Consider the following 72,089-nt stretch of genomic DNA (forward strand, 5'->3'; position numbering starts at 1 on the left):
CACTACTGGGTATTTACCCTAAAGATACAAACATAGTGATCCAAAGGGACATGTGTACCCGAATGTTTATAGCAGCAATGTCCACAATAGCCAAACTATGGAAAGAATCTAGATGTCCATCGACAGATGAATGGATAAAGAAGATGTGGTATATATACACAATGGAATACTATGCAGCCATCAAAAGAAATGAAATCTTGCCATTTGCGATGACGTGGATGGAATTAGAGGGTATCATGCTTAGTGAAATAAGTCAATCAGAGAAAGACAACTATCATATGATCTCCCTGATATGAGGACGTGGAGATGCAACATGGGGGGTTAGGGGGATAGGAGAAGAATAAATGAAACAAGATGGGATTGGGAGGGAGACAAACCTAAATGACTCTTAATCTCACAAAACAAACTGGGGGTTGCTGGGGGGAGGTGGGGTTGGGAGAGGGGGAGGGGGTTATGGACATTGGGGAGGGTATGTGCTATCGTGAGTGCTGTGAAGTGTGTAAACCTGATGATTCACAGACTTGTACCCCTGGGGGTAAAAATACATTATATGTTTATTAAAAAAAAAAAAAGAACAAATATTGTTAAAATGTCCATACTACCCAAAGCAATCTACAGATCTAATGCAATCCTTAGCAAAATACCAACAGTTTTCACAGAACTAGAACGAACAAGCTTAAAATTTGTATGGAACCACAAGGCTCTGAATAGCCAAGAAAATCTTGAAAAAGAAAACAACTGGAGGTAGCACAATTCTAGATTTCAAATTATACTACAAAGCTGTCATAATCAAAACAATATGGCACTAGCACAAAAATTGACACAAAGATCAATGGAAAAGGATAGAAAACCCAGCAACAAACCAATGATTATACGGTCAATTAATTTCAACATGGGAGGAAAGAACATATCATGGGAGAAAGACCATCTCTTCAATAAATGGTGTTGGGAAAACTGGAAAGTCACATACAAAGAAATGAAATTGGACCACTTTCTATACCATACACAAAAATTAACTCAAAATGGGTTAAAGACATAAATGTGAGACCTGAAACTCTAAAAATCCTAGAAAAAACACAGGCGGTATTTCTCAGACATCAGCTGTAGCAACTTTTTTCGAGATATGTCTCCTGAACCAAGGATGTAAAAACAAAAATAAACCATTGGGACTAAATCAAAATAAGAAGCTTCTGCACAGTGAAGGAAACAATCAACAAAACTGAAAGACAACCTACTGAATGGGAAAAATATTTGCAAAGGACATATCTGACAAAGGATTCATATCAAAAGTATATAAAGAACTTATACAACTCAATACCGTGCATCTTCTAAACTTGGTAAACTCACATATTAGTTCTAGTAGCTTTTAGTAGGCTATGTAAGATTTTTCTACATAGAAAAACCATATTAAAAGTAAATTTCTTTTTAATATCAATTATTTTTATTTCCTCTTACTTACCTTAATGCATTGGCTACAAGCCCCAGTACAAAAGCAAGTAGACATTGTAAGAATAGAGAGTCTTACTTTTCTTTTTTTTTATAATAGAGAGAAAATAGTCTTATTTCATTGTGATGTAACCTACCACTTCTCATAGGTTTTCTTTACCCTACTGGTGAGTTTCCTTCTTTTCCTAGTTTTCTGAAATTTTTATCAGAAATTCATGATAGATTTTGTCAAATATTTTTTCTGCATTTATTAACATCATATGCAATTATTTTTGTTTAATAATATGGTGAAAAACATTAATAGATTTTTCAAATGAAAATTTCCCCCACATTTGTAAGGTAAGCACTACTTGACTATGATGTAGTATCATGTTATATATCATTAAAGTTGATTTTGCATAATTCTTGTTAATACTTACTGTAACTGAATTTTTTTTAAAGATTTTATTTATTTATTTGACAGAGAGAGATCACAAGCAGGCAGAGAGGCAGGCAGAGAGAGAGAGAGGAAGGGAAGCAGGCTCCCCGCTGAGCAGAGAGCCCGATGCGAGGCTCAATCCCAGGACCCTGGGATCATGACCTGAGCTGAAGGCAAAGGCTTTAACCCACTGAGCCACCCAGTGCCCCTATGAAGGAATTTGATAACTAATTTTATTTCATGAAAGTTTTCCTCTGGGTTTGGTGTCATTGTAGGACTGGCAACAGAGAATGAATTTGACTCTTTCAGAGACTGAATTGAGTGATAAATAGCATGCATATTGCAGTCACTCTCTGAGTGAAATTAAGAAATATCACCTAGATGAAAGTAATATTGGCAGACAAATAGATAGTTGAAGGACACATTCCAAAATATTGATGCATGAATATTTCCAAACCCTGAAGAATTTTATACCATCAGAATCTTTTTTAAATCAAATCTGTACATAAATATTACTGCTGGAATGTCTGTACATACTCAAGAATTTCACCATATCTTTGACTAGGTCCCACAATCTTCTCTCACCTTCAGTGAGAAAAAGCCATATATAATCTATTGAAAAAGCAGAGATTACATAAAGACATGATGGAGTGTGAGTTTAGGAGACTCTAATAAAGGCTGAAGTAATACCTAACTGGCCTTTACTAATCTCAGTTTGGGGCATACTGAGAGATGTACAAGTTGGAGGTTAGCATAAAAGAATTTATTAATTTTTAAATACACTTAGATTACTCTTTCTTTACAAATATTTTCACAACTCGGTCCCGAATTTGCTTTGTCCTAACCCCATAAATGACTGGATTTAAACAAGGAGGAACAACCACATACAGATTTGCCAGGAGGATGTGAATGTAGCGAGGAATATTTCTACCAAATCGGTGGGTCATAAAAGAGAAAAATGCTGGTGTGTAAAAGGCTAAGATGACACAAACATGTGAACCACACGTGCTGAGTGCTTTGAGTCTGGCATCTCTTGAAGGAAGGCAGAAAACAGCTCGTAGGATCTGAACATAGGAGAGGGCAATAAGAATCAAGTCAAAAATCAGAGCAGCAATGGTAAATAAGCCATAGATGATGTTGACCCTTATGTTAGCACAGGCAAGACGGGCGATTCCCATGTGTTCACAGTAGGTGTGAGGAATAATGTAGTGTCCACAAAAGGGCAATCGTTTGAGAAGTGGGCAGAAGGGGATAACAAGGAGAACTGGCCTCCCCACTACAATGGAGGCCATGATGGCTACCACTCTATTGGTGAGAATAGTGGTATATCTCAGTGGATAACAGATGGCGACAAAGCGGTCAATTGCCATGGCCAGCAGTACAACAGATTCCATGCCAGTGTAGGTGTGGATAAAGAACATTTGGATGAGACAGCCTTCAAATCTTATCTCCCTAGAGTTGAACCAGAAGATAGCTAGCATCTTGGGAATGGTAGAAGTGGAGAGGCCCAGATCAATAAAGGAGAGGAGAGCCAGAAAATAGAACATGGGTTGATGAAGACTCTGCTCAGTCTTGATCACGAATAGGATTGTGACATTCCCCATGAGTGCTATCAGATAAACAACAAAGAAAGGGAAAGCAATCCAGATATGGAAAGCTTCTAAACCAGGAATACCCAACAGAAGGAAGGCAGAGGGATAAGAGGCACTATCATTTACAGAAGACATCCTGAGGAGAACTCTTGGAAAATACTCTATGGTCTTCTTCAGTATTTCTGGGGAGACATAAAGGGATATATGGTGGTTGGATGTATATAATAGCATACCAACTAGACACTTAGGAACATAATAGGAATTTGAGGACAACTGACTATTAAATTCAAATTATTGACTATCCCATTTAATATTCCAAGGAGATTGCAGAAGTTAGAAATAATCTTTTCTGCTGTGGTGGTGATTCATGATCATTTTTAGCTCATTCTTTTGTGAAATTCTCATCCATATTTACTAGTATCAACTGAAAACCCTTCCAGTAACCAAAATTTGTATTATATCGTTAAATTACATTGGTTACTTAGTTGAGTGGATATGTAAGAGAAAACTCTACCAAAATGTTGTAAAAAACAAAAAATGTGGAATTGGAATGGTGAGAAACTTTGGATATGGTGATCAAGAAGATATCTACCTAGGCTTATTTGACTGTCATTGTCCCCTCTTTGTTAATTATTATTTTCCCCCTTATTTGCTTTAATAAGACTGTGTTTATAGCTATCTTTTAATTAAATGTGCTTTTATGCTATGACTGATAAATTTATTAGTATTTTTCTACTTTTATTGTTAAAAAATTCACCACATAAATAATGCAAAAAAGATAGTTTTAATACAGGTTTAAAAAAGTTATTAAACTCAGCATCCATATGTGTTATTAAAAAAAGAAACTTTTAGCAAACTAGGCAAAACATAAAACTTGTTCAATTTAATGAAAGAATTTATGAAAAATGCACAGCTAATATCATACTGAATGGTAAAACACAGAATGGTTTGTTTCTAGGGTTGGGAATAAGGTAAGCATATCAACCAGTATCAATTACATTTAATATTTTACTAGAGGTCCCAAAAAGGTCAACGTAGCAAAAATAAATAAATAAATAAGAAGATATTAAGATTGGAATGAAAGAAATAAACTTTCCTATTCATAAGTGACATGACCACTTACATAAAAATTAAAGAATATAGAACTAATTATTTAGCTTATCAGTTAATCAGGTAAAAGAATCAATACTTTTCCATATACTGTTAGAAAACAATTAGAAACTAAAATTTTCAGTTAAAATTTTGTGAAAATTCCCACTACCACTTAAAATGACATCAAAAGCATGGAGTGCTTAGCAATAAGCACTTAAAATTGTAAAACATGACAGAAATTAAAAAGACCCAAAAAAGTTTTAAAGTATAACATGGTTTGGAAGACTGAAATATATTATGATATCAGTTCTTCTTAAAAAGATCAATAACTTTAAAATTATTTAAATTAATACCAAGAAATTAAACCTTATTCTAAAATAATTATAAGAATACCCTAAATTGTTTGGAAGAAGAGTAACAAAACAGAGGAACTTATAATAAAGGACTTCAGACTTTAAAATGTATAGTAATCAAGGCCATGTGATAGTTGAAAAATGATGGACAAATAAATAAGTAGAGAAAGAACAGAATAGGCTTATTTTATGTCCTCAGTTAAATATTATAAAGTGATCAATAGAGTAATCCAGCGAAGATAGGAGAGTTGTTTCTACCAATGATACTGGTGCAACTAAATGTACATATATTAAAAAAAAAAGAACCTTGCTTCCAACTTCACAATAAAATCAAATATTAATTACATTTCTAAAATATACCTAGATATATTTTAAAAAAGCAACTCAATTTCTAACATGTATGAAGTCAAAGGAAGGAAAGTATCTTTGCAACCTAGTGGAAAATAATGGTTTCGTAGAACACAAAAAGCAGTAACGATTAAAAAAATAGCCTTTTATGTGCTATTAAATTTTAAATTTTATTCTTAAGAACGTGAATTTAGAGGGCAAAAACTGAGAGAAAATATTCACAATCCCTTACAATTTCTTTTACAATTTCTGTAAAGTGATTTGTGTTAAAGGCATATGACAGTGCTTAAAATAGCAAATAAGAAAGCAAGCAATGGGGGCGCCTGGGTGGCTCAGTGGGTTAACCCTCTGCCTTCGGCTCAGGTCATGGTCCCAGGGTCCTGGGATCGAGCCCCACATCGGGCTCTCTGCTCCGCAGGGAGCCTGCTTCCTCCTCTCTCTCTGCCTGCCTCTCTGCCTAGTTGTGGTTTCTCTCTGTCAAATAAATAAAAAATATTAAAAAAGAAAGCAAGCAATGGAAAAAGAAGAGCCTACATTGTTGCTTAGCAGAGGAAAATATACAAATGACATTAAACTTCTCAAAATATTTAGACATCAGGAAATGTACATTAAAATTAACATGACATATTATTACACATCCATTCTAATAGATGGATTAGAATCTATTCTATAGAATCTATAGATTCTTATTAGAATCTATAGATTTTTATTCTAAAATCTAGAATAAAAGATTCTAGATTCTAGATTTTTTTATTCTAAAAAAAAAGCTCACTGATGATCATCGTCCCCAAGGCTTTACAGCTATCACAATAGAGCAACCATTTCAAAGAGGTCACTCTATTGACACCACTTTGATTTCCATAGTTCTGGATTCTGGTCATTCACTCAGGCTAATATCTGCTGTGAAAGAATACCTTACTGTGCCTGGGTGCTCCTTCTCTGAGGGGTAGCTGAGTAAAAGGGCACTTTCATCCTTGATATTTCTGTAAGTATATTACCTGATGTAACTCCCCAAAATGCTCTTCAGTGTCCACTGTGTTGAGCTGCCCTGCCTGTCTTGGCCTTCTCACGGGAGACCTCCCACCATATACAAATACAACCTGGGCTACCTTCCCAAGGCAACGTTCTGCTTCCTCCTGCAATGTCAGGCTGGCCTTTCTGCCCAGGATCCCTCAAGAGGACGAATTTATGCAGAAGATGTAGCTCCCCTGAGAAGGCCATCCTTGTCAGTCCCTGCAGCGACCAGGTGTCTGGGAGATTGAGTCAAGTTTTCTGAAGCATCTTGGTTCAAACCTGCTTTCTTTTCATATTTGTCTCTTGGGCATGCTAACTTTTTTATGTAGCTTATTTCCCGGTCCATCTTTTCTATCTATTAATTTTCTCTAATTACTTTAATCATAGTCTCTTCATATTTGAAGCATATATATACATATTATAAGATATATATATACTATCATCTTTTATTCACATTTCTGAATTAATAGTAATGCTCAATGCATTATATAATTCCATTTTAAGCTGTAAAATAACATGTTGCCACCTAAAAAACATTTGTTTTCTTAACCTTTGATTACCTGTTTCACAGTCTGTTTCTATATTAAATTATGCCAGAGAGGTTAAGGAAACTTCCCTGGAACTAAACTCATTTAAAATCCTGTTTCATAATAGTTACATGACTATGGTAAATTACCTAATTTCTGAATTTCCACCTACTCATTATAAAATGTGAATTACCGGGCGCCTGGGTGGCTCAGTGGGTTAAGCCGCTGCCTTCAGCTCAGGTCATGATCTCAGGGTCCTGGGATCAAGTCCCGCATCGGGCTCTCTGCTCAGCAGCAAGCCTGCTTCCCTCTCTCTCTGCTTGCCTCTCTGTCTACTTGTGATCTCTCTCTGTCAAATAAATAAATAAAATCTTAAAAAAAAATGTGAATTACCTAAAGAGCCAAATGTAGTTCCTAGAACATTATAAGGGGTCAAGAAATATTAGATGTCACTATCGGTAGCCATAATACCTCTTGTTTCATAGCATTTATACGATTCTTACATCACGGGAATTGTGGAGTGCCTCTTCCCATCAGTACCCTATATAAGGAGTCAGTTTTTCTTACTAATAGTGCCTTGTACCCATTTACATGTAAAATTTATGTACTTTTGTTCATAGTTTTTCTTTAATATGCTCATGTTGTGTGTTTAGTTTATTCATCTGAAAAATGAGAGTGTTTCTGTTCAACTTTGAAAATGCTACTTACTCTAATATAATGTTAATGTTAATATGCAATATTATTATTGCTTCAGTTCTCTCAGCTTTAGAAAGGGAAAGAGCTAGAAAACTACTTATTGTAAGTATTTACTGTAGTTGTAAGAATTTAAAGAATTAATACTTACAAAGTCATGAAAACAGTGCCTGGCTTATAATATATATATCTATTTTTTGGTATTATTATTATTATTATTATTATGCTAGTCAATTTTTGTCAACTTCATGGAATTTTTTCATGTAAGTGCTATTTTATTTATCACATAATTGCTGTCATTTGTCATATGTGGTTGGAACTGTGCTTATATTAAATATTTATTATTGTTACTTTTGGCTGACATATCCTAAGATAAATGAAAGACTTCATAAATCTGCACATAGGATACCACCTTCCCTAGATATTGTAATGTGACAATTTTTAGAGTAGAAAATAAGCTTCATTTTCTCATACTGAAACTTCCTTAATATCTGAAGACCAAATTTCATAATTTATACCTGAAAGTTCTAGTTACCCTTTCTCTTATCTGCTTAGTTCTGACCCCATAAATTATAGGGTTTAGAGCAGGTGGGATGACAACATAAAAGTTGGCAAGAAGAATGTGGATGTATTGAGGAACATTTTGGCCAAACCGGTGGGTCATGAAGGAAAAAAACGCTGGAGTGTAGAAGGCCAACATTACACACACATGGGAGCCACAAGTGCTGAGTGCCTTCATTCGGGCATCCCTGGAAGGTAGGCAGAAGACAGCATGGAGGATATAGACATAGGATATGATAATGGCTGTGATGTCAAACACCAAAATAGAGATGGCACATAAGCCATAGATGATGTTCACCTTTATGCTGGTACAAGACAGGCGGGCAATGCCCATGTGCTCACAGTATGTGTGGGAGATGATTTGATGCCCACAGAAAGGTAATCTTAAGATGAGCAGAACAAAGGGGATTGCAACGGCTAAGGGTCTCAGGAGGATGATCAATGCTATAACAGATACCACCTTGTTTGTTAACACCAGTGTGTACCGAAGAGGGTTACAGATGGCCACATAGCGATCATAGGCCATGGCCACAAGCACAGCCGACTCCATGCCAGTACATAAGTGGATGAAGAACATCTGAATGAGGCAGCCCTCAAAAGTGATTTCTCTTAGGTTGAACCAGAAGATTCCAAGCATCTTGGGGATGGTGGATGTGGACAGACCCATGTCAACAGATGACAGAATGGCCAGAAAGTAGAACATAGGATGATGGAGACTACGATCAGTCTGAATCACAAAAAGAATTGTAATGTTTCCCAATAATGCTATCAAATATACAACACAAAATGGAAAAGCAATCCACATATGCATGTCTTCTAGCCCTGGAATTCCCAGCAGGAGAAAGAATTTGGGATGGAATTGTGTGTCATTAGATGGGACCATGTTTCTGTTTCACTCGTACTGCTGCATGTAACATAGACCAGATGTCTCATTCACTGAGAGGTGCCAGCTCTTCTTGTCCAATGTTACTGATTTCCTACAGAATGATACAAAAATATGTTTGAACTTTTCTAAACACCCCACCCATCATTGCATAACTGTGGATTTTTTTTTGAAAACTGAAGTATATATTGTTATCGTTTGATCTCAACTGATCTATCAGATTCGTTACATTTGTTTTCATCCATTTTAATAACATAATTAAACTTTCATCAAGGACCAATAGAATGTCATACAAATGGCTAGGTATTTGGTGTTAACCAAACCATCTTTAAGGAAGTTCTAGCTTAAGAATTAAAATAATAATACAATGTATGGTTTCTCTGGGATTTTGACAAGTATGTTTTCCTTTCTATCTCAGTTAATTGCTATAGCCTCTGGAGGTAAAATTTGCACAACACCCTTTTAAATGTGTGAAACCTAATGGAGAAAACCACTAGGTGAACTCCTGGACCTCTGTTCAGAAACATCATTGCAGTTAGGGAAGACTGTATTAAATGCAGGAAATCAAGACTCATGGTGGTTATAATTGATGCGGCTGAGATGGCTTCACCAGTAGATTTTAAAGTTTATTGTTTAAAACAGCAGAAGAGATAACAATGACACTGCAAGAGCGATTTGGTTCAAAGCAGCACTAGAAATCAAAGGTTGACTTGAGTTGTAAGGAAAGAACTTAAATTTGAACATTTTATGTAATGTGAACTTTTCCTTATAAAGCTGTGGTGGGAGATATTTTTAATACTTGTGTAGAAAGATCCAAAACAGTAGTAACAAAATAGTGTCAGGTTGCATTAAAATAAAGTGAATCTGATATCTGTGGATCATTAGCATTTCTATTTCACATCATATGATAAAAAGGTCTGACTTTAAACTTTTGATTGACCTAAGTGGTTGATCATGGCCTCTCATCTTCTGCTATTTTCCCCACAGTTACATCCTCAATCTGTTTGCATATATAAATGCCCTACCTTTCAGTTATTGAACTCCAAATCATAGTTGGACCACATCTCACATTTTTCCTGCCCTCTTAAGGATTTTTATTGTCACCTCTATTCCTGTGCCACATCAAGTTCTGTAGCCCCTGGTTCAGTCTTTTTCTTCACAGTTATTTATTTCCTGACAACTTCACTTCTTCAACTCTCCAAACCAGATCCCTTCCCATCTCTCTGCGTTTTTCTTTCCTTGACTCTGCTGTCTCTTAGTTCAGCTGTCAATCCATCTGCCCTAGATTCAGCCCTGACCTCTGCAACCACTTCCCATCCAAAAACTCCAGTTGCTGAGAGTTATTGGAAAAAAGCTACAGAATTATACCAGTTGCAGGATCTGCAGACAGGCCATCCAGGACATGAAAATCCCTCCCATGTCCTTGAGATGGTTTCCTTTTTCAGTCGTCTTCAGAGAATATGCCATAGGTGGACTTTTCTCACACCACAAGGTACTGATACATTTATTCTTTAACTTGCAACACTTTCTCTTGTCTCTCTAGAAAATTAAGATAACCATGCAAGTGATATTTGCACCCTCTCACTCTTCCCTTCCCCAGTTGTACAAGTGTTTTACTCCAGCCTGCTAATAGAAACTTAGCTTTGATCTCATCTTTCAAGTCTGCATGTACCACCCTTTATCCTCTTTGTTTTTTGCCATCTCTATCTTTCTTGTGTGTCCACCTTCTCCACCTGTTCAGTGTTTCCTCCCAAATTTTTGACCCATGTTTAATCTAATTTGAAAAAAAAGCAAGAATTTTGAAATCGTATATGTTATTTCTATTTACTCCCATTTCATTAACTTCTCAATGGGCTATAAAGAATGTAAACTGACTTCTACTTGAAAATGGAGTTTTTTTCATAAATAGTACCAAATTGTGTCCCTATTTCCAAAAGTTCTTGAATATAATTTGAACTTATGCTACTTATACCCTACAGGAAATACACTATTATTTGGTCATTTTTCTTCCCAATATTCCACCAGTCTTTTAGTGATTTAACAGACTTGTATCATTCCAGCAATTTTTGAATGTATGAAATTACTTTTTTAATAAACATCAAATCAATCTCAGTTTTTTGTTTACTTTCCTAACATTTATTTGGATCACCATTCTTTCTTTCTGGTTTACATTTTCAGGTATTGCTGTTGCCATCTCCTCTCTTGCTCTATGTTAAAGGAGCCCTAAAGAATGTTGTAAAATAAATTCCATAGAATACCATGTGTTTATGCAAAGTCAATGTGTCTCATGTTCCTGCTTTGCTACAAAATATTTTTTCTAATAGCCACATCAAATTGGAAATTTCTGTAGTTTTTTTTTTTTCCTCTTAGGTATTTACAATGTACATCAGAACTATGAGAGTCTCACCTAAAGCAACTTTATTTAACTGGTGATTTCACAAATCTGTTTGACCAGCAAAATCCCTAAATGGAATACCTATAAAACCAATGAATGATAATATTTCAGGCTCTTAAGTTATAGAAGTGAACCTATGGTATGTCAAATTTAAAAATTTTTTCTGTGCTGTCTTCAACTGAGCATCAATTGTTTTGCCTCTGTTCTAGATGAATATATATCAAAGAGATAATTTTCTAGGAAAGAAAAGGAGGAAAAGGGCACTCTAGACCTTTTTTTCAACACAGTGTCTAATGAATTTTTATAATATATTCACTTTTCTACATCTTCACTAGCATGTGTTAAAACACAGCTATGTGCCAGTTTGTATCCATTATTTAAGAATCCAGAAAGATTGGGACACCTGAGTGGCTCAGTGGATTAAAGCCTCTGCCTTCGGCTCAGGTCATGATCCTAGGGTCCTGGGATAGAGCCCCACAGGGAGCCTGCTTCCCTTCCTCTTTCTGCCTGCCTCTCTGCCTACTCATGATCTCTGCCTGTCAAATAAATAAATAAAATCTTTAAAAACAAACAAAATAAGAATGCAGAAAGACTGTAATTATTGACAGAGTTATAATGAAGAGAGAAAGGCTCAGATGAATCACTTACCCACTTAGTAACCCACCAAAAAAATATTAAAATGAGGATTTGGGATTCAAAGACCATGCTAGTGATGATATGTCATGCTGCTTCCTAAGTACTTCACAAATTTAGTCAAAGGGATATTTAAAAAATAATAATGAAAATGTCATCAGAATGATGTATATAAATTTAAGTTGGAGAGAGTCAGTTTGACAGAACTTTTCACACAGGAGAGGGAAGGTCTAGATAGTAAAGGCCTATTGCTGAGATGGGCACACTAACTGGATTTTCTGGACCATGTGACAATATGGTGACCTATTCACTATGTTCTTCATCCTTGTTTCTTCCTTTTTTATGCCCACACTCTACCTCCTTTCTCTGTGTACAGTCTAACCACCTTTCAAAAATATCTGTTACATTCCATTAATGTATAACATTATCATTTTTCTCGTATTTTCTAGTGAGTATTTACTTTTCAGTGTCCTGAGAATTTGAAAGACATGACTTCCTGGATTTAAGAACACTTTATATTTGGCTTCATTTTGCCAGGCAGCTTTTTGTAGGACAATTGATCTGCTCTCCAAAGCTATCACAAGTTAATGCAGGCAAGAAGTAACCAAAACTCTCCACGGGTTCCATCAAATACACACTGAAAGAAGGTTTACACAGCAGTGATTTCTAATCCTGATTCTTCATAATAGACTGTGGAGTACTGGATACAATACAGATTCTAAGTTCTGATCCCAAAAATTCTGAATCATTAGGTATGGATGGAATAGCTCCCTATGGCTTTGATAAAGCTCCTCAAGTTAATCTGATTTAACTTATTTGACTTTTGGGAACTGCTGAAAAATAAGAGAGATAATCAGTTATAATATGAATTGGAATGTGTTTATATATAATGTTGGTGGCATCTCTGTGGCTCTATCATTTAAGCTTCTGCCTTTGGCTCAGTCATGATCCTGGGGTCCTGGGATCCAGTCCCCTCTGGGGCTCCGTGCTCAGCAGGGAGTCTTCTTGTTCTCCCTCTCCCCCTCCCTCTGCTTCTGTTTTCTCTCTTATTATCTTTCTAATAAATATTTTTAAAAATATATGTAACAGTGAATTTTTAAAACAGCGTATAACTTAATATCTGATAACCCTGACTTTGCATACACTTTTCTTTAAATCCTCAAAACCAAACATGGGCACTGATTCCATTCTATACTACGAAACTCTCAGGTTTTGTAGTACTCTATCCCTTCCTTGACTGGAGATATTTGTGGGAGAACTTCTGCTTTACTGAGGTTGTAACTTCCAAGCACTTTTTAAAAAGCACATATTAGGAGCTCCCAAAGAAATATGCCTAGGTAGAATGACTAGTTGTGGCAATAATAATAATAATATTATTATAGTAATAATAGTCAGCTACTAAAGCTTTCCTCAGGACTTTCCTGTGTTGATGTTCCCCTATTAGAGGGGAAAGGAGAGGAAAAACATAAATAGAATTGACATGGACAAGACATTTTCTGTCTTTTTGAGGCTCTGAAAGTTCACAGATTCTTAGAATCCTACCTATTCATCAACTCTTATTCAGAAGACTTCCATGAATTTCACAATTATTGTGCAAAACTACCAGCTGCAATAGAAAAGAATATTTTATTTTGCTGACCCTATTCATAGGAAGAATATTAAGTTAGGTGGTCAGATGTTTATCAGTTGGCTAGATTATGACTGTCTTGGTGACAACAAGAAGAAAAAATAAATTTGCATAGAGGAGAGAGTGATTGGTAGTGGGACTATATACTCAGGGCGATAATGTGGAGGCAGAAATATAGAAAGAGCTGTATGTAACTGCGAGTTGGGCCCAAATAGGCAAAACTGACTTCATGATATGTGATAATGGAAAGAGTTCAGGATTGGAAGCTAAGAAAATTTTGTTTAGATAATAGTTCTGTTTCTTTCAAGCTGCTTAGCAATATTCCATAGAACTTATTTCTTTACAAAACATATTCACATAATAATGAAATCATACATATCTTGCAAGCTTAATTCATGAATTATAAATAAATGTGATAACATATTAGGAGACTAGCATAAATTAAGAAATTTTAATCACATAATAGCAAAATTATTTGAGTTTTTGTTCTTGGCATCTATTGTTGTCATATTTGTGTTACCTTTCAATTAGGAAAACATTTAAAGCCATTTATAGAAATGAAATTTAGACAGACTATTGCTTAATCATCCTCATATGGATCTAGAAATGTTTGGAAAACTTAGGAATTTGTTTTGCAAATGATGAGTCAATGCTAAAAAAAACCCACTTTTTTGGTAATAGCTTTGGAAATGTAAGGATTCTTGATCTGGTATTTTTATCTGTCAGTTATACAAAGGTATGAATTATGAAATATTTATCTTGACAGCTGAATGGAGGACAGAGGGGTATACAAAGTTAGTTAAAGTTCTGCATAATAGATATAGAATGGTGACTGCTATGAGAGGGCAAGACAGATAAGACTGGAGGTTAATGTACAATCACAGGAATCGAAGAAAAAAGTGAGTTGAATGACAAAGACTTCAAGAAAGACACAGAAAGCAGTTAAAAAGTTGTTTGCATAAGCACACACACACATGCACACTGCACTTATCCAGATAAGAATAAGATTAAGAATGAGATTTATAAACCCTTTTTCATAGTATACACCTGAGTCTGTGTAAATTATCTTGTTACATCTGGGCTTCTTCCATATTCAATCAGTTTTCCTTCGTTCTCCATTCCTCTTGTCTATTTTATCTCTTCAACCTACATCTCAGTGAAATGACCACAATGAAATGGTTTCTGTCTCTTTGTTTCTTTTTTCGAAAATAAAAAAGAGTTACTGTCTTAGTGGATCCTTCTTGAACCCAAGGCCAGACTTACCAGCATAGCTTCTGTTTTTCTTGATAAGCTAGTTCACCCACCTGCCCCAGAATATTTCCATTTTCATCTTCTCTGACTGAATGGAAGACTTACACTGTAACCACTGAACTTAAAATGGAGTGTCTCCAAACACTGGTGCTCTCTGGAGAACACAGAATTGTCCAGAGGCACTGAGCTACATGCTCCATAAATATGAAGCATAACATCATTGGTGATTAAAAAAAAAAAAGAAGAATTAAGAAGAAGAAGAAGAAGAAGAAGAAGAAGAAGAAGAAGAAGGAGGAGGAGGAGGAGGAGGAGGAGGAGGAGGAGGAGGAGGAGAAGGAGAAGGAGAAGAAGGAGAAGGAGAAGAAGGAGTAGAAGGAGGAGGAAGAGAAGAAAAAGAAAAAGAAGAAAGAAGAAAAGAAAAAGTCCAGATTCTGAATGCTGTTTCCCAAGCTTAAAATGACTTGTGATAAACTGACTTATCTCTAGGCAGGAACAGCTATGACGAGGGCTTACCACCCATTCTTTCTCTTCAAGATCCCTCTAGTTCTACATTCCCTCTCATGAGCCCCACATAAAAGGCCAGGTCACAAAAATCTGGGGTGATTTTATATAAGGGATTGGCAAGTCATTCTGGTTTTTTGTTTGTTTGTTTGTTTGTTTTCATTACCATATTATTTATTTTGCTGGGTATCTGGTCAATTTCTCCAAAACTTACCGACCTCTCCCTCTCACCCCCATGATAAACACAATTCAATCTTAAATACTACCAGGAAAAAATTGAAGCCCACCTAGTATCTATCATTTCATGGAGTATTCATTAGAACTAGGATGTGAGAGATATTGGGTCCACAGCTCCAGGAATGCAGGAAGTACAATAAAAATGGCCAATGGGCCGTCAACTTCCAGGCCGCCCTCTTCCTTTACCCATGACTCTCCGACCAGAAGGACATATGCCAAGGACATGTCACCATAAGTAAACCGATACCTATGCAGGAAACAGGAACATCAGGACTCCCCCTACCCTCCAATCACCAAATACCTTACCTTATATGGCTATGAACCTATGCCCTGTCTTAACCAAAATAAAAGACCCACTGGACCCCCTCCCGGGTGTGACTTCCCCGACTCTCTCCTGAGTCACAGAACCTCACCCAAGGGCACCTTTAATAAACTTTGCCTTGCACCTATCTTGCCTGTAAAACCTTACAAGAGGTAATATAATAATAATAAAAAAAAAGACTAGTTATTTTGAACACAAATCCTCTCTGCTTCTTGGTTCTTCTTCTTCTTTTTTTAAGATATTATTTATTTACTTGACAGAGAGAGAGAGAGAGAGGACAAGTAGGCAGAGTGGCCAGCAGAGGGAGAGGGAGAAGCTGGCTCTCCACTGAGCAGGGAGCCCCATGCTCAATCCCAAAACCCAGGAATCATGACCTGAGCCGAAGGGAGCTGCCTAACTGACTGAGCCACCCAGGCACCCCCACTTCCTGGTTCATATTGATATCGATAGTAAAATGAGACAGGGTTTAATTTACTGGTGAGAAGAGATCTAGGGAAAGAAGTGTGAGATACCCAAAATTGGTTAGTAGATGGACTTTGAGACAGACTATGTGAGTTTGAATCGCATCTTTCCTACTTAATGCACATATGAGTTTGGGAAAGAAATTTAAACTCTTTGTCTCAATTTCCTCTCCTTATAAATGAGTACGATAATACTAGTGCAAAGCATTGCTGAGGAGATTAAAAAAGGTAATATTTGTATAACACTTAAAACATTTCCTGATATATAGTAAGAAATTTGTAATGATTTATTGATAGTAAACTAAACCACCTAACTAACACTTAGTATTTCTAGGCAAGGATATTTTCTGGAAATTGATACTGACAGGAGTTCCCATGAAGATGTCTCTTAGATTCACTTTTGGAGTCATACGGGAGTTGATAAATGTGACATCATTTTCCTTCCTAGATTACGTACAAAGAAGAACTCAGCATTATTACTGAGTAAAAGCTGTGTATTTCTTGGTTAAGCTCTGCATCTAAACTGGTAAATTGGGCTTTTTAACAACCTTTGCCCTCTCAAACCCCCCCCAATTTAACTTACCTCAAAAGTCAGGTTTTTGTTTGGGGGGGCAGAGCCTTATCAAGAAACTTATGACTTCTGGATTTTGGAGAGTGATACTGGGATCTGCAATATCAACTGTCATGTGACAGTTAAGTCTGTGTGTTTCTAGATTCTCTATACAGTGCATTTACCATTTTTGTTTATTCCTTTTTCAGTTTTCTTCTTTCATAATTTCAACAGTGTATTAAAATTTTGATATTTCATAGAACATATCCTGTTTCTCTCTCCTAGGCCTGTAAGGTGATTTCTGACTAATTGATTTTCTATGTGCATTTTTTAAAAGTTTCTTTATAACACTGTAGATTATAGAAAAATGCAAATGTAGTACAGAGAGCTTTGATATAAACGTATATATAATCTCCCCCATCAGTAACATTTTACACTATCATGGTCATTTGTTATAATTAATAAAACAGTATTAACTAAAGTTCATTTTATTAAAATTCATGTTATTCAGATTCCCTTAGTTGTACCTAATGTTCTTCTTCTCTAGTGGGATCCCATCCAGAATACCAAATTGCATTTACAAGTTATATCTACTTAGGGCTCTTAGGTTCTCTTGACTGTGGCAGTTACTCAGGCTTTTCTTAGTTTTGATGGCTTCACAGTGTTTAAAAGTGCTACTCAGACTTTAGGGGCACCTGGGTGGCTCAGCAGATTGAGCACTCAACTTTTGATTTTGCTTCAGATTGTGATATCATGGATCCTGGAATTGAGCCCTGCATTGGGCTCCCTGCCTTGCCTGGAAATTGCTTAAATATTCTAATCCTCTCGGGGCACCTGGGTGGCTCAGTGGGTTAAAGCCTCTGCCTTTGGCTCAGGTCATGATCCCAGGGTCCTGGGATCGAGCCCCACATTGGGCTTGCTGCTTAGCAGGGAGCCTGCTTCCTCCTCTCTCTCTCTCTCTCTGCCTGCCTCTCTGCCTACTTGTGATCTCTGTCAAATAAATAAATAAAATCTTTAAAAAAAAAAAATTCTAATCCTCTCACCTTCTTTCCCCTCCCCCGACTCCTGCCCCCTGCACACCCTCTATTTCTCTCAAATAATTTTTTTTTTTTTAAAGAAGTACTGGTCGAGATTTTGTAAAATATCCCTTAATTGAGGTTAGTCTGATTATTTCCTCCATGACTAGACCAGAATTATGTGATTGGGGAAGAAGATCAATGAGGTAAAATACTATTTATGTCAAAACACATCAAGAATACATTCTATCAACACAGTTTATCACTGTCATTATGAGCTTCATCACCTGCTGAGGTCGTGTTTGTCACGATTCTCTTTCTCCTCCATTTCCAAGTTTTCTCTTTGCAAGTAATTTATAATGTGTAGCCTACAAATTAAACAGTGAGTAGTTATGCTCCTCCTCCTTGGACATGAAACATCCTCATATATTGTTTGGAGGGTTTTTTCATTTGTTTGTTTGCTTTTGCCTGGAGAGAATCTATTCCCCCATTTGTTTATGTAGTCAATCATTCATTTTTACCCATATGGACTCAAATATTTATTTTATACTTTAGGCTGTAATCCAATATTACTTTTTTTTTCACATTGCCCAGCTTTGACTATTGGGGCTCTTACAGTTGGCTCCTGTGTCCCTTTGTCTTACCCTCATAACTGTGTGTTCTTTTTGGAAGGGCAGGGTCACTTCTTTACTTTCTGGGACCATGAGATTCTACAGGCATATCTCATATATCACCTGCCCAAATCTTAGAATGTGATATTTCTCCAAGGATTACTGATACCTTTTATTGGATAATGGTATTAGAAACAAAGTTTTGGGTGTTGGATGTACTTTACTACTGGGGCGTCATTGGTTTAAACCCTCTCACCTGGTATGGCAAGGAAATATAGGAGTATATGCTAACCTGTGTGTATATACCCATATTTACAAATATTTATCATCTATTTATCTATCATCTTTCTATCATCTGCCATCTACCTAAAACTAAACATGGTAATGTCTCTAACTCTAATCTGTTACCACATGAATTGTTCTAGTATCCTCTCGTGCTTCTCTGTGAACTCACACTCCAAAAAAATAAGAAACCTAGTCCTCACTATATGTCATACATTTACATAATTGTTCAATAACACTATGCATATGTAGATGCACTGGAATTGTTAACCTATAACTCCATGGGGGAAAAATTGCCTGAGACAGTACAGTGCTTTATTATAGCTCTTTTGGCCTTTGGTGTCACAGACTCCAGTCATTTCAAGAATTACTTGGGTTAAAAATTTTTTTTCATCCACCCTAGTGAGGTTTTTCCCCCTACATTTTGAGAATATACAATATTTCTCATACTATGCATTTCGTCATGGAATCCCCTGAACTCCTCAATGATTTTTTTTTTAATTTGCAGACATTAAGATCATCTTTTGTGTTCCAGAATTCTGAGGGTTTTTCCAAATGTATATCATACATCCACCTTTACAGTATCATATAGAATAGTTTCACCAATCTAAAAACTTCCATGTGCATCACATATTCAATATCTCCCCAGTCCTCCTCCTCCTGGCAACTATGGATATTTTTTGTGATTTCTTTATTTTTGCTTTTTCCAGAATATATTTTCCCTAGAGTCACACAAGGTGAAACCCTTTCAGATTGGCTTCCTTTACTTCAGAATACACATTTAAGATTCATCTGTGTCATTTCATGGTTTAGCATCTTACTTCTTATTAATGCTGAATATATCCATGTGTTATGTGTACTGGATATACCACAGTTTGGATATTCATTCACCTATTGAAGGGCATTTTTGTTGCTTCCAGTTCTTTATGAATAGAGTTGTTCTAAGTATCCACATGTAGATTTATATGTGGACATAGTTTTCAAAACCATCGGACAAATTCTTTAGAATGTAATTGTTGGATCATATGGTAAGACTATATTTCCCTTTGTAAAAAAAAAAAACTCCAAACTTTTTTTCTAAATGATTGTGCCATTTTGCATTTCCACTAAAAATGAATGAAAAGTTCTATTACTTTCTTTGCATGCTCACCTACCTATCTTATCTATGATATTTCCTTACTGATTTATTTTTAGTTTTAGCCATTTTTAGAGGTGTAAAGTAGAAACTTATTGCATCTTTTAATTTGTAATTCCTTAATGGAAAAATATACTGAGCATCTTTTCATGTGTTTCTTTTCAATCTCTATATTTTCCGTGTGGGGTGCCTGGACAAATCTTTTGCGCAGGTTTTAATTGGCTTATTATTCCTTTTTAAAGATACATATGTTTTACTTGAAGGTTTTGATTTTTTTAATCAAACTGAGGGAGATCTCCTCTATTCCTTGTTTGCTGTGTGTTATTATAAGTATGTGTTATTGTTGTTGTTTTAAGAAAATACATTTTTTAACCATTGATTTGGTCAATATGAATTTTCTTCTTTAGGCTGATGTTCTAGGTTACATTGTTTGTTTTTGAACACTGAATCCATCTTGTATATCAAGAATAAACAACATTGATCAACGTATACTTACTTATTCTGGTAAATTGTTAGCTTTAATTTAATAATATTTCATTGGGGATTTTTGCATCTATTCATGAGAGATAATTTTGAGACATGGTCTATATAGGTAGCTAGATGTAATCTTTATGTATGTTTTTTGGACCTCTTTAAATGACTTTGGTATTAGGGTATGTCCAGCTTCATAATATAAGTATTTTTTAGCTTCTATAGTCTGGAAGTTGTTTTAAAGAATTGATGTAATTTCTTTCTTTCATGATTGGTAGAATTCATTAGTGAAACCCTCAGAACCTGATTGTTTTGGAAGGTTATTAATTAGTTATGCAACTTATTTAATAAATATGGAGATATTTAGGTATTTGGAACTGCAAATTTTCTCCTGTTGGCCTTATATCATTTGTATATATCAAGCTGACCATTGAGTAATATGAGTTTGAACTATGTGGATTCATTTAAATACGGTACAACATTATACATGTGTTCTCTCTTCCTTAAGATTTTCTTAACAACCTTCTATTTTCTCTACCTTACTTTATTATAAGAATACATATATAAAACATATAACTTACAAAAATAGGTGTTAATTGACTGTTTATATTATCAGTAAAGCTTCAAGTCAACAGTAGGCTATTAGTAGTTAAGTTTTGGGGGTGTCAAAAGTTATAAGTGGACTTTTGGCTGCATGGGGGTGGGGGAACAGTGCTCCATTTTCTGTGTTGTTTGGGATCAAGACCCACCAACATAGGGTTTGGGGATGTTGACCTTATATATAGGACTAAAAGATATTTTCAATGCTGTTGTTGCTAAACTCTGCTTGGCTTTTTAATTGTATGGAATTTATGGAAAGCAACTTTGGGAGATGGTTGGAGACAATGAACATTAGGACTATAAAAGACATGGTTAGGACATGAATATATAGTAGCTGTTAAAATTTTAATAGCAGAGATCATTACTTACAGATTGGCATATCTGAATCTTATCGTGAGACAACTGGAAATATGTACGAACTTTCCTTCAAAAGGTAGGACACTGAATTTAGTTTCTTTGAGGAATCCTGTTGGTAATCATGTGTGGCTTTCAAGATAGGGGGCCTCATAATGGATGGAGATTTAAAATCAACTTATAAAAATAATTTTTAAATGGAAAGATATGAATCTTTATGTACTTTATTCTTAAATATTAGTAAATTTGAATTGTGCTTAAAATGAAACACAACATCCAAATTAAGGAAAACCCTGGGAAGAATGCTGTTGCTATCCTTTTGAAAAAAGAGGCCATCAATAACTTAGAATGTACATCTTTCTGTCTCTAAAAGAAAAGAGCTTTTAATGTGCTCAAGATGCTCCAGGAAGTAAATTCTTCAGATAATTATATTTAGATATCCTTGTGTCACCTTCCACTAATTCCTTTCAGAAAGTGTTTACCGATGTCTCTAGTCCATGCTCCTTGCTGAAAGATAACCTTCCATACTTCTAAACCCTGAGGGTACATGTTCTGGATCAGTCATATTACAGAGTTGGACAGTCATTTTTGTACCATAGGATGGCAAACATGCCATAGGAAAACTTGTTCCTAGCCTCTTGAGCAGTTGCTTTTATGTTCTGTCTCATGATTTTTTATGTACACATCAATTTCTGCTCACAACAAATTCAGGAAGATTAATAAAAAGATCTTTGTTCCCCAGAAGTCATGGAAGAGATACATTCCTAAAAGATTACACAAAAATACTTGTAAGAATATCCAACAAATTCTTGTAAAAGTAGGGGAACTTTGAAAATTTATTTTCTACCTGAACTTGTCTGAGATTCACCTACTTTTGCAAAGCACAAAATCAAAAAGAATGCATGTATGCTGTAGTTCACAAGGAAAGAGGGCTTTGGAGAGGCAGAAATAATGCTATATACAGAAGTTTGTCTAAATACACATAACAAACACACACACACACACAAACACACCACCACCACCACCACCACCACCACCACACCGCCTTGTAAGGAAAAAATCTGATTAAATATAATTCACATTCAAGCTTCTTTTAAAAACAAGATTTTCATTCTTAAACACAAGTTTTCATGTACTTGTTTTCAGGTACATTCACCTCATGCTTCTTCAGAAGGGGTGGTGGTGGCACAGTGAGGGCACATAGTGCCTACAGGGTTTTATGAAGAATAAGTAAAAAGATGCTAAAATGAAAAGGCAAAAACTGGAGACATTTAAAAGGCAAAAACTGGAGACATTTAAAAAACAAAAAACTGCACTAAATACCCCAGGATTGTCCCCAGTGAAATCAGATATATTTAAGTTTTTCACAGAAATCTATGAACACCTTTTTTATTTTACATTCAAATTTAGATCTTTGTTTCAGAGAAAACAAGGCAATTGACATAAACTAAGTGTGCCAGCTGGAATATATTCTATTTTCAAACACAGAGAGATGGATGTTCACTACATCTCCATACTTAAAAGGAAAAGTCTCTTGTGGGATTTTCCCCCTACTGAAAGGGAACCCAATATTGAGAAAAATAAGCACTCCACACCAACAGGGAGAGGAAACATTGAGATTTAAGAACAGAAAGCATTCTCCAAAGTTTTTTCCTTTAGGAGTTAAAGGATCTCTTGATATGAGGAGCATTTAAAAAGATAATCAACCTAGAGTAGGGTCAAAATCAATTCTTTCAGTTCTGTCTACACCCTCAAGAGCTAAGGAAACAAGGGATTTTATTTTGAGGTGAAAACACGGATCACACACTCACGAATCTGCTTTGTCCTCACACCATAGATTATAGGATTGAGGGCAGGTGGAACAACCACATAGAGATTGGCAACCAGGATGTGGACATAACGGGGAATTTTTTTGCCAAATCGGTGGGTGAGGAAGGAGAAGAGAGAAGGAGTATAGAAAACACACATGACCCCAACATGTGACCCACACGTACTCAGAGCTTTGTGACGAGCATCTCGAGATGGGAGGCGGAAAACTGCACGAAGGATGTAGGCATAAGAGACTCCAACCAATGCCACATCTAAAATAAGAAAAGAAGCCACAAAAAGCCCATAAATGGCATTAACTTGAATGCTGGCACAGGCCAACTTGGCGATGCCCATGTGCTCACAGTAGGAGTGAGCAATAATTCGAGTCTCACAGAACGGCAGTCGATGGGTTAGGTAAAGAATGGGCAACATAAGCAAGACAGGGCGCATTATAATACCCACACCAATGCCTGCTAGCACTCGGGGCGTCAGGGTGGTTGTGTAGTGGAGTGGCACGCAGATAGCCACATAGCGGTCAAAAGCCATAGCCAGCAGAACAGCGGACTCCATTCCTGTAAGGGTGTGTATCAAAAACATCTGAGCCACACAGGCTCCAAAACCAATTTCGTGTGCATCAAACCAGAAGATACCCAACATTCTGGGCACTGAGGTTGTGGAGAGGGCCAGATCTATGGCTGATAAGATGGCTAGAAAGTAGAACATAGGATCTCGCAGAGTACGGTCAGACCAGATGATCAGCAAAATCGTAGCATTGCCCAACAGAGCCATTAAGTAAATGGAGCAAAAAGGCAGGGAGATCCAGCCATGGGAACTCTCAAGTCCTGGGATGCCTGTGAGAAAGAAGGTGTCTGGGTGGAAAGTGGAAGTGTTTGTGTGGAACATCTTGCCACGGATGAGATGAGAAGTAGTTGACTACTCTAGAAGGAAAAACAAGAGCATATCTCAAAACTTTCCAGTAGGCTTAATTTTTATCTATAGTTTTATTATAAAAGCTAATGCTGGGGGGCCTGGGTGACTCAAACATTTAAGTGTTCAACTCTTGATTTTAGTTTAGGTCATGATCTCACAGTTGTGAGACTGAGCCCACATTGGGCTCTGACTGGGCATGGAGCCTGCTTAAGCATCTCTCTCTCCTTCTCTCTCTGCCCTTTCTCTTCTTTCTCTATGATGAAAGAGAAAGAAAGAAAGAAAGAAGAAAGAAAGAAAGAAAGAAAGAAAGAAAGAAAGAAAAGGAAAAGGAAATAAAGAAAAGAAAAACTAATACTAAAAGGAGTTCAAAGTAGGGCACCCGGGTGGCTCAGTGGGTTAAGCCACTGCCTTCCGCTCAGGTCATGATCTCGGGGTCCTGAGATCGAGTCCCGCATTGGGCTCTCTGCTCAGCAGGGAGCCTGCTTCCCTCTCTTTCTCTCTGCCTGCCTCTCTATCTACTTGTGATCTCTCTCTCTCAAATAAATAAATAAAATCTTAAAAAAAAAAAGGAGTTCAAAGTAATACGCGGGAACAGACTTAGCACTCTTCAAATGGAAGGAACATTAACTTCATAAAAGGTCTCCCTCCCTCTCAAGTTTTGGACAATAATATCTTACATTCCTTTGCTGAAGCCCCAAATAAAATCTGGAAAATATATTAAAAACATAAAATGGCTTATATTTATACTGAAATATCAATCTTCTTTGAAGACAAAGTTCACTTTACCTAAACACATCAACACAAAATCACCAAGTTGTCTGTGTACAGACAACTGCACACAGAATACGATAATATAAAATGAATATAAGTGTACCTAACAGCTATAGAATGATAGTAAATATAACAAGATTTCATTAACTGTTTTGTTCAGTATTCAGTATACTTTGATACATATTTAGAAAACCAGTTCCTTGGGGCACCTGGGTGGCTCACTGTGTTAAAGCCTCTGACTTCGGCTCAGGTCAGGATCCCAGGGTCCTGGGATCGAGCCCCGCGTCGGGCTCTTTGCTCAGCGGGGAGCCTGCTTCCTCCTCTCTCTCTGCCTGCCTCTCTGCCTACTTGTGATCTTTGTCTGTCAAATAAATAAATAAAATCTTTAAAAAAAAAAAAGAAAAGAAAAGAAAAGAAAACCAGATCCAAAATGATCTGGTCATTATTTTTTTAAAGATTTTTATTTATTTATTTGACAGACAGAGATCACAAGTAGGCAGAGAGAGAGGAGGAAGCAGGCTCCCCGCTGAGCAGAGAGCCTGGACGTCAGGCCCAATCCAGGACCCTGGGATCATGACCTGAGCCAAAGGCAGAGGCTTTAACCCACTGAGCCACCCAGGTGCCCCTGATCTGGTCATTTTGATGACTGCATCTCTCCATATTTACTCAGATGTCCCCACAGATGTGCTGTGCTGAATCTCAGATATAATAAGAGTTGCACAAAGATGGATAGACACACCATACACTGTACCGTGCATCAGATATGAAAAGAGACACACAAAGATAGTAAAATTCTGCAGCTAGAAATTACCTCCAGGAGAGAAACACATCTCTTTGTCATAACATTCTGATTGGAATTAATAAAGAATCCCAAGATTTTGTTGGTTGCCAAACTCTCAAAATGTCCGTGTATATCCAGCAATTCTACCCATCCTTGTAGTGTGTGTAGGGAGGGGGTAGATTTGGGGGAAGAATAATGAAAATATATATTGAAAGAAGAAGCTTTGAGAGAAGTAAATGTTTGTTTCCAATTATAATCATGGTGGTCAACATCAGGCTTAAGAAATACATGCTCCTGATTTACCACACTATAGTTATGATCCCTCTCTCTTTCTCCTTTTCTCCATCTTTCCATCCATCCTTCCTCCTTTTTTCTATATTTCTTTCTTTCTTTCTCCTTATAGAAAAAAAAAACAAGCAAAGATAAGATATCACTATAGGAAAAAAAAGGAAAGTATAAAAAATATAGGAAAAGTGAAAAAAAGAAGACAAGAAAGAAAAACATAAGGAATCATAAGGGAAAGAAGATAGGAACGAATGTAGGAAAGAAGGTCATCTCAACTCTAATTTACTCTTGAGAAAAGTGACAGAGAAACGTCCAAATTTAGAGAAATATTTTATTAATAACATTTAAAAAACAGAGATTCCCCAGCTAGGTAAGTCCTGCAAGACTGTACATAATGTTCATCTGCAGGCTGCGTATGTCTCTGCTTCCCTCTTTGTAATCAGTTTTATAAATCTGCACTTACTCTGGGCCCTTGAAGAGCCCATTTTTAAATTAGTCTTTTGGAAGACCATGCCCTAATACACAATTATCACTGAGAATTGAGATCATTTGTACCACAACTTTAAGTTCCTTCTATAGAGGGTTATTTTAAAAATTTAAATTGTCTCAGTGTAATACAGTAAGACTTTTTTCAGTCAGAAGATCTTTCTACAGTAGTGAGATAAAATATATTAGCTTAATAAATTCAGCTGTAGTCTGTTCCTTAACTGTTAGACAAGAGTCTCTGGTCACTATTCATCTCCATCACACATTTAATAGGAAACTTACCTCCAGCAGGAATAGGGCTAGAGAGCTCCAGTATATCTACTAAAGGGAATAAGGTTTTATACTACCCATATTTAGGGTCCTTGGGGGCCTGTCTGAAAACAAAGCCAACTCAAATTCCCTGCATGAACCAGAACTAATACCCAAGAGTCTCCTGAGAAAGATCCCATTCTCTGCACCTGAGATAAAGAGACTAATAGATTGCAGACATACACTCACCTTCCCCACCTACATCTTGTCATAAGAAGTCAGATGGGCAAAACGAATGCTACCAAATATATTCAAATGAAATATGAAGTGAACAGAATCTCTTACTGCGTAAATTTTGCATCTTGATTTTATTAGATATTATAAAAGTGCAGATTTAGAACATTAATGACCAATATATGTATCTCCCCTCCCCATACCCATGTCTTAGGAATCTCAATAATTTATTAATATAGCTAACAAATAAGATAAAATTTCTTGTTTCTTTTCTATGCACTGCTAGTCTTACTGGCTTTCTTCTTTATTTAAATTTAATTAAATAACATATAGCACATCATTGGTTTTAGATGTAGTGTTCAATAAATCTTTAGTTCTGTATAACACCCAGTGCTCCTCACATCATGTACCCTCATTAATGCCCATCACCTGTTACCCAATTCTCTCACCACCTCCCTTTCTGCAACCCTTTTGCTTTGCTGTGCAGAAGATTTTTATCCTAATGAAGTCCCAAAAGTTTATTTTTGCTTTTGTTTCTCTTGCCTTTAGAGACGTGTCTTGCAAGAAGTTACTGTGGCCAAGGTCAAAGAGGTTACTGCCTGTGTTCTCATCTAGGATTTTGATGGATTCCTGTCTCACATTCAGGTCTTTCATCTATTTTGAGTTGATCTTTGTGTATGGTGTAAGAGAATGGTTGGTTCATTCTTCTGCATGTGGCTGTCCAATTTTCCCAGCACAATTTATTGAAGAGACTGTCTTTTTTTTTATTGGATATTCTTTACCGCTTTGTTGAAGATTAATTGACCACAGAGTTGAGGTTCCATATCGGGTTCTCTATTCTGTTCCATTGATCTGTTTTTGTGCCAGTACCATGCTGTCTTGATGATCACAGTCTTGCAATATAGCTTGAATTCAGGCATCATGATACCCCCAGATTTGGTTTTCCTTTTCATTCCCTTGGTGATTTGGAATCCTTTTTGATTCCATACAAATTTTAGGATTATTTGTTCAGTTCTGTAAAAAATGCCAGTGATATTTTGATGGGGATTGCACTGAATGTGTAGATTGCTTGGCCAGCATAGACATTTTAACAATGCTTATTCTTCCAATCCATGAGCATAGAATTTTTTTCCATCACTTTGTGTCTTCCTCAACATCTTTCATAAGTGTTCTGTAGGTTCTTGTGTATAGACCCTTTATGTTTTGCTTAGGTTTATTCCTAAGAAGAATTTTAAAAATTCATGGAAACTAATGATAATGAAAACAAATCAGTTCAAAACCTCTGTGATACAGCAAAGGCTGTCCTAAGAATGAAGTACATAATAATACAAGCCTCTCTCAAAAATTTTTTTAAAATTTCCAAATACACAAGGTAACCCTATACCTAACAGAGGTGGAGGGGGAAAAAAGGCTTCAACCCAGCAGGAGAAGAGAGATAATGAAGATTAGAGCAGAAATCAGTGAAATACAAACCAGGAGAAAGTAGAATAGATCAATGAATTTAGAAGAGATTCTTTGAAAGACTTAATAAGATCAATAAACCTCTGGCAGACTTATCTAAAGGAAAAGAGAAAAGACCCAAATTAATAAAATCACGAATGAAAGGGGAGAGATCATGATCAACATCAAGACAATTTTAAGACTATATTAGGATCACCTACATGCTAACAAATTATCTAATTTGTTAGATAAATGATTAGATATGTTAGATAAATTAGAAATGTTAGATAAATGAAGAAATGATTGCATTCCTGAAAACTTATTAACTACCAAAACTGAAACAAGAAGAAATAGAAAATCTGAATAGACAAATAACCAGCAAGGAAATGGAAGCAGTAATCAAAAACCCATTCATTCTTTAGCAGGTTGCTTTTTAACCTCCAGGTGTTTGCATTCTTTCCAAATTTTTCTTTTGGTTGAGTTCTAGTTTCAAAGTATTGTGGTCTGAAAATATGGAGAGATTTTTTTCAATCTTTTGGTATCAGTTGAAACCTGATTTGTGACCCAGTATGTGATCTATTCTAGAGAAAGTTCCATGTGCACTCAAAAAGAATGAGTATTCTTCTGTTTTAGGATGGAATGCTCTGTACATATCTTTGAAGTCCATCTGGTCCAGTGTGTCATTCAAAAGCCCTCATTTCTTGGTTGATCTTCAGTTTAGATAATTTGTCCATTGGTGTGAGTGCAATGTTGAAGTCATTCATGTATTCATGAAGCTATTCATGTATTATTATCAATGTGTGTCTTTACTATGATTATTAATTGGTTTGTATAATTGATTGTTCCCATGTTGGGACACAAATATTTATAATTGTTAGATATTTTTATTGATTATACCCCTTAAGTATGATATAATGTCCTTCTTGATCTCTTATTAGTCTTTGGATTGAAGTTATTTTGTCTCGTATGAGGATTGCTATCCCAGCTTTCTTTTGAGGTCCACTAGCATGGTAAATTGTTCTCCATCCCCTCACTTTCAGCCTGGAGGTGGCTTTAGGTCTAAAATGAGTTTTTTGACAACATATGGATGGGCCTTGCTTTTTTATCCAATCTGATACCCTGTGTCTTTTGTTTGGAGCATTGAGCCCACTTACATTCAGAGTAACTATCGAAAGATTATTAATCTAGTGCCATTGTGTTGGCTGTAAAGTCCCTGTTTCTGTAGATTGTCTCTATTTCATTTTAGTCTATGTTACTCTTGAGGTCTCTCTTCACTTAAAGGATCCCCTTTAGTATTTCTTACAAGGCTGGCTTGGTGGTCACATATTCTTTCAGTTTCTGACTGTCCTGGAAGTTCTATATCTCTCTTTTTATTCTGAACAACAGCCTTGCTGGATAGTAAAAGTCAATGAAAATTAATTTAACATAAAAATAAAATAACATAAAATGTACTTAAAGAGATGAAATACGCGGACGTCAAAGAAAGAAAAGATTTTACTCTAATATTACAAAATAACAAGTCAAAATTTATTCTTCAACATCATGAATAAAAAATAGAAGTGAAATTACATTACTTAATCTTAGAACAATATAAGAACACTACTTACCAAAATTTCTATTAAGATGGTAATGCACTAGGGAAACCACTGACTGGGAGATGATGTTCCCACTGCATATATCAGTTATATCATTTTTTAAAAAATTTCACAATGGTAGCTTACACCACCACATACATCTAATGGCAGCTTTCTTATACTATTTCTTATACTATTTCTTATACTATTTCTTATACTATTTCTTATACTATGCAAGCACATAAGTTATTCTATCCTTTCTTAGATTGATTCATTCAGCATACATTTATTGAGTATATGAGTGATTCACACTGTGAATAACTAAGTGGATACATAAGGTAAGATCAATTTCTTTAAGGCCCAGGAAGAGAGAAAATGAAATGCACTCACTACAAGTCATTATAATATCAAGTTGTAAGAGAACAGATCATAAGTGCCAAGAAAAGTAAGCAAACCAAGAAAAGTAAGTATTGCTCTACCTTCAACAGGGTGAGAGAAGTTTCCTTAAAATTTGCAGACATGTAAAAATTCACTCCTGTGTGAACCAATGTTTTCCTTTCCCTGAAATAAGGTTTTATTTGAATAGTAGATTTTAAACATTCAAGTTCAAATACCAGAAAATTGATGTGCCATTACTGTTCGGTGAATGAGGGAGAGAAAGGCACTAAGTGATAGGAAGTAGGTATATTTGCATCAGAGAGGAGTTTATCAAGGAATATCCATAGCGCTAGAAAACAAAACCAAGGATGTTGCTTGTGATAAGGAACCTGAAGTTAGGAGATTGTCTGGCATGGGGAACATAGCAAAAGTCCTAAGATCACATGCTGGTCACTAGAAATGCTAAAAAAAGATGATACCATTATAAATAGAAAATAAAATATCTGAAATATATTTATAAAATAAAATTTGCTAGTTTGGAAGACTGGAGCTGGCTGGCAATAGAGGTACTTCAGAGAGAAGAGTTATCATGTGGTTGGTGCAAGAGATCAGGCTACAGATAGTCAGGAAAAGGAACATGAGTGAGATTAATAAATATGAGCTGATATGATACAAGATTGTGGAAATTAGTTCCCTTGTGTTATACACAGAGGAAGAGAAGAATAAAATATGTGAATAATTATTTCCAAATTAAAGATTTCTGTTTTAAAGACTGAGAGATATTTGCTGAATATATACATGAAGAATGTAAATGTCATTTGTGATGGACTTAGGGGAAATGAGGAAATTTTTTAAATTTTCCTTAAATAACTTTAAGAAAACCAAGTTTTTATAAAATGTCAACTAATTAGCTGTGCATTAGTATCATGTGTGTGTGTATAATGTACATATATAATGTACATAATATATTTAATACTTATTATAATTTATGTCACTTCAGCTTCAGGGTATTTTCTGCAAGGGTGCTATTAAAATAAAACCCATAAACATCTCTAATAGAAGTACTGTTGTCAAGGGTAGGAATAATAAATGAAGCACAGTAATACAAATAATGATGGTAATACTAACAGCTAACAATTATTTTGTATTTACTGTAATCAACATGCAGGGCACTATGCTGATGACTTAAACATCATATAATTTAAGTCTTCATGCTTAATCCTTTGAAATAAAACTATATATTTAGATAGTAAAGGAATTGAGAATCATCGAAATATATATATTAATGTTAGAAACAGGAATATGCTCAAGTTCTGTTTACTGTGAAAATCATGTATGCAAAGACAGGACAAAGGAAACATCTACAAAATGAGTCTAAAAGTAAGTTAGGAAACCAATAGAAGCAAGGTGACAGTAAGAAGTGCCCCCAGGCTGCAGGCGGTTTTATCCTTTATGTGTACATCAGAGTTGGGTCAATGAAAACCGAAATATATTTGTAACTAACTCTACACAAATATTTAGGGTGAAGTTTTTTGTAGCCCCATTCATTTCCTTGTTCCCTCTCTTTGTACAAAATAAGGACTTAATCTACAAAATGTTGGATGTTTATACTATTTATGGTGAAATCACAGGATATCACAATATAGTTCTTATAATGGAATGAAAATGACTAATTTCTGAAGAGAGGGAAAAAGAAAATGAAAGAGAGATAAGAAGGGGATGCAAAATAAGAAGAGAGAAAGAGACAAGAAAAAAAGAAAGAAGAAGAATCATCCAAAAAACATGTGAGTGAGGTAGGGTCACTAACACACAAAAAAGGCAGCACATCCTGTAAATTCTACTTTACCTCTACTGACACCAGAGATTAAGAATCCCATAAAAAGATGGACGGGCCATCACCTACCATACAAATTGGATAGCCAAGCTTAAGCTTTCACTCTCTGAATTCATCAAACTATTTATAGAATCCCCCCCCCCAAATGAACATTATTGTCAAGCATATTTACTTAATATAACAAGGTGTTTCTCTGCTCAGAAGTTCCATCTCATATACATTAGGTGCTCTTCCTTTTTAATTCTTTATGTTTGCAATAATATTTTCTTCACACGGTCATAGATCTGCTTGGTCCTGACTCCGTATATGACAGGGTTGAGCATTGGTGGCACTATGACGTAGAGATTGGCCAGGAGTATGTGGATATAGCGGGGGACATTTCGGCCAAAGCGATGTGTCATGAAGGAAAAGAGGGCGGGTGTATAGAAGGCAAGGATGACACAAACATGAGAACCACATGTGCTGAGGGACTTGAGTCGGGCTTCACGGGACGGAAGACGGAAAACAGCACGGAGTATCTGAACATAAGATAGGGCAATGGCTATGATGTCAAAGACTAGGATTGAAATAGCACCCAATCCATAGATGATATTGATCCTGATGCTGGCACAAGAGAGGCGAGCAAGACCCATGTGTTCACAGTAGGTATGGGGAATGACATGATTCCCACAGAAGGGCAATCGCAAAATAAGAAATACAAATGGGATCACAGAAATGAATGATCTCACTAACACACCCACACCAATCAGAGAAACAGCCCTGTTGGTGAGGATGGTGCTATATCGGAGTGGGTTGCAGATGGCCACGTACCGGTCATAAGCCATTGCCAACAGGACTGCTGACTCCATACCAGTGAAGTTGTGGATAAAAAACATCTGAGTGAGACAAGCATCAAAAAGTATCTCCTTGAGACTAAACCAGAAGATCCCAAGCATCTTGGGGATGGTAGCTGTGGACAGGCCCAAATCAATAGAAGCCAACATGGCCAGGAAGTAGAACATAGGTTGGTGTAGGCTGTTCTCAGCCTGGATCACAAACAGAATTGTGAGGTTTCCTAAGAGTGCAATCACATACACAGCACAGAAGGGAAAGCCAATCCACATGTGAACTCTTTCGAGTCCTGGGATCCCCAGCAATAAGAAGGAGGAAGGATGAAACTGAGTGTCATTGGGAAGGGACATCCTGCTAGGTAATGCATAAGTCCATGTTCTTATAGAAAAACAAAAATATCATACAATTGCATACATTTTCTTCCTCAGTTAATCCACACAATTAGAAATGTACAAATAGAAATCCACCTTTAGAAAAATATGAAGTGAATTCTCAGCAAGAAGCCTTTGGAAGAAGTAAATCAGTAGATTGCAATAAACATTTTACATAATATATTCATCTTTGTCAACCCCTCTCTTTTAATTTGCAAGTGTCTCACCACTAGAATCATGCTAAGGTTTTGCCTTAATACTTACTTACTTCATTAATTACCTTCTATCATCACTCATATAATTTACTTTCCATTCTGGCATATGAAGGGCTATGGCAGCCCCTGTAAATAGTTATTTCTATTGGTTCCATTTGGTTAGATGATAACATATATGTGTTAACACACAAGATAGGTAGCAAGTGTTAGTGAACACAGACTCATTAAAATTAGTCCAAACTATTAAAAATAAATCTATGGGATTAAAATCAATCCATTAGTTACCAGTCATTCATTATTTTCATCACAGAAGAAGAAATTTGATCAAAACAACAGCAACTGCCATTCCTTAAGGTCCTGAGTCTTTCCATGTTGTCAGAACCTGCGCAAGTATCAGCTCAGATCTTTATAAAAACATGGAGGGAAACAGTTACCATGTTTTCACATATGGGTCTGAACAGAAAATAGTTTAACACACTCACCAAATGCTTCAAGTGCTTATAGTTACAGAAGGACAGAAAGAAAGTAGAGAAGAAATCATAAAGTTGAAATGGAAAGAATGGACAGTAAGGCAAAGCTAATTCATGCCTCAGTCATGACAGACACACACAGCTTCCCTTCGTCCAACACAGTCACACAAACATCATTTCTTTTAAACGCACATCCATTAGAATAAAAGATATCTGTTTTCATTATGAATCTGAGGGAGTCATAATTTTAAGACTTGAAAATACCTGACAAATATATTGAAGAAAAGACTAGTGGCATTTTCTGAGTGAGCTGAATCAATCACTTTCAAAGTTCCCCAAACTGTAATATATTTTTATGTACCTTATTTACTTCATTTGTTAGAGTATTTTCAAATCACTTGCTCATTCATTACATGTAATTGTTTCTTAGTGAAAAGCATCTTCGTCATTTTGTTTCATTGGAGGATTCCAGGGGAGCACTACTAATGATGATCACACTTTCAGTAAGACAACTAGGCTATTTCCCAGACATTGTAATATGGGAAAGAAGCCAGGAAGAAGAGGGTCATGTCCGTGATAAACAAGTACTAGAAGGAGTAATACAATATGGATGGGGAAAGCTGGAAGTCCTAGGAAGAAATGGCAGACATTAGACAAGAAAGGAAGTTGAAAACAATAGATATATTTTGTAGGACATACTAAAAAAGACCATAAAAATAAGTCTTTCTACTATAATGTTCTGGCCTGGTAATGGAATAGTGAATAGTCTCAAAAGGTGTGATGTGACCTGCCCAAGGATAAAAGGTAGAATTCAATTATGGAGACTTAATTTTCTGTGATTTATCAATATTGGTGAAGTGTCAATGGCAGATACTTTTATTAAAATTTTTTTTTGTACTCCTCAGTAACATCTCTGAAGATTAGGAATGTACACAGTAGTTGTGGAAAGCTACAAAAACAATGCTTTCCTTTTTTCATCATACCCATACACAATAGATTCTCAGTAAAGAAGAAAATTACTTTAGGTCATAGTATAGAGTTCATCCTCAAACTGACAGACAGATGGCATTACATTCTTTGTTTAAGAATAAACAAAGGGTTTATTCTTAAATAAAGTGGCTCAGTGGGTTAAAGCCTCTGCCTTGGGCTCAGGTCATGATCCCAGTGTCCTGGGATCAAGCCCCATATCTAGCTCTCTGCTCAGCAGGGAGCCTGCTTCCCCCTCTCTCTCTGCCTGCCTCTCTGCCTACTTGTGACTCTCTCTGTCAAATAAATAAATAAATAAAAATCTAACAAAAAAAAAAGAATAAAATAGTGAGAAAAACAAATTAGTGTTTTTCTCAACTCAGATAATTATAATCTACCATGAGGCTTCAGTAGCTAAGTAGAGAGGCTGTGATATAAATAGCCTAGTAGAAATGGTCAGAAGTCATAGACAGCAATGAAATTCTGTAGTTGTCTGGCTTATATCATTACCACTTGGTGAACTCACTGGATCAAAAATCTGGTTAACGCAGTATGATGATGGATATTAACCAGATTACTGTGGTGATCATTTACCAATTATACATGATGTTGTATAACTGAAACTAATATAATGTTCTATGGCAATTATTTCTAAAATTTAAAAAAACTTGAAAAAAGAAAAAAGTCTGAAAACCACCCTCCTCCTCTTTCACACATAAAAAACAAAACAAACAAACAAAAAAGCTGATTCTACTTTTTCAATATCTTTAAAATCTTTACATTTATCTCCATCCTAATGGGATCATTTGGGAGGTTGATTACAACACAGGACTTTACATTGCTTTAAAGCAAGAGCTCTACAATCCCACCAACTGTGTTGAACCCAGCTTCATAACTTCCTCACTCTGTAATCAAAGGAAAGTAAACAACAAGTACCTTTCATCATAATGTATTTTCATCATAAAATAGAGGTAATATGATAAAAACTTAAGTGTGTTGTTAGATTTAAACTGATAATTTTTTAAAGCACTTTGAAGCACGTTCCAAAGAGACTGGTTGTCCATCATTCCTTAGATATCTTCGAGCAGACTGATTTTTAAAATGTGCATTGACTGGATTCAGGCTAAAATCCAAATGCTTTCACTAGGATTGGATGGTTTTCCCTAACATGATCCTACTCTTTCTCTAAGCACCAGTCTTAGTCTTCTTTGCCCCACAGTTTTCCCATGTCTCCTCTCTTCTTCCCCTATCCGCCTTCTTTCCCTTCACCCCTCACTGTGAAGTAAAGATGCTCCGTGAGCTGGGAGATGGGGAGGACTCACCAGACTGAGCACCAGCATGGAATCCTGTCTCTGTTTTATCTCACCCGCTCAGTCTTTATGAGGGTGCTGCTCTTTGTCTGGGAGGAGCTTGCAACAGGAAATTCCCTGGAGCCAGTCTGGTAAAAAGCACAAAGTCTCTGAGGATTCTAGTGTCTAATTCTGACTCAAAAAGAGAGAAGCATTAGGGGTCCCTGGCTTGGAAAGAAATTAAGGCAGAGGAGTGAGATTTAGATCAGCAAGATCACAGGAGGACCCCGTACTCTTTCCAGTACAAAAAGACAGATTTAACAAGCACTGATGGATGGAAAGACCTTTATGCGAGTTCCAGAATTTGGATGAGATTACAGGACCCTGGTGGTACATATAAGAAAAGACAAATTGAAAAAGACAAGAAGAAAAGTTTCATTTTACCCACATACCCTCTACCCGAGCCTGGCACAGTTCTGCCCCAGGAGAGCTTCCCTCCATCCCTGAATTTCTCACTATCTTCAGTAGCCGTGTTCTATAAAGTCACCTTGAACACTGAATTAGGAAATTTGGTGCCTTTGCTCTTAGGGGAAATGCACAACATTTTTGTCAATCAATCAATACAGAATTTTTTTTTAATACAGAAATTTTTTAATGTGTGTTTTTCTGTGAGAGACACTTCCTGTAATACATAGTTCTTATAGGTTGTCATGGCTCTTATGATTAATCATGCAGCCTTTAAATGATCGAAAGCCAGGAGCTTTGGAGGCCACTTGTGTTTCATTCACCAACATCTGTGTACAAGAGAGTCTCATTAGTGTTGAAAATCTGATTTCTACATAGTCCTTTTCCTGTACATTTAGTAGGCACTTTAAAAACTCTTCTGCAGCCTCCTAATTAGCAGAATCTACCTTGACTCTAAGTTTAATTGTATATCCCTTGTTGCTTTTGAAATGTACTAGCAAACCCAGTGCTATCCAACAAGAGCTTGATTTTTTTTTTCTCTGACTACAGGTGATGTAACTGTAACTATCTTTGACCTCACCACAATGTTGTCCATTACACATTTTTTTATTAGTTGTCATCTCATGACTCCACAAATTTATCCTCTTTTTCATCTTTTCCATATTTATATCACATGCTACAAATGTTACTTTAGTACTATCCATAGTGTCTTCATATAGAGATGAATTTCCTCTTCCTTTGTCTGCGTGTATCTTATTTTTGATTCGTTAACTTTGAATCACAAGCAACACTGTTATAACTCACATCTGAATGAAGTTTATCCAACATGGTTATTTTTTCCATAAAGTACAGCACAGCCATCTTGCACTTAGGAACATTAGAAAAGTATTATTGAACTACAATACACTCCATGAATAAATAACAAGATAGTTATTTATTGTGTTGCACTTCAGCACTATCCTGTAGGGCCATGTTAAACAGTGGAATCAACAAAAAGCAGAAAAAATAAGAAAGCCCTGGCCTTAAATTGAATGTAAAAATGCTTATTTATAGCTGAAATGGGAAGTCAGAATCTCACTTTGTTCAACCTCAACTGAGAATATGATTGGCAACTCAAATTTTTCAAATGTCTTTGCACGTTGGCAAGTGACTGCTGAAGTGCCATGAGAACTTATTTGTGGTTACAAATAAATCTTATGGAGTAGGCAAACTAGTAAATATGGAACTCACATATGATAGAGCCCCACTGTGTATATATAATTTATAAGATTCATACTCAAACATACATAAAGCATATAAATAAATGTTAAGACAATATGATAGAATTCCAACTTCTACAATTTAAATATTGGTGAGATTGACACAAAATGATTTAAAAACTGTTTAAAGCTCTCAAAGGAGGCTGGAATGCATGTAAGAGCACAATAAATCTAGATGGCTAAAAGGATTGCATGTTTAAAGCTGTCACATTTTCCTCAGTAATGTTTAGATGCAACTCAACTTTCATCAAAATCCCATTTTGATTAATTTCATATAATTAAATTTTCTGTGAAATTTATTCTGATGAATTATGAAAAAATATGGTACATGTCACAACATGAAATTTAGACTACAAGATAAAATGTTAAAGTCTGGGACGCCGGGGTGGCTCAGTGGGTTAAAGCCTCTGCCTTCGGCTCAGGTCATAATCTCAGGGTCCTGGGATTGAGCCCCACATCAGGCTCTCTGCTCAGGGGGGAGCATGCTTCTCTGCCTGCCTCTCTGCCTACTTGGGATCTTTGTCTGTCAAATAAATAAATAAATCTTTAAAAAAATGTTAAAGTCTAATATGATTTGAATATTCTAAATTATATGAATATGAAAGTCATGGAATAACATCAACCAAATATTAAAGTGACATTATGGTTGTTAGTTTTTTTAATTTATATTTTCCTGTATTACAAATAAAGGAGTAGCGTGCCTGGGTGGTTCAGTCAGTTAAGAATCTTCCTTCAGCTCGAGTCATGATCCCAGAATCCTGGGATCAAGCCCCTCATCAGGCTCTCTGTTGAGTGGGGAACCTGGTTCTCCCTCTCCCTCTGCCTGCCACTCCCCTGCTTGTGCTCTCTCTCTCCCTCTCTCTGTCAAATAAATAAATAAAATCTTTAAAAAACTAAAAATAAAGATAAAAAGGCATTGTTTAAAGTGAAGGAACTAGACACTTATCTATCCTTACTTCCTACATACACTTGATGTATTTAAGAACAATCAATTCTGAGATTCAAGCAATCCTGCCAAGAGGAATGCTCCAGAGATGGTTCAGAAAAAACTCTCCTGCTTCCCCTCACCCTTCTGGGATTCTCCTGTTACTAAAAGGTTAGCTCTAAAGACTTAGAGGCTGAGTTCTGAACTCAAATTTAACCCCCAGTGGTTTCTTGACAGGAGAGGAGACCGTCCCCACTCTATGCCCATGAGAGCCTTAGAAATAAGCAGACATGTCTATAACTGAGTGCATCTAGAAACCTTAAAGGTCTTGAGAGAAGGAAAGTCTTCCTCAGACCAAGGGGCTCACCCTCCTCCTCACAGAACACCTGGTAATGTTTGCAATATAAATACTATATGTACCTAATATATGCCAGTTCATGTTGATCTATTGTATTTTTGTAAAGAGATGAATAGGGGTGTAGAATTTAGGCCAAAAACATTACAGGGTTTTCTTTTTCCATTTTATTCCTCTCCAAAAGCAGATGTGAGGTTTTTTTTTTTTTTTTTTCCTTCCAATCCCTCCTTTTTTCCATGCTGTGTAGTCAGACAAGGAATCAAATGCTGAGAGAGTTTGATTTTGCTAGAAGCTAATCCCTAGGTATGTCTTAAAGATTTTATATTAGAATCAGAAAAACTATTAATGCACTGTAGTGTTTGGAGATAGTGTGGACTATAATAAATTTATAGTGATTCCACTGGTTGTCTTAAATTTATGCTGAAATTGTTTACCAGAAAAATAAGAACTCTCCCTTGTCTTCTCCTTTCCTCCTTTTATTCATTCACTGGAACAAGTGGATATATGACAATACATAGCTTTTGCCAAGTAAGAACTTGCAATATAATAAAGGAGCAAAACATGGAGATATATAAAATACAGTATGAGAAGACATAAAAGATAGGTAAGTACACATGTCAGTGGAACACTTGAGGATGGATATCTGTGATGGTCCAAAGTTCCTAGAAAAATTTTCTCACAGGAGCTGATATATGAGCAAAATCTTCAACACTAACTAGGTTACCTAGGGTTTGCATGTATGAAGAAATGCCATGACAAACAAAGACACAGGTCACTACTATCATGAATTGAGTAGGTGACCAGTTCTCTATATGCAGAAAGATATAGACAACATATTTCAAGAGGCTAGAAACTTTGTTAATATTTTATAAGACATGGAAGGCCATATTTTCTTTGTAATTTCTTGGTTTGTATTATTTTCTGGTAAATAACATTTGTAACTGCATTATTTATTTACTTGCCTTAAACTCTACATGTAATACATGAATATATAAAATATGTTGGCACTGTTTAAAAATGTCAAGCTATACAGATACAGCTAAATTATACTGTCTATACCACTTTCCATCCATTCCACATTTTAGATCTCTCCTCCATTGACTATGTATCCTTTTTAGGTAGTTCTTATGTTTATAAAATTTGCATTATAAATGTGCATATATGCACATACATTATGCTTTTGATTTTTGCATACTTTGTCAATGTTAATGGAAAAATCAAACTTTGGCTTCTTTTTTTATTTGAATGTCAGTTTACATAAATATACTTTACTTATTCTAAGCACTTCTATAATATAAAGATAACAGAGATTTGTAAGCTCAGTATTACTTTATTGACGGACATTTTGAATGATTCCCTATTAACTCTATCACAGGCACTTTGTGAACATTATTCCCTAAATGGCAAGTAGTTAAGTTGCTCTGCCCAGAACTTTGTTTTTAATAAGAATAATACTATGCAATTTTCCTCTAAGAGTAATTATCTCTAATCAATTGGGCATAAGAACCACACTTTAACCCAAACCTCATTAATGCTTATCATCATCAATCTTGAAATTCTGTTGCTTAAGAATATAATACTGTATGGGGCGCCTGGGTGGCTCAGTGGTTTAAGCTGCTGCCTTCAGCTCAGGTCATGATCTCGAGGTCCTGGGATCGAGTCCCGCGTCGGGCTCTCTGCTTGGCGGGGAGCCTGCTTCCTCCTCTCTCTCTCTCTCTGCCTGCCTCTCTCCCTACTTGTGATCTCTATCTGTCAAATAAATAAATAAAATCTTTAAAAAAAAAAAAAAAGCTTGCTTCCCAGCAATGCTCAATTACTCAAATACCACACCCTCCTTGGTCCCACCTGAAGGCAAATCCTATACTGCAATAGATTTTAAAAGAGAAAAAAATATATATATATATAATACTGTATGAATTGTATCATATTCATTTAATTTTTAATTTCCTGATTTCCAGTAAGAATAAGCTTATGTGATTGAATATTTGCATTTGCTTCAGTGTGAATGTTTGCTCTACATAATCTGTCCACATAGTTTCTTTTTTTATTTTTAAATATTTATTTGTTTATTTTGAGAAAGAAAGTGAGACAGGAGGTGAAGGAACAGAGGGAGAGGGAAAGAATCTCCAGCAGACTCTTCACAGAGCATGGAGCCTGACCTGGGGTTCCATCTCAGGACCCTGAGGTCATGACCTGAGCCAAAATCAAGAGTTAAATTTTCAACTAACTGAGCCACCCAGGCATACCTGTCCACATGTTTTCTGTCGGTAAAATATGTTTAAATTATGTAATGGCATACAGCAAGTAGAAGAAATGAAGGAAAAGTGTATGAGAAAGATGAGAATGTTGATGGAATTACAAATATAGGTAAAAGGACATGAAGTTTCATTTCAGGACAAAGGAAGGAGAGTATGTGAAAATGTACTAGCTCAATGTGTTACATGTACATAAACATAAAGGTGAGAGGGTAAGGTTGACAAACTTGTCTGGTAGCAAATGTTAATTTTGTCTCTGAGGTTGAGAGGTTAATGTTCCATCTGAGAGGTCATCTGTTGAAAGTGCAGGAGGGTTAATTAAGAAGAGAAAGGCTTGGGTTTGGACCGGTTCCTTTATGGAATATAATATCTGGGGACTTTTGAACAGTATTTATGATCAAATCAATGGTGATGGTTTCTTTGTTGTTAGGTACAGAACAAATCCTCCTCTTCTTACATGCCCAATTGCAAATACACTGTCACATTCTTAGGGCAGTTTTTATCACCACAGTTAAGAATAAGGGCTTTAGGGGCACCCAGTTGGCTCAGTTGGTTAAGAATCTGCCTTTGGCTCAGGTCATGATCCCAGGTTCCACGTCAGGGTCCCTACCTAGCAGGAAGCCTGCTTCTCCCTCTGCCCCTCCTCTGCTTGTGTGCGCTCTCTCTCTCTCTCTTAAATTATTCTCATTTTAAAATGGAGATAAATTTTATTTATTTTATTATTTTTATTTTAATTATATTTTATATTATTTATATTATATTATTTTATATTATTTATATTTTATATTATATTATATATTTTATATATAAATATATTATATATTTTTATATATTTTATATTATATTATATAATATTATATATATTTATATATAAATTATATATTTTATATTATATTTTTATTATATTTTATTATTTTATTTTATTATTATTATATTTTTTATTATTGACATATGTATATGTCAAATTTGTTTCAGGGGTACAGGTCTGTGATTCATCAGTCTTATACAATACATAGAACTCACCACAACATGCACCCTCCCCAACGTCCATCACCAGGCACCCCATCCTTCCTACTCCCCCTCCACTCTAATAAACCCAATAATATTTATGAGTTAATACATGGAATGTTTTCAGAAAAAGAACTGACTCACATCAAGCATTTAAAAATGTTTTACTATTACATTATTATATAACTCCCCAATGGATTGGTTGCCCTGGATTTATCTTCTGTCCCAACTCATAGCATGCCTCAGACAGAAATGTCATTATATAAATGTCCATGATTCCTTGACCCACCTATCCTGCTGTGTTTGCATTCAAAAGAGAATATTCACCTCTAGGGATCTTGAAGGCCAAATAACCACAGCAAGTGGAAACTCTGGGTATGAAACTTCAACAGAGTAAGAGCAAAACACATGTCATCACTCTCACTCCAGTCCAGTGAGTCGATGTCCAGTGTGCTATATTATTCCAATCCCAGCTTCAGTGGACACTGGCTTGAGGATTATTTTTCCTGATCACAACACTCTTTAATCTTCGACTGTCTATAATAGGGATAAAAGGAGTGTCTGTGGAACGGTGTCAATTGTGCTTCTAAGAATAAAAGAGGGGAAAGATCTGTTTATTATGGGAACAGTGTGGCTTTCAAAATGTTCTACTAGTCTTAAGAAATGGAAGAAGCATCAATGGCAAATAACAACATGGGGTGGGGAAGGGGTCAGCCAATGCAAAAGAAGTGTGCTGAGCAAAGGAAAGGTCATGAGGAAAAGTTTGGATGAATTTTTCTGGAGAGGGAGCTCAGTGGAGAGCCAGTCATAGAGTAATTTGACTAACTAGATGCATGTAAGGAAATGAAGGAAATTCATGTTGGTGGATATAATCACATTTGTTGTAATTCTTGACTGTGAAGTCAAAAATAAACACAAAGGTGTCGCCAACGGAGAGTCACAAACAATGCAATGAGCTGTTCACTTCCTGACACACTGTTATCAGCCCGGCTCTTGTCATCGTGCTGACTGTGTTCCAGGTTGGTGTGAATAACCTCCTTCTGGTCATTCCAAAGCAAACAACAAATCCTCCCAAATTTAGTATTCCATTCTCAAAGCTACACCCTATAACCTGGCATCTTTGCATGTCCCAGACTAGGATGACTAAAATAATTTTCTAAAGGTACATTTTCTATTCAAAGCTTCCTGTCATTCCTTCCTTCTGTGTAATCTATGTCGTACAACTGTTTCTATGTCCTCCAAACCCACGACTCTTACACATTTGCCCATATGATTCTACATACATGTTTACAAATACATGTATCTTAATGAAAGAAGTTAGTTGAAGGAGATACTCATTACATACAGTGAAGTTTCAATGATTAGGCATACAGCTATTCCACTGTGCACCTGCACTTGTGTTTATCTTATTTTTTATGTTTTATTTAAATTCCAGTTAGTTAACATACACTGTAATATAGGTGTTGTATATAAATACTGAATCACTAAATTATACACCTGAGAGTCTTACACATTTTTAAGATTTCAGAAGAAGATATCCTTCTTCTCAGTGGATACAAGACTTTGGATTTTCATACATTTAGCTCTGATTTTTGGTACCTGCATATTTTCCCCATTTGGCATCTACAGATCAGCCATATTACAAATTACAACTGTGAAATAAGATCTGACAGTCAGAGATGATGGAGAAATAATGTATAAATATTGATAGATATTGTCATGACTCCCTGACCTACAATTCCCTGCATTTGGGCAGACTTAACTCATCAAAGGTTTGAAAATTTGTAAGTTATTATTTTTACTTGGTGTAGAGAAAAATTCATGAAGAGAAAGCTAAAATTCTGACACCTGTTATGTCAGCATACAATAAGACCAATGTCCATCCATCAACCTTCATTCTCATTGGCATTCCTGGGTTGGAGGCTGCCCACATCTGGATCTCCATCCCCTTTTGTGTGGTCTACCTTTTGGCCCTCCTCGGAAACTGTTCTCTTCTGTTCATCATCAAGACAGACACCAGCCTCCATGAGCCAATGTACCTCTTCCTCTGCATGCTGGCTCTGGCTGATCTTATTGTGTGTACCACAGCTGTACCGAAACTGCTTAGTCTTTTCTGGTTCCATGATGGAGAGATTCATTTTGAAGCCTGCCTCACTCAAGTTTTCCTGATTCACTCTTGTTCCACCATGGAATCTGGCTTCTTCCTGGCCATGGCTTTTGACCGTTATATAGCCATCTGTAACCCATTAAGACATTCAGCTATTCTGACACATGTTGTGATTGGGGGGATGGGCCTAGGTATAGTACTCCGGGGAATAGCACTTCTCAGTCCCCACCCCTTTCTGCTACGTTGGCTTCCCTACTGCAGAACCAATATCATTTCCCACACCTACTGTGAGTTCATGGCCCTCATCAAGATTGCCTGTGCTGAGACAAGAATCCGTAAAGCCTACAGCCTCATTGTTGCCTTCCTCACTGGTGGGGTAGACTTCATATTAATCATTTGTTCTTATGTTCTCATACTTCACACTATCTTCCACCTCCCATCTAAAGAGGCCCGTCTCAAGACCTTGGGCACCTGTGGCTCGCATATCTGTGTCATCTTAGTGTCTTATACTCCAGCCTTCTTCTCTTTTCTCACCCACAGGTTTGGCCACCATGTGGCTCCCCATGTCCATATATTTGTGGCCAACATCTATCTTCTGGTCCCACCCATGGTGAACCCTATTATCTATGGGGTAAGGACCAAGAAGATAAGGGACAGATTCCTTAAATTTTTCAGTTTTTCAAAGCCTTGAGTTATGTCTTTTGGGTTGATGAGTAATATATGAACAAATGTCATCTATCTTAGAATGACTGATTTCTTCATGAGTCTCCTCTTTTAATGGTCAGAGGGCATGGTTTTTCTGTGGGAAGTAACTCATCCATAAAAATATATTTTATGTTGTAACAATAATTATGTATTATTGAGTATGACTCTTTACTATAATATTAGAATGTTATTTCCTAAAATACAAAAAAAAAAGCAAACAAAATTTAGAATCATCTGTGTCTAAAAACAAGAGATATTAAAATTAACATGATATATCATCACATATCTTTGGCTTACCAGTTAAGACTTACTACAGATTTACAAATTTACAGATTTACAAATTCTCTCTTACTCTCTCTCTCTCTTTTTCTTCTTGACTAAATGACCTTCTTTCTCAAGTACATACCTTACTACTTTCTTTCTTTTTTTTTTAAGATTTTATTTATTTATTTGACAGACAGAGAGCACAAGTAGGCAGAGAGGCAGGCAGAGAGAGAGGGTGGGAGAAGCTGGCTCCATGCTGAGCAGAGAGCCCAATGCAGGGCTCAGTCACAGGACCCTGGGATCATGACCTGAGCTGAAGACAGAGGCTTTAACCCACTGAGCCACCTAGGTAGCCCCCTCACCACTTTCTTAATGAGAGGTTGTTGTTTTTTTGTTTTGTTTTGTTTTGTTTTGACAAACAGAAATCACAAGTAGGCAGAGAGGCAGGCAGAGAGAGAGGAGGAAGCAGGCTCCTTGCTGAGCAGAGAGCCCGATATGGGGCTCAATTCCAGGACCCTGAGATCATGACCTGAGCCGAAGGCAGAGGCTTTAACCCACTGAGCCACCCAGGCACCCCAGTTAATGAGAGTTTTTTGATGCTAACTTCTGTGTTCTGTGTTTAATGATTTCTTTATGTCTTCATGATGATACTTTTAGCTACACAGTTCCATTCTCCAGTTATAACATTTCCTTAGTCTTTTGTAGACATTATCCTACAGTCTTCTAGAATCTATCATTACTTTGAAGAAAACTGTTGTTGGCCAAATTGTCATTAATTTGTAGGTAATTATCTTTTCTGTCTGACTGTCATTAGATCCTATTGATTTCTTAGGTGTTCTGTAGTTTCACATGGGTAAATTTCACAGGTATTATTCAAGTGAGAAAATATTACATATGCTGTGATTCTCTTTAAACGAAACTCTAGGGAAGGAAAAATAGTATGGAGGTAGTGTTCAGGCAACCATGCTTTAAGGTCCTGTAGGTGATTCTTTTTATCTTTTTTTTTTTTAATATTTTATTTATTTGACAGATAGAATCACAACTAGGCAGAGAGGCAGGCAGAGAGAGAGGAAGAATATGATGTGGGGCTCGATCCCAGTCCTGGGATCTTGACCTGAGCCAAAGGCAGAGGCTTTAACCCACTGAGCCACCCAGGCGCCCTCTGTAGGTGATTCTTAAACGCAGCTAAAACTAAGCTGTGGCTGTGTAAGTTGGGGAACAGAGACATTAGTTGACCACAGGGGGAGTATTTCAGTCAAGTACTTCACCTTTTAAGCTAAATTGTGAAAAGAATCAACATTTGCTAAGCATTTACTAGATTCTAATCTGTTTATTGTGAATTTTAATACATAACCTTCACAATATATTGTAGAATACATTATCATAAATACTCCCATGATAAGTAACTCAACAAACTCATATTCAATGGCTACTTTAGAGGTGCTAGGATTAGAAGTCTGTCTAGCACTAATGCCATAATTTTCTTATAATATCAAAATGGTTCCATATACACCCAAATCACTCAAAGGGACTCCTAGGAACACAACTTCTCACAGGTGAGCTGTCATAATTGTTGCTACTGGTCATTGCATTCCTCATAACTACACTCATTTAGATCCATTTAGCTAGTGTTTACTTGTGGAACAGAATTCACTGGGGCAAAGTATGTAAACAGTTTCAGAGTCTCAGAGGTACACAGAATCAGTGTACCATTTCTTTCCATATGATTCCATATGATTCTTTCCATATGATTCCTAAAAAGATTGAGATTGAAGAAAGATATGGCAGATGTGAAAATATTATCTTTCTTAGTAACAAAGTGTATTCTAGAGGAACAAGTGTGGTACAAGTGTAGTGAACACTAACTAAACCCCAGAGTTAGGCATATAGTCCTAATCAGAACATGAAGACTTACTACATGGAGGAGCACCAGAGAACACAGGACTGCCTTAGAAAGTCTCACTACCAGAAACTGTTTACATTGGGAGGGGGGGAGGCACAGGGAGAAGGGTCTTAATTACACTCACTCAATTTATTCCTACTGAATTTTCAAATGTACAGCTTCTCCCTAGCACATAGTGAATAAGGGTGGAAAAAGGATGGGCTTCATAATACATGAACATAAAGAATTGGCGAGAGATATTTTGTTCCTATAGTCTGATATAGTTGATTCAGATGTAATAAACATTTACTTTCAGTATAATAATGTGAAACGCTTTTAAAATGTGTGCATTCTCATATTCAGCCCTGAGTTCTTTCTATATATCAACCCATTAAATTCTCATGAAAACTAAAAATGACTTTTAGATTTTATATTGACATTTTACAAATAAAGAAACTGAGAAATAGAGAAATCAGTTGACTTTCTCATAGTCATTGTGATGATTAAAAATGGAGACAGAATTTGAACCTAGGATGTTTGACACCAGGTTTATATTCTCAACTACTACTCTATAGTTAGTTACATATTAACATTTTTACTCTGATATAGCAATGTGACAAGTGCTAAAATAGAATTAGAAAGGAGATATATAATCAGCCTAGGCTAGGGATTATAGGAAGTCAGGCATAGTTCTAGAAGATAGGACATCAGGAACATCAGGTAGGCAAATAAGCAAACTTCCTGTGGATTAGGTCAATTTAAGTAGGTAGTATGTGGAGTGTGTGGTGTGTGTGGAGTATGTGCTCTGTGTGTGTGTGTGTGTGTGTGTGTGTGTGTGTGTATTGGACATTAGAGTGGTATCCAGTTTTGCATTAGCCAATTCTGCATTCATTTCACTTTCTAAGGTTTATCCCATTTCCTCTATCTAACAATTACCCAATTTGATTATTAACTGAGTTTCAACTTTCTAGAATGATAGTTTTCAAAATTCAGGCTTGAACTATCTTAAATATACTTATTGTGTAGGCCCTTTCTAAAACTATTAGACACAAAATGTCTGTGGTGTATCCCATTAAAAAAATCTCATTTACTTTTCATCAAACATTCTGTATATTTATAATTCAGTGATCCAATGTCCATGCCACAGTTGTAGGATGCTGAGAATAAACACACAGATGTCCTACTCAGATAATGTGGCATGAGTTAAAATTCCTACAAAGCTTTATAGTTCTTACTTAGAATACAAAAGGTTGGAAAGAATGTCACTTAAAACATGAAAAAAACTATGTGGTAAATAATCAAAAAAATTCACAACTTTCTTGGACCTGTCAGAAAGTTCAAATCACAGTGTGAATAATCCAAAATTTAAGGAAAGATAGGTAACTCCAAAAAGAGATGGAACATGATCCTGTGCTTACTAGCAGCATGTGTCAGATACTGTACAAGCCACAATAAAGAATTTGTTAAAATTTAAACCAAATTATTCACTGCTGAGTATAAACCTATATGAAAATACAGAATATCTGCGAGTGATGTATAGATGACAAAAAGAGAAGTTCACACTTACTTAGGTTTTTCTCCCCAGACTTAAACTGGTATTCATAAGAAAGTCTGAGTACAGGACTAGACCTTCATCATGCACCAGGCCTGGTGGAGGGGAATAGCTGTCACTGTAAGATGGAAAAGACCCCTCACTCAGGTTCTCTCCCCTAAGGAACAAAAGACTTCACTTGGAGGAAAGCACAAGTGGAGACCCATTGCTTCTGAGACTAAGGAGCAAAAACAAACTCTATAACCCAGGGTGAGACAAGTTCCTTAGACATGTCCTACGGTGCTAGGTAAGGGACAGATCACTGAGGACATTTCATTTTCAAGACTCAGGAACATACTACCTGCCTAAGACAGGCTAAACCAGCTCAGATGGTACTGTAATTTCCTCTGGCTCTTAACCACCAGATTAGCAGGGGTTGAGGAACAAGTAACAGTGCTCTACACCTGAGCGAGTGTGCAGAACATGGAGAGTGGCCTTATTGCAGCACAGGAAATAAGAGAAGATCTAACATTGACTGTGGGGGGGACATCAAGAAAAACCTAACTCATCAGCCACACCCTGAACACAGGGTAAAGTTCAAGGAATGTAATGCATTCACTGAGGACATTCAAAGTGAAAGCATGAAGAATTTGATGACCTGAATAATCCTTTACTTATGAAATAAGTTTTATCTGTACTTAGCAACCTTCTAACACAGAAGACTTCAGGCCCAGGTGACTACATTGGTGGATTTAGTTATTTATAAACATATAATGTATTTTTATCCCCAGGGGTACAGGTCTGTGAATCGCCAGGTTTACACACTTCACAGCACTCACCATAGCACATACCCTCCCCAATGTCCATAAAGTTATTTAAAGACTAAGTACCAATTTTCCAAAAACTAGCCAAAACACATATAAACAGATTGAACTCTAACCAAATCATTCAAGATAAATTGAGGCCACATTATTAAAATCCACTTCATAAGTAGAATGAATAGATAGGGGATGAGTTCAGGGTTGCAACAAGGTTCCAGGAACAGCCACTTGTGCTTATAAATCACACAGCATAACTGACAGCTTCAAATTCAGGATGTGATGGAAATTAATATAAACTCCCTTGAAGAATTTATGATAGCATCTCTTCTTCTTTTTTTTTCTTCTGTCTTATAATCTGTTCTTAAATTTAATTTTCAAGTGAAGAACAGTACAATTGAAATGAGATAAATGCACAATGTGTAGTGGATTTAGAAAATGGTGTGAAACTCATTCAACAATGTGCAATATTTCCATTCAAGTATGTTAATGTAAAGATGTCTAAATGGATCACAAGCTTAAAACATCTTTAAAATAGAAATAAATAGCTATTATCTCATGAGTATCTTCTCTAAGAACTTTGTTTAAGTGGCTACAGCTCCATGTCGGCTGGAGGCAGCTGCTTTGTTGTCATCATATCACGTTTTAGCCAGTCTTGCTTCGGCAGAGGTGTCCACTCAGTCCCTCTCATTTCTGACTAAGTTCCTCACGTAGGTGAACAGGTTCTGGTTAATAAAATTCACTGTTGTGCGAAAGACTTCACGGAGCAAGGATGGTGTGTGATTGGCCACCTTTTTGGCCAAGAACATGGCCAGTATCAGCATGGTCTTCTCTTTCTCCATGTCTGTAGGGTAAGTCTGCATGACCCGCTCCAGCGCAGCAGCAAGGCACTGCCTTCTGTCTTCTTCTGACAGTCTCCTATTCATGAATTGCATTGCCAGGTTCTTCGCCAGTCCTGGGTGGATGCTGCGATCCATATCGTCCCCTATTTTGCGAGCTGCCTGGCGATATCCTGAATGATTTCCTCTTGACCCTGAGAATCTCTCTCCTCACTCGGCAGGAAGCGGCCGCAGTGGTTGCCGTCTATCTGCAGCCCATCGTCTTGCTCCTCCTGCAGGTGAGCTGGCACGGGCAGGTCCCGGCCCAGGACCTCCAACTCTTTGTGGAAATTAGAGTCGGAGTAGCTTTGGAGGAAGCCAAACACCAGCAAGTTTGTGATGCGCTCATCCTGGACGCCTGAGCCATTGCTGACCTTAGAATCCATGGCACAGGTGGTCTGGCAGGCTCCGACTTGCTTCTGGCTTTGTGGGGGTCCTAAGTCAGCAGCCGACCCAGCGGCGGTGGAAGCAAGCCGAGAGACCGGCAGCGAGGGGAGCTGGGGGCCGAGGGCCAGGGGGCCATGAACCGGGCTAGGCCGACTGGAGGCAAAGTCCGACAGCATGTCTCCTATTATAATAAATATAAGTAGGATTTTTTTTTCTAATGGTCATGCTATGGAATATTAGTGTCGTATTTTTGTCAAAGGAGCAATCTGAAGCCAATATTATCTTAAAGTTTCAAATGAAAATTTGTTAGTTGAAAGATCTGAGAAACCCTGCAGTAAAAGTATTGCTAAAAATTTAGTTTTATTGGTCAAAATTTACAAATATATTTCTCCTGACTTATTTCTACAAATAATGTCAATAATACCACCTAGAACTAGAGAACACTGAGTAATGTCATATGGCACAAGAGTACACAGGTACACACTTGGCTAATACTGGACTTAGAACATCACTAAAATTTCCTGCTTTCCATGAGAGACTCCCCTGTGAAGTGTCACAAGACACAGAAACAGAAGTGTCTGAAAAATAATTGTTTGAAAAAAACAGATCAATAAACTAGGCTCTATAAATACTCATCCATCAAGAAGGAACACAACACAGCTTTAAAACAAAAAAAAAGACTATGAATTTTCCAAGATTACCAAGTTTTTACAATTCTGTTCATGATAGAAAATCTCTACTTTTCTCACATGATTACCATAGTCACAGGATCAATTTCATGTCTAACAACATTAACATGGTAAAGTCAAGAATAACATTCTTTCTGAGAGCTAGTCCGGGCATATGGGAAGTGTTTTATCATCTATTATTTTGGGAACCAGCATAATAATGTACTATCTTTGTTTAAATTAGGATATAAGGAAATGTATGGGTTTTATTATGATTATTCATGTGGTTTCTTCTTTTTGGAGGGTTGGTATTTCTTCAAAATGATGTTAACTGAAGAATGTGATGTGTTCAGTCCTAATGAAAGCAGAACAAATTGTTTGTTCTCTTCCACGTGGGGAAACTGAATTATTTCCATACAATGGAAAATTGTAAGATACTTCCATTTATACATTTGACATGGGTCTCGCTTTTCATTTTCTGGGTTTGGGAAGGAGGCTCACAGGTCTCCCCTGAAAGGGGCCTACATAACTTTCAAATGTTCTTTTTCCATTCTGAACAAAGAGAATTAGTGTTGTTCACTTCCTTAATTTGATTCTTTACAAGAGTTATGGTGTTTTCTTGGAAAAGAGTTTGAGCACCTGTTCTCTAATCTGTTTAGTTCTGACCCCATAGATTACAGGGTTCAGCGCAGGTGGAATGACTACGTAGAAATTAGCCAAAAGGATGTGGATATAGCGTTGAATATTCCGGCCAAACCTGTGGGTCATAAATGAAAAAAATGCAGGAGTGTAGAAAGCCAACATGACACACACGTGAGAGCCACAGGTACTCAGTGCTTTGAGCCGGGCATCGTGGGAAGGCAGTCGAAAGACAGCACGAAGGATCTGGACATAGGAAATGACAATAGCTATGATGTCCAACACCAGGATAGAGATGGCACATAAGCCATAGATGATGTTGACCCTGATGCTGGCACAGGACAGGCGGGCAATGCCCATGTGCTCACAGTAAGTGTGAGGAATAATTTGGTGTCCACAAAATGGTAACCGTAGGATGAGTAGAACGAAGGGTATGGCGAAAGACAAAGTTCTCAGTAGGATTATCAATGCAATGATGACTACCACCTTGTTTGTCAACACCAGTGTATACCGAAGAGGGTTACAGATGGCCACATAGCGATCATAGGCCATGGCCACAAGCACCGCCGACTCCATGCCAGTGCAGAGGTGGATAAAGAACATCTGGATGAGACATCCCTCAAAGGAGATTTCTCTCAGGTTGAACCAGAAGACGCCAAGCATCTTGGGGATGGTGGATGTGGACAGGCCCAGGTCGATAGATGACAGAATGGCCAGGAAGTAGAACATGGGCTGGTGGAGGCTGCTCTCAGTCTCAATCACAGAAAGGATGCTGATATTCCCAAGAACAGCTGTCAGGTACACAACAAAGAAAGGGAAACCAATCCATATATGTATATGTTCCAGCCCAGGGATCCCCAGAAGGAAGAAAGAGTAGGGATGAAATAGGGTCGTATTAAGTGAGACCATCTTCCTGGGATATTTTTATAGTAAAAGATCTTATAGATCAAGTACTCCTCATTCACTGAATAAGACTCCTCCTTGCTTAGCACAAAGAGAAAATGAAGGAATCAGTGAAACGTTTATTGTACCTACCCATCATTGAGACCTGAAAGTGTACAAAATTGAATGGTAAAATTAAGCCACGTGATTTCAGTGTACATCATCATATCCATTCAATTAAATTGAATATTGTAATTCAACCAAAATTTTCTGAGTACCTAACATAGATGTGCCAAGTTCTGTGCTAAGACTAATAGCAAAGGATGAGTTAGAGAGGGTTCCTTTTTTGATGGAACTTAAAATTTTAGTAGTTGAAACAGTACTTATGCAAATGAACCATTTAAACTCAGAATATAAGTGGCAAGATAAAATTTTTCCCTTGCTTCTTAGGTGCACAAAATATCTACTGAAAATTATTAAGTATTTTATAGAAAAATCATTTGATTTATGACTATATACATTATTTACAAGTTAGGAACATAAACATAAACACAATGGCAAACATTCTGCATGTATCACATTTCTGAGCTGAACATGTATAATGTGTCTTCAAGGAAACTTCAAGTGCACCAAACCAGAAATTTCTAAGACAATTTTGGATCTATGTAGGCTGCTCACTGTTTAAGTCCCCAAAAAAGTTTTTCATGCCGTAGTCATCTTCTGATCTCTACTTTCTTCCTGGTACCAATATCGGAGAATAAATCTGCCTTGAGGTTTTATCAAGAAGCCAAACCTAACTTCATTTCAAGATAATCCTCTTAATCTGGGTCTGTTTAGAAAAAGATTCACATATTCCTCTTCATTTCTGTTCCGATGATAGGTAAATAGAGCCTTGCCCTTTAAGTGCCTTCCTGCTGATGTCTGTCCAGAAACACAGATCTACACATGGGCACAGAAACATTAATGTACACTTTTATAAAATATAACAAAATTCACAAATATAGTGAGTTAATTTATACAAATATAGTTAATTAATTTATACCACTCCTGGAAACTAAATCCATCATTTATCTGACTATATAATTTATTACAATATATATGCCTTAATAACTCTAAGCACATTGTGATTAAAACCTCTTGCCTTGTCTTTCTTATACATCCATATGGATAGATGATAGATAAATAAATGATAGATGATAGATAGACAGACAGATAGACAGATGTCTGCACACAGAGAGAGAAGGTCTGGAACTTAGTAGAAGTAAGAACTACAATTTTAAGAAGTTACCACCAGCAGAAATTTGCTTTCTTGAAATCCCTCTTCTCTTTTCTTGATGTAATAATTTGCTTGACTAATTATCTTAACTGTCTCCACCCTGTATGTGTGATCAAACTCTTCTTTCTAGGATTTCTTAAGCAATTTGCCCAAGACCCAAGTTGCAATGCACCCTTCCAACACATAGAGACACACACACAAACACACACAGACACAGCATGCCTCCATCCCTAGACACACTTTTCTAATACAGTTAATCTGGCTAGTGTAGTTTGTAGCTTGTTTCTCATTGGCACGGGGCTCAGCAGTCTCACAGAATACTGAGCAGAGGAACAAGGGAAAGGCCTAATCCTATCTGTAGGGAGTGGAGTACATCAAAGGTGATCTATAACAATAATACATTTACCTCAGCCCTCTAGGTTTTTCCAAACTTGTCATGTCAGTAAGTAGATAACCTGCTAGTGGTATGGATTAAATCTACTTTTCTGCTGTTGGTGGTAAACTCTATTGTAAATGTTCAGAAACCTACCAAAATACTTATACGCAGGTAAAGTGAGGATCAGTATTTAGTCTGCTGACCCCTAATGTACAGATTATCTGAAAGCCTGTGATAAGTCAAACCACTTCCACTATAGCTCTCTATTGTGTTCTTATCAATAGGTTTTTACCAGTAATTGTAACTATACTTTTTTGATGTCCCATCTTGACTCATGCAAACCTTGCAAGAATTCAGCTTACATAAAATTACATAGGCATTTTAACCTCATTTCATGCATAGGTGAGGAATCATAGACTCAGAGAGGGGAAATAATTTAACCAAATTTAAGCAAATTTACATGGGAGGAAGACTCTGGGTTCAATTCCTAGTGTCTGCTTCTAAATGTTATGCCTTTTCTTATCTACTAAACTCTAACTTAGCTGAACCACAATCACAGAAAAATAAATCTGATTATAAGCTTCTACTTCATCCCCTTCCCAAATCCCCTGGGTTTAATGCCTTTCCCTGCATATAGAGTTTATCTGATTAAACCTATCCTTCAACATTTTCAGAGATTAGCATTACGCAGTAGAAGACCAAACCATTCCAAAATGATTAGCACTACCTTTAGTTGGAAGAAAGTAGCAAGTGGTTCAGTGTGTTTCACTAGGTTGTAATTGGTGAGAGATAATTTCTGAATAGGTTAAGGTAAGTTCAATTATTATTCTCCCTCTATGTCAAAAATGCACTCAGGATGGGAACATTTATCTAAACTTTAAATTAGATTAGAAGGGACTGAAGGAGAGATAACAGTGAGCAAGAATCAAAACACAGGAAAAAAAGAACCTTGATAAATCAGTAATTAGATAGGCTCAAGGTCAGTGAAGAGCTCTCTGCACAAAAAGAATGGCAGAGGTGTCAGAAGATGCCAGCTGCATGCAGAGATAATATAAGGGTGTATTAGAAATAAAAGCAGCAGTTGCTAATGTGCACATAGAGACTATGCCAACACATTCCTACAGTCAGTTCCCTTATCCCCTGCCTTCAGTCCGCAAGTTTTTCTACTCCCCCATCCTATCATCTACCACTCTTTCTTGTGCTTATCTGGCTACAGATAAGGATCCATACCTCCAAAACATTGTTTACCAGCAAGGACTCCCCAGAAGTTAAGGAGTCTCCCCTAGCAACCTTCTCAGCTCCTTTTGCTTTGGTGGAAGGATTTCTTATACTGTGGCCAAGCCTCAGCATTGGGATTCCCTGGGGAGAATGGGGTCAAGAAAGCTCTGAGATCTGGATTAACTCCTTTTCTAGTGAAATAGAATATACCAGACTCCAATAGACCATACCCTGTTTCTAGACCTTGGCTCCTAAATCTAAGATTAGCATATTTCCAGTGGGATGATGATGATGATGATGATGATTAAATATTATTATTATTTGGGTCTTGTAAATTTTTGTAAACATTTTTTTCAACATGGTTTCTGGAATCAGTTTTAAGCTATTACTTTTGAAATCCTCAAAGGGAAGGAGTGGCTTGTCCAGGCTCCAAATATATATAAGCTAATGATTATATTAAGTATGGGTATACCTTCTTAATATCATGCAACTACCACATTGAGTCAATATTTATTATAATTGAAGTGCTAATAAGTAGAGAAGTACACTAAAATTATATCATAATGACTCAATATTTAGCATAATTGCACTATCCTGAAGTGAGGAAATGCATACTTTTTTGAATCATACAGAAACCTATCATGTCATCCCAGTGGAGTTTTCCCATCAGTAGTGGAAAGTAGGAATAAAAATCCAGAAGGCACAGACCTGTACCCCTGGGGATAAAAATACATTATATATTTATTAAAAAAAAAACAAATTTGGAAGGGGAGGCAAACCATAAGAGACTATGGACTCTGAAAAACAACCTGAGGGTTTTGAAGGGTCAGGGGTGGGAGGTTGGGGGAACAGGTGGTGGGTAATGGGGAGGGCACGTTTTGCATGGAGCACTGGGTATTGTGCAAAAAGAATGAATACTGTTATGCTGAAAAAATAAATAAAATGGAAAAAAAATTAAAAAAAAAATCCGAATCAACAACAAATCAAACCAACTCCACATGCAAGAAGGGAAATAATCAAGATTAGAGCAGAGATCAATGAGGTAGAAACGAGAGATACAGTAGAACGTATCAATGAAACTAGAAGCTGGTTTTTTGAAAGAATCAATAAGATCGATAAACCATTGGCCACACTAATCCAAAAGAAAAGAGAGAAAGCCCAAATTAATAAAATTATGAATGAAAAGGGAGAGATCACAACTAACACCAAGGAAATAGAAACAATCATCAGAAATTATTACCAACAGTTATATGCCAATAAGCTAAGCAACCTAGATGAAATGGATGCATTCCTGGTAAGCTACAAACTCCCAAAATTGAACCAGGAAGAAATTGACAACCTGAATAGACCGATGTCTAGTAATGAGATTGAAGCAGTGATCAAAAACCTCCCAAAAAACAAGAGCCCAGGACCTGACGGATTCCCTGGGGAATTCTACCAAACTTTCAAAGAAGAAATAACACCAATTCTCCTGAAGCTGTTCCAAAAAATTGAAGCAGAAGGAAAACTTCCAGACTCTTTTTATGAAGCCAGCATTACCCTCATCCCCAAACCAGGCAAAGACCCTACCAAAAAGGAGAATTTCAGACCAATATCACTGATGCATATGGATGCAAAGATTCTCAACAAGATCCTAGCAAACAGGATCCAGCAGCACATTAAAAAGATTATCCACCATGACCAGGTGGGATTCATCCCTGGGTTGCAAGGTTGGTTCAACATTCGCAAATCAATCAGTGTGATAGAACACATCAATAAGAGAAGAGAGAAGAACCACATGGTCCTCTCAATTGATGCAGAAAAAGCATTTGACAAAATCCAGCATCCGTTCCTGATGAAAACGCTTCAAAGTATAGGGATAGAGGGAACATTCCTGAACTTCATAAAATCTATCTATGAAAGACCCACAGCAAATATCATCCTCAATGGGAAAAAGCTTGCAGCCTTCCCGTTGAGATCAGGAACACGACAAGGATGCCCACTCTCACCACTCTTGTTCAACATAGTATTAGAAGTTCTAGCAACGGCAATCAGACAACAAAGAGAAATAAAAGGTATCCAAATTGGCAAGGAAGAAGTCAAACTCTCTCTCTTCGCAGATGACATGATTCTTTATATGGAAAACCCCAAAGACTCCACCCCCAAACTACTAGAACTCATACAGCAATTCAGTAACGTGGCAGGATACAAAGTCAATGTACAGAAATCAGTGGCTTTCTTATACACCAACAATGAAAATACAGAAAGGGAAATTAGAGAATCGATTCCATTTACTATAGCACCAAGAACCATAAGATACCTGGGCATAAACCTAACCAAAGAAGTAAAGGACCTGTACTCGAGAAACTACAGAACACTCATGAAAGAAATTGAAGAAGACACAAAAAGATGGAAGACTGTTCCATGCTCTTGGATCGGAAGAATAAACATTGTTAAAATGTCTATACTGCCTAGAGCAATCTATACTTTTAATGCCATTCCGATCAAAATTCCACCGATATTTTTCAAAGAGCTGGAGCAAATAATCCTAAAATTTGTATGGAGCCAGAAGAGACCCTGAATTGCTAAGGAAATGTTGAAAAACAAAAACAAAACTGGCGGCATCACGTTACCCGATTTCAAGCTTTACTACAAAGCTGTGATCACCAAAACAGCATGGTACTGGCATAAAAACAGACACATAGACCAGTGGAACAGAGTGGAGAGCCCAGATATGGACCCTCAACTCTATGGTCAAATAATCTTCGACAAAACAGGAAAAAATATCCAATGGAAAAAAGACAGTCTCTTCAATAAATGGTGCTGGGAAAACTGGACAGCGATATGTAGAAGAATGAAACTCGACCATTCTCTTACACCGTACACAAAGATAAACTCGAAATGGATAAAAGACCTCAACGTGAGACAGGAATCTATCAGAATCCTAGAGGAGAACATAGGCAGTAACCTCTTCGATATCAGCCACAGCAACTTCTTTCAAGATATGTCTCCAAAGGCCAAGGAAACAAAAGCGAAGATGAACTTTTGGGACTTCATCAAGATCAAAAGCTTCTGCACAGCAAAGGTAACAATCAACAAAACAAAGAGGCAACCCACAGAATGGGAGAAGATATTTGCAAATGACAGTACAGACAAAAGGTTGATATCCAGGATCTATAAAGAACTTCTCAAACTCAACACACACAAAACAGATAATCATATCAAAAAATGGGCAGAAGATATGAACAGACACTTCTCCAATGAAGACATACAAATGGCTATCAGACACATGAAAAAATGTTCATTATCACTAGCCATCAGGGAGATTCAAATTAAAACAACATTGAGATACCACCTAACACCAGTTAGAATGGCCAAAATTAGCAAGACAGGAAACAACATGTGTTGGAGAGGATGTGGAGAAAGGGGAACCCTCTTACACTGTTGGTGGGAATGCAAGTTAGTGCAGCCACTTTGGAGAACAGTGTGGAGATTCCTGAAGAAATTAAAAATAGAGCTTCCCTATGCCCCTGCAATTGCACTGCTGGGTATTTACCCCAAAGATACAGATGTAGTGAAAAGAAGGGCCATTTGTACCCCAATGTTTATTGCAGCAATGGCTACGGTCGCCAAACTGTGGAAAGAACCAAGATGCCCTTCAATGGATGAATGGATAAGGAAGATGTGGTCCATATACACAATGGAGTATTATGCCTCCATCAGAAAGGACGAATACCCAACTTTTGTAGCAACATGGACGGGACTGGAAGAAATTATGCTGAGCGAAATAAGTCAAGCAGAGAGAGTCAAGTATCATATGGTCTCACTTATTTGTGGAGCATAACAAATAACATGGAGGACATGGGGAGATGGAGAGGAGAGGGAGTTGAGGGAAACTGGAAGGGGAGATGAACCATGAGAGACTATGGACTCTGAAAAACAACCAAAGGGTTATGAAGGGGCGGCAGGGGGGTGGGGGGGGGTGGGAGGTTGAGGAACCAGGTGGCGGGTAATAGGGAGGGCACATACTGCATGGAGCACTGGGTGTGATGCCAAAACAATAAACACTGTTATGCTGTAAATAAACAAATAAAAATAAATATAAAAAAAAAAACTAAAAAAAAAAAAAAATCCAGAAGGCCGAGGCTAGTCATTTTATCACTCCTTTCCTGAATACTTATTTAAAACCATGTCGAATTGCCTTATCCTTTCAATCTCCATTTTGAAACCTGTAAAATGGGGACATTTGTCAAACTATAGGACATGTGTCCTATAGTCCTAACATCATATGAGGATATCAACCCTTTTTACTGATGAAGAGACAGAAACAGAAAAAGAAGAGTAGTTCACATGGGGAGGTAGAGTTGAGTGTTTAAGCTTTCATTCTAGAGGGTTTTCGATGAGTAACAGGAGCTGACCTTGGACATTCAAATGGATATGTCAGTTTTATCATTCATTCACTGATGAATTGAAACAACTATGCACCTGCCATCTACTATGTGTCGGCGCCATTTTAGGCACTGCCTATAGAGTAGTAAACAGTATGGACAGTGAAAGATAAGAAACAGAATAAAAAATTACATAGATGACAAAAATGAACTGTGTTGAAATAAAAGGCTAGGAAGTAGGGGAGGATGCTGATGGTGAGAGTTAGTCATTCTAAGTAACATTGTCAGGAATGTGACTTTTAGGTAAGGATAAGGGAAGGTGGAGCAAGTCATGTGGAATCTGGAATGGGGTGAGGCTGCGGGAAAGCTTTCCAGGCAGAGGGAACAGCAAATGCAAAGACACTGAAGCTGAAGCATGTTGGGTGTCATCAACGAAAATGCAACTTTCACAGACTCTGAGTCTCAGAGATGTGGGCAACATCAATCCCTCTCAGACTTCCACACACTTACAAATCAAAAGGTCATCACTGAACAGAATAAATACCAAAGGAGATCCCTGTACAGTGGCTGGTAGTTAGGATAGTTCATGGCTACTCTTTCAGTCAATTTAAATCAACTCAATTATTTGTTTGTTTTGTTTTGTTTTGTATAGCAAAACATGACAACAGAAAAAAAAAAAAAGAAAAAAAAATTACCAGAGTACTGAACTTTTCTTTTAGTTGACTGATAATACATAAATATATTTGCATGCCTTCTCATTCTTTCTTCTACCAAATTACGGTAATCACTACAGGATATTTAAAGATCTCAAATACACAAAGAAAACAGAAAATGAGTGTTTTATTCCTTCAACCAGTGATCAGTCAGATTAGATGAAAAAAGTATAGCAACAAACGCACACGAAAAAATGGGGGCGGGGGTCTTTTTATGTCAACTCAATATTTGTATACATTAAGGCAATCTAGCAGTTGGTAGGGAGTGAGAGTTACCTGCACAAATTTGCAAATATTGCTTTAGTGCTCCCCTGGATCCAGTGCCTTTGCAGCCATGCTAATTCCAATACAATTATTATCACTGTGTAAGTGATACACTTTTACTCTAAAATTTTTGGAATGTGTACCTTGACTTTAGTAGTAATTTGATAGTGATTAATTATTTCTGTAAGATTACAATTTAAAATATCCATTCAACATACCAGATGTCCCATAAATATGAAATTTTATGTTTCTTTAATTTTTGAAATTATTCATCATGTTTTTCAACTATTTCACCTCTTCATTTATTATTTCCCTGCTTCTAAAATTCATTATGTATGTTTTTGGCAATTCTACATTCATCTTCCAATAATACCAGGTTTTTTTTTTCATTTTCTTATATTCATTACTGATAATTTCATCATTGCTTTATGACCTCTTATGTACAGTTTTTATATGTGTGTGGGTCTGTCTTTCATAAATGATATTCAGTAATCTTAGGTGCAGTTTCATCCATATTGGTTAGATCAACTATATTAAAATGTCTTTTTTTCTCCAAATAGTCTATAGAGGATTATAATTCCGCGGAGGTTGGATTTGTTTCCTACTGCTGCCACAGTAAATTGTCACAAGTTTAGTGGCTTTAAAACAACACAGATTTATTACTTTAAAGTTATAAATTCTGTATGTTAGAAATTCAAAACATATCACTAAAATCAGGATGTCAGCTAAAATCAGGATGTCAACAGAGTAGCTTTCTTTTCTGGAAGCTTTAGAGGTGAATCCTTTGTCTTGACTTTTCCAGCTTCCAGAGGATGCCTGCATTCCTTGACCATGTGTCTCCTTCAGTCTTCAAGGCTGGCAATGGCTGATGTCAGCCCATTTGGGTTGTTGTAACAGAATGCCGTAGATTGGGTGGCCTATATACGACAGAATCTTGAAGTCCAAGATCAAGGTACAGGCAGATTCAGTCTGTGGTGAGAAGCTTCATGGTTCCCAAATGGTTGCTATGTCCTCACATGACAGAAGGGAGGAGGGAGTACTTTGGGGTATCTTCCAAAAGGATATTAATTGCACTCCATTCCATAATTAAGCTCCATCTTCATTACCTTATCCCCTCTGAGAGGTCCTGCCTCCAAATACCATCTCCAAATACACTGGGGATTAGATTTCAGAATATGAATTTGGAGGGAGACACATTGCCTATAGCAGCTAGTCAAGGGTTTCTCACATCTTTATTCTTTTTTAACTTTCATTTTTTTGAGAGATCACAAGAAAGATAAAGCACAGGCAGCAGGGGAGGGACAGAGAGAGGGAGAGAAGCAGACTCCCCACTGAGCAGGAAGCCTGATGTGTGGCTTGATCCCAGAACCCTGAGATGATGAAGTGAGGCAAAGACAGATGCTTAACCAACTGAGCCACCCAGGCGCCCCAAGGGTTTCTCACATCTTACCTTTAGATGTTAGATTTTTGCTGCCTCTCATTTCCACCTTTCAGGACCATTGTGATTACCTTGTACCTATCTAGATAACCTAGAATAAAGTCTCAGATTTAAGACCTGATTAATATCAATCTAAATTCACCTTTATTCTGCAAGGTAACCTACCCACAGTTTCCTAGGACCTGAATGTGAATACCTTTGGGGGAGATGGGCCATTTCTCTGCCTACTACCAAGGTTGTTTCATAAAATCTGTCTGGAAACTGTATTATTGAATATCCTATGTTTCTTCTTGTTTTATTACTAATTTTTTTGTTTTATGTCACATCTATTTGCTTCTTTCTGAACTTTGTTATATTAATGACAAACATTTTGTATAAAAATAATGTAGAAATAATCTGAAGCCCAAGATAATGCTATATAAAGTTATTTCAGTCTAGAGATTTCATATTTACTTCTGGCAGGTAACTATGGGCACTAAAAGTCTCAAGTCAAGAGGCTAAGAAAAGTAATGTAGAATAGAAATCATGACAGTGATGAAGGGACTAAATTAAAATACTTTGGAAAAAAGCACATGTCTTCTAACAATTTGTATAACAAAAGAACATGTTGATGAATTGGATGGGGTAGAAAGATTTGAATAACTGAAGACAACACCTAGTTTTAAATTTGACCAACTGTACAAGAAGAGTTACATTTACTAAAATGGAAATATTACGGCAGTTATCAAAAATTCCTTCTTGGCCATGTGCCCTTTCTTGTGCCTTTTAGACATATATGCAGAGATACCTAGTAGACAGTTTGCTCTCTCGTGGTAGAGATCAGTAGAGAAGTAAGGGATGGGGAGGTACTGTGGAGTTTCCAATATATATATGGTCTTTAAAGCCAAGTACTGAATAAAATATCTTTAAAAAGAATATAGTTATAGGAGAGAAATTAAAGCAGAAGTAAGACATAAGGTATTTGTGACAACATTTAGAAGTCAGGCTATAGAGGAGGACATAATAAACAATTAAAAAGATCATGTAGTGAGGTGGGAGAAAACAAAAACATGTAAGAGTAGTTTCAAAAAAAAAATGTTCGTAAGGACAATTACTTTCAAATGAGTGAATGGCCAGTTTCCCATGCTGCTGAAAGTTGTGGTATGAGGGCGGGGTTTGTTTGGGTTGGGTAACTAGGGATCATTAACTTGACTAGAGGTGTTTCTGCTTCAACAAGGTACTGGGGATAAAGGCAGTCTAAAGAGAGGGGGTGAGGTGAGGAAAGATGGATTATACACCTTGCTGTTCCCTCATGTCTTTTTTCATCTATTTTTAGAGAATTCCAATGGATCCATGATCTTTGGGGGATGATAGTGTTCATTCACTTACTTTCAGGCTTTGTCACCAGAAACATGTACATATTCCTAGATCTTAGTTCTAGGATTTCAACTCTCACTGTCGGAATTTCCACTTTTGTCTCACTTTGTTGTAAGATCCTGGGCTCAGTGTCTGATCACAGACACGTCTGCTATTCCCTTCCACTTTATCTGGTGCTCAAGTTCTCTTGGCAGGAATGTCTCAGTCTGCCAACACAGTTGGTTAGATGCCATAAAGTTAGAATACTGTCCCTCTGTGTTAAAGTGCCAAAGTGTACCTGATGATCTGATTATCTCCCTTTTCTTCCCTAATAACTGGGTTCCAAGGGCTGCCTAAGGTAGCAATCTGGCCACTGAAATTTTCACAACTCTCCTCATTCACTTCCCTCTGCGCCCACCAAAGGCTTTTCCTTTTGAGACCTGCCCCCTCAGTTTTCTTCTAAACCTATCTTTTTGGAAAAATGCCCATGAAGAGTGAAAAGATAACACATGTTCAGGTAAAACGTGGAGGAACTGATGAAGTGTATCCACCACTCTATTTCTAGAATGTGATGGAGGTCCTCACAGTGCAGAGGTGTGGCTGGTTTCTGAATACAGAGTTAAAATATTTCAGTGGAAGTGGTTTAGAAGCAGGGGTTGGATTCTAATCATAACTGTTCTTTCATTTTCTCAGTGACATTTCTAAACTTGGTAAGTGCAAGATCAAGATGTCAGCCCATTTGGTTCCTGGTGAGAGCTCTCTTCCTGGCTTGCAGATGTCTGCTTTGGCCTCTCTTCTTCTTCTTCTTCTATTTTTTTTAATATTTTATTTATTTATTTGAGAGAGAATGAAAGAAAGAGCATGAGAAGGGGGAGGGTCAGAGGGAGAAGCAGACACCCTGCCAAGCAGGGAGCCCAATGGGGGACTCGATCCTGGGACTCCAGAATCATGACCTGAGCCAAAGGCAGTCACTTAACCAACTGAGCCACCCAGACACCCCTGGCCTTTCTTTTTCTTATAAAGCCATTATTCCCATCATAAAGGCCCCACCCTCAGAACTTAATCTAACCCTAATTGCCTCCAAAGACCCATCTTCAAGTACTATGACATTAGAGGTTACAGCTTCAATTTGTACGAATTTGGAGGGGGACAGGTGGAAAAGCATTCTGTCCATAACAGCATCCAGAATGTGCAGGTGTGTCTGACCCAGTGCATTAACTAGTGAAAGCTGCATAACTTGAGAAACCCAGCGCAAAGTGAAGGTGCTTGACCCTTTGTTACAAATATGGGGAAGAACATAGCTTTTCTTTTTCTTCCATGGTCTCTCTTTTAACCAATAATGGTGTTTTCCATTTTCTCTTTTTATCTTGCTCTCTTTGGAGCATGAGAATATCCTATAGGTAAGTGCAAACATGCACAGGAGCACAGGATTGCTGTCCTGTGAATTGGATCACTAGTTACAGGTGTGCTAGGATCAGGGTCAGGAGCATGCCAATGGCAAAAGGCAGAGGCAATCTCTGATCAAGTAACCCAACAATCATCCTGGGAATATATGCAGAGGGTACAGTAGGTGAGAATGTGCCAGTCAGGCTCCAAGCCTCAACACCAGCCCCATTTTCATAAAAGATTTCAATTACAGAGCAGAAATGCAAAGATAAAATTGTTTAAAAATTCAAGACAACATTAAACTCTAAGTGGGACAGAGATTAAACCCCAAGTGTAGGGCCCCCTTTTGAAGGCAGGGTCCTGAGTACCGCAATGGTCACACACCCATGAAGAGACTAATGGCATTAACTAAGCCTCTACAGGTCTAACTTTTGAGATATAGTCATTCATTACTGGGAAAGAAAGCAATCAAAAGGACTTGTAGGCCCCTTCCTGCACTAGTCAAGTTTTTATTTTTCATAGAATAATTAGATTGATGTGGAACACTTAAGACACAATATTAGCATCTGTTTAAGGTTATTGATTTACAGGTTTACAAGGGGGTTACATTACAAAATTTTATGTTAATTTTGCCTTTTGGATATAACTCAAAATTTAATCCCAATGTTATCAATAAAAAGAACTCAGAGAGTACATGATTACATTTGAGATTATCTATGTGTGAGAAGTAGGTTGGTGCAATAAAACAGAGAGAGAAACTGAAAAATAAATAGGAAACTAAATTCTGAGGTTAAATTATCTGACTGGTGTCACTTATCTAAGACAATTGATAAAACTATGAGTGGAACAGCAATGATCTGACTTGAGAGCTTGGCTCTTGAACACCAAATTATACCGTCCCCCAAAGTGATGATCTAGAATGGTGAAAGAATGAGCTGTGTCAGTCATCACGTGGATTCCTAACACAGCAAGGAACTAAAAGGTTAATGGATACAAGAAAAGTGACCAAGAAACCTTACTTTTCCTGCCTTCATTTCCTTATAATTCATGACTTTGTAGTCATGACTAGGGACCAGATTAGAAACTAGACTCCTCAGAGACCTTGGTTTTTTTGTTTATTTGTTTTGGTTTTTTGTTTGTTTGTTTTTACAAAACTGGCTCTAAGGGATTTTATGTTGAAAGCTCCAACCAGGCAAAGAGCAGCACCTCAATAACGACTGAGCAGGTTGAGACAAAACAGAGACAGGATTCCATCCTGGTGCTGTCTGGTGAGTCTCCCAGCTCACAGGTCATCCTTACTTCACAGTGATGGCTGAAAGAAAAAGGTGGGATAGGAAAAGAAGAGACATGGGAAAAGTGTGGCAGACAGAAGACTAAGGCTGGAACTTAAAGAATAAGTAGGATTATGGTCAGAAAGGGCCAAAGAATTTCTGTAAAACAATATGGTCTTTAGGCTGAATCCATCAAAGTGCATTTTAGAAAAAACAGTCTGATCAATATCTAAAGATCGAGAGACAACTGGTATCACTGGAACATGGCTCAAGGTGTTTTAAAAGAATTATCTTATCCTAAAATTCAGGGTTTGGGGCACCTGGATGGCCCAGTCAGTTAAGCATCCAACTCTTGATCTCAGCTCAATTCTTTATCTTAGGGTCGTGAGTTCGGGCACCACTTTGGGCTTCTTGTCCAGTGTGGAACCTACTTAAAAAAAATAAATAAGTACATAAATAATTAAGGATTTCATTTTTAAAGGTTTATTTGCACTTATTGTTTCTATGTTCTAGACAAAGGAACTGAGGGATAGCAATGTGACAGTTCTGTAAGCTCACACAGCTAACGTAATACTTTCCTTCAACTCTAGAGTGAACAAGTCATGAAGCTGGGTTTTAGCACAATTAGTCTGAATGCAGAGCTCATGCTCTTGAGCACTAGAAAGCAAAGTGCCTTAATCAGCTCAAGAAATGATGATTGGAACTATCCCAATGAGGATGAAGATAATTGTACTGATTTTCATGATATTTTTAGAAATACAGTCAAGAGTACTTTTTTTTTTTTTTTGACAGAGAGAAATCACAAATAGGCAGAGAGGCAGGCAGAGAGAGAGGAGGAAGAAGGCTCCCCACGGAGTAGAGAGCCCAATGTGGGGCTCGATCCCAGGACCCTGGGATCATGACCTGAGCCGAAGGCAGAGGCTTTAACCCACTGAGCCACCCAGGCGCCCCAAGAGTACTTTTTTAATAGGTAGAGAAGAGAAAAGGATGATGCTCCTATTTCTGAATGGACCCCCTTGTTACATGATAACATTTACTGAGATTAGACAATAGCAGAAGTAAGATTAAGTTAAAGCTGGAGTTTGGTAGAGACAGGGTTGAGGATTCAATTTTAGAAATTTGGTTAAAGAATCTGAATTTGATACAATTTGGAGGCTTTGAGACTTTGATTCTGGATTCTTCATTATAAAGGTAAATATTAAAGATGCACTGGATGGCTCAATGTATTAAGCATCTGCTTTCAGCTCAGGTCATGATCCCAGGATGCTGGTATTGAGCCCTGCATGGAGCTATTTGCTCAGCAGTGAGTCTGATTCTCCCTCTCCCTCTGCCTTTGACTCCTCCTGCTTTTATTCTCTCTCTCTCGTCAAATAAATAAAATCTTTTTTTTTTAAAGATAACTAAACATCTGGTAAACTACTTAAGCTCTTGATCATTAGATAAGTTATATGTAAAATAAGCAAAATTAATGTTCTTCTTGAAGGTTATTTTTTAATTTAAATATTGGAGATGGTTTTGCCCAGAGTCTGACAAAAAGCCTTATAAATAATATGCAGTCCCTCAATAATTGGCATTTGATGTTGTGGTTTTCACTATTATTCCCAATCATATTTTATAATAATAATTACTAAATACTAACAGATGGACTAATTTAACAATTTAAAGTAATTTTTAATATTTTGACATAAATTTTGATGAATCTCTGTGTTTATTGTATAGTTACTTTTCATCCCGCGTGCTAATCCCAGAGAGTTGTCAATCAACTGGAATTAATTTTCATCATTATATTTAGAAGCTAGTAGAATCCTAAGTTGGCCAGAACTGAAGGGGAAGGTTCTGTTGGTGATGATTGTGATAATGAGAAAAAATAGCTAATTAGGTGTCCTCTATTATCTTTAGGTCTCCTACAGGACAGAAACTCTCTGGTAACCTGTAGATTGGGTCAACGTACATATCTGAAGACTTACGCATTACAAAATAGAATGCTCCTTCCCAACGACACCCAGTTCCACCTCTTCTCCTTCTTGTTGCTGGGGATCCCAGGAATGGAAACACTGCACATCTGGATCGGCTTCCCCTTCTGTGCTGTGTATGTGATTGCACTCATCGGGAACTTCATGATTCTGTTTGTGATCCACACTGAGAGCACCCTACACCAGCCTATGTTCTACTTCCTGGCCATGCTGGCGGCTATTGATTTGGGTCTGTCCACAACTACCATCCCCAAGATGCTCGGGATCTTCTGGTTCAACCTCAGAGAGATCATCTTTGAAGCCTGCCTTGTGCAGATGTTTTTCATTCACAGCTTCACACTTATGGAGTCAGCGGTCCTATTGGCAATGGCTTATGACCGCTATGTGGCCATCTGCAACCCACTCCGATATAGCACCATCCTCACCAACCAGGTTGTTTCTGTGATTGGTGTGGGTGTGTTAGTGAGAGCATTTATTTTTGTGATCCCATTTGTATTTCTTATCTTGCGATTGCCCTTCTGTGGGAATCATGTCATTCCCCATACCTACTGTGAACACATGGGTCTTGCTCGCCTCTCTTGTGCCAGCATCAAGATCAACATCATCTATGGCTTATGTGCAATCTGTAACCTAGTCTTTGACATCATAGCCATTGCCCTGTCTTATGTTCAGATACTCTGTGCTGTTTTCCATCTTCCTTCCCGTGAAGCCCGACTCAAGTCCCTCAGCACATGTGGTTCTCATGTTTGTGTCATCCTTGCCTTCTATACACCGGCCCTCTTTTCCTTTATGACACATCGTTTTGGCCAAAATGTACCCAGCTATATCCACATACTTTTGGCCAATCTTTATGTTGTTGTGCCACCAATGCTCAACCCTGTCATATACGGAGTCAGGACCAAGCAGATCTATGACCGTGTGAAGAAAATATTATTACAGAAACAAAGAAAGGAAAAAGAATGACACCTATTACATGTTCAGTTCAATCTGAAATTTTATGAAACTCAAATCAGAAAGGTGCCTTCTCCAAGAAAGTATGTTAAAATATATATCTATATTGGCTCTATTCTGTAAGTATTCAAATGCATTTAATTTCCATGTGCTTTTCAGACCATTTCCCAACGTGCATTGTTGCATCCTCTTTGCCCCTTAAAATTTGATGTAATAGGTCATGTCATTTTGCTCTATTCATCTAAATATCTGATTGATATTTATATACCAACAGTTTTGAATGTATCCATTGCCACTGAATTAGTTGATATTTCATGGAGCTTCTTTTGTCTCTGAATATAACCACTTTCTGAGTGTGTATTTCATAACTGCAAGGTGCTGAGGATAAAATGATGACTATTCCACCTTCCCTGACTTTATGGAATTTATAGAGTTTAAAATTAGTCAGCAACTCAACTTATAAACATCTATCCTTTTTTTCCAGCTTTTTAATATTTTGATAAGTCAATTTGTCTCCATTTACAAGTATCAAAGACTATTTTTTTTGCCTTTTTTTAAAAGATTTTATTTGTTTATATTACAGAAAGCAAGAAAGCTCAAGCAGGGGGGAGCAGAAGGCAGAGGGAGAAGCAGGCTCCATGCTGAGTAAGGAGCCCAGGGCTTGCTTGATTTCAGGATCCGGCAAATGAAGGCAGATACTTAACCGACAGAGTCACCTAGGTGCCCCCTAGTCTTGCTTTTTTGAGGCAGATTGCTTCTTCCTAAAGATGACCCCCATATTAGCCCTTAAAGTTGCTGTTGACACCCTGGTAGTGGTGGCAGGTAAGGAAGTAATGGTGCAAGGCACAGAAATCAGTTGCTTTCTTATACACTTACAATGTAACTGAAGAAAGAAATTAAGGAATCAATTCCATTTACAATAACACCAAAACCCATAAGATACCTAGGAATAAACCTAACCAAAGAGGTGAAGGATCTATACTCTAGAAATTACATAACACTTATGATAGAAATGGAGGAAGACACAAAGAGATGAAAAAACATCCCATGTTCATGGACTGAAAGAACAAACATTATTAAAATGTCTGTTCTGCCCTGAGCAAACTAGACTTTCAATGCAATCCCTATCAAAATACCATTGACATTTTCACAGAGCTGCAACAAATGATCCTAAAATTTGTATGGAACCAGAAAAAAAAACCCTGAATCACTGGGTGAATGTTGAAAAAGAAAACCAAAGCCTGTGACATCACAATGCCTGACTTCAAAGCTGTGATCATCAAGACAGCATTGTTTGGCACAAAAACAGACACACAGATCAATGGAACAGAATAGAAATCCCAGCAATGGCCCCTCAACTCTATGGTCAACTAATCTTCAACAAAGCAGAAAGAACTTCCAATGGAAAAAAGACACTCTTCAATAAAAGAATATATATTTAAACCAGTCTGAAAACTTTCATATTTTAAATACACTACAAATGTCATGCACATTTAACAAAATTATTCTTTTTCTTAATTAAATCTCATGTTTATTATCTTTTACTTCAACCTGAGATACAGATATTTCACAACAAAGATTTTCTTCTTTAGAATTTTTTAATCATGATTAGTAAGTCTTATTTGCTTTGCTTTGATTTTATGCATAATTTTACAGTTACTTTTGCCATTGTCCTACAGATGCCCCTGCAACTTATCGAATTTTAGTATAAACTAGCTGTCTTACTCTTTTCTATTCAAAAAGGATAAAAAAATTTTGTCCCTTTTTCTACTTCCTGACTTATATACTATTGTTGGTTTAATTTACTTCTCATAAACTTTGAAATTTACACCCATAGGGTTATTGTTTTGGAAAGTCAACATTCATTTAAATGTTTCCAAATACTTACTAAGTCTGTTGTGATTCATTCCTCTTGCATCTTTAAAATTTCATCTGTAATGATTTTACTCATGTCTGAAGAAATAAATTTAAATATTACCTGATGGACTTTTTCTGGTGGTGAGTTTTCTTTTAAAAAATAACCCTTTGTGGGGCGCCTGGGTGGCTCAGTGGGTTAAAGCCTCTGCCTCGGCTCAGGTCATGATCCCAGGGTTCTGGGAACGAGCCCCGCATCGGGCTCTCTGCTCCGCAGACAGCCTGCTTCCTCCTCTCTCTCTCTGCCTGCTTCTCTGCCTACTTGTGATCTTTGCTGTCAAATAAATAAATAA

General features: G+C 37.0%; 8 protein-coding genes across 8 annotated transcripts; 2 read left to right on the plus strand and 6 right to left on the minus strand.

Annotated features, from left to right (window-relative positions):
- Positions 1–2,652: 2,652 nt before the first annotated feature.
- On the minus strand, positions 2,653–3,597 carry LOC123948970 (olfactory receptor 52E4-like). Its single transcript, XM_046016201.1, has one exon. It carries the CDS (start codon positions 3,589–3,591, stop codon positions 2,653–2,655), a length of 939 nt encoding a protein of 312 aa, XP_045872157.1. The 5' UTR covers positions 3,592–3,597.
- Positions 3,598–7,988: 4,391 nt separating this feature from the next.
- On the minus strand, positions 7,989–8,927 carry LOC123949028 (olfactory receptor 52E1-like). The gene has a single exon (XM_046016301.1). It carries the CDS (start codon positions 8,925–8,927, stop codon positions 7,989–7,991), a length of 939 nt encoding a protein of 312 aa, XP_045872257.1.
- Positions 8,928–23,149: 14,222 nt separating this feature from the next.
- LOC123949087 (olfactory receptor 52J3-like) lies at positions 23,150–24,085 on the minus strand. Its single transcript, XM_046016398.1, has one exon. It carries the CDS (start codon positions 24,083–24,085, stop codon positions 23,150–23,152), a length of 936 nt encoding a protein of 311 aa, XP_045872354.1.
- Positions 24,086–32,389: 8,304 nt separating this feature from the next.
- LOC123948930 (olfactory receptor 52E2-like) lies at positions 32,390–33,325 on the minus strand. The gene has a single exon (XM_046016136.1). It carries the CDS (start codon positions 33,323–33,325, stop codon positions 32,390–32,392), a length of 936 nt encoding a protein of 311 aa, XP_045872092.1.
- Positions 33,326–44,400: 11,075 nt separating this feature from the next.
- LOC123948754 (olfactory receptor 52D1-like) lies at positions 44,401–45,351 on the plus strand. The gene has a single exon (XM_046015913.1). It carries the CDS (start codon positions 44,407–44,409, stop codon positions 45,349–45,351), a length of 945 nt encoding a protein of 314 aa, XP_045871869.1. The 5' UTR covers positions 44,401–44,406.
- A 4,948-nt stretch (positions 45,352–50,299) lies between these two features.
- Positions 50,300–51,245, minus strand: LOC123948944 (BH3-interacting domain death agonist-like). Its single transcript, XM_046016160.1, is given in 2 exon segments — positions 50,300–50,851; positions 50,854–51,245. Coding segments are annotated over 2 exon segments (585 nt in total). The 5' UTR covers positions 51,125–51,245; the 3' UTR covers positions 50,300–50,537.
- Positions 51,246–52,399: 1,154 nt separating this feature from the next.
- Positions 52,400–53,341, minus strand: LOC123948755 (olfactory receptor 52E1-like). The gene has a single exon (XM_046015914.1). It carries the CDS (start codon positions 53,339–53,341, stop codon positions 52,400–52,402), a length of 942 nt encoding a protein of 313 aa, XP_045871870.1.
- Positions 53,342–68,940: 15,599 nt separating this feature from the next.
- On the plus strand, positions 68,941–69,894 carry LOC123949007 (olfactory receptor 52E2). The gene has a single exon (XM_046016276.1). The coding sequence runs from the start codon at positions 68,941–68,943 to the stop codon at positions 69,892–69,894; it is 954 nt and encodes a 317-aa protein (XP_045872232.1).
- Positions 69,895–72,089: the final 2,195 nt, after the last annotated feature.

This window comes from Meles meles, chromosome 8 (genome assembly GCF_922984935.1).
Source record: "Meles meles chromosome 8, mMelMel3.1 paternal haplotype, whole genome shotgun sequence".
Classification (NCBI taxonomy): domain Eukaryota; kingdom Metazoa; phylum Chordata; class Mammalia; order Carnivora; family Mustelidae; genus Meles; species Meles meles.

What these genes read in the sequence shown, in the direction of transcription:
- LOC123948970 (XM_046016201.1), bottom strand. Translation starts at nt 3,591, where the DNA reads ATGTCTTCTGTAAATGATAGTGCCTCTTATCCCTCTGCCTTCCTTCTG.
- LOC123949028 (XM_046016301.1), bottom strand. Translation starts at nt 8,927, where the DNA reads ATGGTCCCATCTAATGACACACAATTCCATCCCAAATTCTTTCTCCTG.
- LOC123949087 (XM_046016398.1), bottom strand. Translation starts at nt 24,085, where the DNA reads ATGTTCCACACAAACACTTCCACTTTCCACCCAGACACCTTCTTTCTC.
- LOC123948930 (XM_046016136.1), bottom strand. Translation starts at nt 33,325, where the DNA reads ATGTCCCTTCCCAATGACACTCAGTTTCATCCTTCCTCCTTCTTATTG.
- LOC123948754 (XM_046015913.1), top strand. Translation starts at nt 44,407, where the DNA reads ATGTCAGCATACAATAAGACCAATGTCCATCCATCAACCTTCATTCTC.
- LOC123948755 (XM_046015914.1), bottom strand. Translation starts at nt 53,341, where the DNA reads ATGGTCTCACTTAATACGACCCTATTTCATCCCTACTCTTTCTTCCTT.
- LOC123949007 (XM_046016276.1), top strand. Translation starts at nt 68,941, where the DNA reads ATGCTCCTTCCCAACGACACCCAGTTCCACCTCTTCTCCTTCTTGTTG.